At 32.2% G+C, this 72089-nt stretch overlaps 1 protein-coding gene and 1 pseudogene across 1 annotated transcript; one reads left to right on the plus strand and one right to left on the minus strand.

The window, feature by feature from the left end:
- Positions 1–11668: 11668 nt before the first annotated feature.
- LOC148623748 (calpain-9-like) lies at positions 11669–50436 on the minus strand. Its single transcript, XM_088565824.1, has 18 exons — positions 49956–50436; positions 42976–43057; positions 39883–40144; positions 38653–38833; positions 38260–38340; positions 36943–37043; positions 35416–35493; positions 34896–35053; positions 34052–34212; positions 28454–28665; positions 27753–27861; positions 27165–27222; positions 26105–26163; positions 24357–24425; positions 22971–23049; positions 20824–20940; positions 19409–19461; positions 11669–18386 (listed from the first exon to the last, which is right to left on the minus strand). The coding sequence occupies exons 1-18, from the start codon at positions 50310–50312 to the stop codon at positions 18360–18362; spliced, it is 2244 nt and encodes a 747-aa protein (XP_088421950.1). The 5' UTR covers positions 50313–50436; the 3' UTR covers positions 11669–18359.
- Positions 47152–48746, plus strand: LOC148623749 (zinc finger protein 862-like; annotated as a pseudogene).
- Positions 50437–72089: the final 21653 nt, after the last annotated feature.

Consider the following 72089-nt stretch of genomic DNA (forward strand, 5'->3'; position numbering starts at 1 on the left):
TGGATCTAAAAATGTTTGTCATAAGTCTTTTCCTTTACAATCTGACAAGAAATGCCACATTCTAATATTCCAGAATATTTAATATTGAAAGTGGTCGCAGTGCACATTTTTTTATACGGCTGCTCTATTCCTTATTCCTTATGATATTAACTGTCGTCTTCGTTGTCTTTGGTGTCCATTTTAACTTTCAAGTATTTACGATATCTTAAGTAAAGCTTTCGGATCTTTTTTGAATTTATAATACTTTTCCTAGAGACGCGGTGAAGGGCCCAGTAGTTCGTGGAGTTTTATGTCCCAACTCCTTTCATATTAAGGGACTGAAAGGGGGAACATATGTTTTGTAATATTAGAATTGGTAGAAATTGTTCATTGTTAATCCGATTTTTATAATGCTGATATCAATGTTTACTATTTAATATTATGTTTTTATTTTTTTTTAACAAAATAGAAAGATCGTTAACCGTTTTGGATCAAGCCCCCAAAAATCAGTTTTATTGATTTTTTGTTTGATTTTGAATTAGATTTATATATATCCCTGCCCCCTTTCAACTTATATTGAATTGCACAAATTTTGTGCAACATTGAATCCCAACCAGTTGTTGTGTCCATAATGAATGCAGGTCCCTACGTTTAACTGTGTCAAAAACTATATAGTAATGTTGTGTCCACACTTGGTCCAGATGAACAGAATTCAACATGCTGCGGTTTTATCATCCTGCGCTGAGTGATGCTCTTTCTTCTTTACTTACATCAGTAGTCTAGCTATTTCTGATAAATTTGTCACATTATTTATCACTTTTTTTCCGACGCAGTTGGCATAGTTTCGTTTTTTATCCTTTGACTTTAAAGGCGCTCTTCCATGGAAACGCAAGTCACCTGATTGCAGCTAATTGAATGGCCAAATACTGATAACTTAGTTGCGTTCGAAAAAAAACTATATCGAAAATTAAAATGGCGTGCCATGTGCTATTTCCTGAATGAAATGTACAAAATTATAAGAAAAAAGAAAAAAAAATTTACTGCGTCGGCTATATCTATTTTTTTTTTTTGAGATCGCCCTTGTTTCAAAACTGTTTCCTAATTGTTAATAAAAGATAGACAGTGTTGTAGATAACAAGGACTATTCCCTTTTACTATCGGGATTTAGAATACGTACTTAGTATTGCACACAGGCTAAAAGGAAAACCGTACGGGATAAAGGAGCAGTTTCCTCCAGAGATCGAACAGGAAAGGAGAGAGTTGTACCCGGCGATGGAAGAAACTCTACGACAGAAAAGCCAAGTAAAAATGGTCCGAAATAGGCTGTATATAGACAATGAACTATACATTCCAGAAGATGTAAATGAACAAGAAGCGACTGATAACAACACCAATGAACAACGCTACTCGCCACAACGCCGACAATCGGATACTAACTCGCCGGGCAAACGGCAAAGACACGGTCCGTCTCCTCCATCTTACAACCGAGGCCCAGACTAGGGGGTTGGTGCAAGAGGACTATGTAATAGTGAACGTTTAAAGAAAATAAAACTATGTTTTTTAAATATTTGTCCTGATTTTATTGAATTGACACTTAAATATGATGTTTGTATTTTTGTAGAGACAAAACTACATGTAGATGATATTGATTCGTTGACCAAAATATTATCAGTATTTTTCAAAGATAAGAAAGCGGTGTAAAAAATCTGGTGGGATTGTAATAATATATAAATCAGAATTACATAAATATCTACACTTTTATAAGACTTATTGTGAATTTGTCCAATGGGTTAAGTTCCCAAAAGACATCGTTGGTGAAATATAGATACTCTTCTTGGTAGTGTTTATATACCCCATGAAAACTCAAAATACGCCTATAAAGACTCTTTTGATAACATTGAAGCAGAAATGATAATTTTGAAAAATAGAAACGATCTGAATTGTTTGATATTGGGGGATTTCAATGCAAAAACCGGTGTATTGAAATATTACATTACCCCAGATGAAAATATTGTTGATAAACTAAATCTGGATTGTGATGTTGACTTATGTCCTATATGTATGATCATGAAAATCTGTCCTTTTACAAAATACCACTCCAAAGAAGTAGTGAGTGTTGCTTTAGTGTAAATAATTATGGTCATTCAGTTCTGCCAAAGAAATAATGTTTATATATGTAATGGCAGGTTATGCAAAGATAAAGGTATTGAGAAAAGAACATGTAACGATACTATACTCGGCGTCACATAAATAACATACTGTTAAAATTTGAATAAAAATATTTTCTACGACTTTATTGACACCAACCGTCGTTTAAATTGTCTGAATCTCAGACTGGATTTCGAAAGGGTCATTCCACTGTTGACAATATTTTTGTGTTACACTCGAGCTCCCTTTTAGCTATATATTTTTCAAAAGGTAAAAGACGATTTTGCACATTGCAAAAAAACAAAAAAAACAAAAAACATTTGACACAGTTTGGAGAGATGGTCTTAGGCTCAAAATTAAAAAATCCAATGTAACAAGAAAAATATTTTCAGTTATTTTCAATATGTATCAGAATATTAAGTCTTGTATTAAGCATCAAGGTAAACTGTCGGCATTTTTTAACTGTGGAGTTGGTGTAAGACAAGGAGAAAACTTGCCGCCAATTTTTATCTCAATTTTTTAAATGATCTAGAGATCTTTTTGCAAGACAATGAAGTATAAAATCTGGATTTGATAGAAAGTTCATGCTCTGAAATGTTTGATGTATATGTAAAAATATTTGTGATGCTTAATGCAGATGATACAATTATAATGTCAAAAACAAAGGAAGATATGCAAAAAACATTGGGTGTGTTTGCTAATTACTGTAACGAATGGAAGTGACAAGTTAATACTGAAAAAACAAAAGTTGTTGTCTTCAGCAAAAGAAAGTGTAAACATCATTTTCAATTTCAAATATATAACAAAAATATAGAAATAATAGAGTCGTATACATATCTAGGCACGGTTTTCAATTACAACGGCAGTTTCACTATTGCAAGAAAGCGTATGATAGATCAAGCCCCAAAAAGCTCTTTTTGCTCTTTGCAGGAAACTAAGAAACATTCCACTATCAATGGATTTATAGCTGAAGTTATTTAATACTTATTTGATAGTTTGATATAACCAATACTGTTATATTCCTCTGAGGTCTGGGGTTTTGAAAATATGCAAAACATTGAAAATGTGTATCTTAAATTTTGTAAAAATATCCTTTAGCTGAGAAGCAGCACTCCGAATTTTATGGTTTATGGAGATTTGGGTAAAATTCCACTTGAAATATTTGTTAAAGTAAGAATGATTAGTGTTTTGACAAGAACTATGCAAAAAGAACAAAAACTGTCAAATCTAATGCTTCGGCTTATGATTAAATAAGACAATAACCCAACCAAATTTAGGTGGGTTAACTATGTTAAATTTATCTTGGATGATACGGGTCTTAGTTACTTATGGAACGAACAGGTTGAAGTAAATATTAACTGGCTTAAGGTCGCAGTTAAACAGACATTATGTGATCAGTTCTATTAATCTTGGTTTTCCCAAACGGACAACACGATCTCGTTGTGAATTCTATTCTAATTTTAAACATGAATTCAGAATTGAACCATATCTCCTCAGATTGTCCATAGCAGAACGTATTCGTTTGCTAAAATATAGATTTTCCAACTTAAAACTACCCATAGAAACTGGGAGGTGGTCTGGAGTCCCACGGAGTCAAAGAATATGTAATCTGTAAAAAGAAGGGGTGGAGATGAATTTTATATATTCTTCCAGTGTAATAATCCAACAGTTAAGTGTTTAAGATCTCGTTACATCCCATATTACTACTCAAAGCACCCAATTATGATTAAAATTGGTGGGTTGTTGTTTATCTGTAATGTTCAATTATACAAAAGAGTGTGATTTTTTTTACGAAAAATTGCTATCATATGAAAGTGAATGTGTTAAAATATAAATGTGAATTTGTACGTATTCATATATTTTATGGTATTGACTGTTCTGTGTAATATGTCTGTGTATTTGTCGTATTTATGTACATGTTTGTGTTTGGTTTTTTTGTTGTCCTCTTGTACACCTACTGTGTCTGAGGCTATCAATAAAATCTTGTCTTGCCGAACTTCTACATTTTGAGCATGCTCGTTGTTTTTGTGCGAGTTTCTGGTGGAGACGAACCGAATTCTTGACCATTACTTGTCAAAATCAATATCGTTTGACTTTTCGGATTATTATTTGGAACATTTATGTAAGTATATCATAATTTTATTGTACATTCAAAGTAAGATTAATAGTGGCTCTAAAGAGACATCAAAGAAAATCATTTTTAAAGTTGTAAACATTCTTCGAACTTCTTATTTCTACAGAACGGAAAAAACATACAATGTATGTATCATCGTATAGCCCAATATCTTAGCTTTACAATAGTACCAAAAAGTCGCGGCAACACTTTTGCAGTAAAATGAAAAAAATGTACCCCTACCCCGCCGAAAAATCGCTTAAATTGACATATTTTTCAATGTCAAAACCACTAGAGTATAATGCTTCTGTAAAAATGGCTTATTTGATATTTTCTTTTTAGTATTATCACAATTTATACTTCTGGTGTTCTTTTGATGGCTTTTAGAGATTTTCGTAGTCAGAATTTATCAAAAAATGCGAAAAATGGTATTTTCGATTTTTCGGACAAAAGTCACATAAATTCGACTCTTCAAGTTATTGCTCAACTAAAACGTCTCAAATTTGGTATTACTCGATAGATAATTTAAATTTCTACAGAAATGAACCACAAAAAAAAACCATTTTTTTTAAATAAAGGATTTCAAAAAATGTTGAAAATATTACCCCTACCCCTAGAAAACTGGTCTCAGTATTAAATAGAATTCTTATTCACAGCATACTGGACCGTAAAACTCATATTTTAGGCATTCACAATTAAGATAATGATGTTCCCGATATATTTGATCAATTAAGGCGTTTGGATTTTATATGTACTTCTATATCACCATTATTTCCCTTATATCAGAATACCATAGTTCAATCAAGGTTTTGTGTGTTACAGTACATTAAAATGGTATCTTAGCTAATAAATAACTTTTCTAAGTCAAGTGTGGTGAAATATTACCTGATTTGGGGATTTTTGATCTGTCGATAAACATGGCCACCGTTACTAAAAATAGAACATAGGAGCCAAACTAGTTTTTCGCATATATCTCCAAAACCGTTAGGTTTAGCCAAATTCTGACAAAAATAGGGTAAAAGTGTTTAGCATGATGGGATCTATCTGTTGTTAAGTTTTGATTTTAATCTGTTCAGCCATGTTGGAATTATTCCTCTTTTTCAACGTTTTTTTGTTATTTTTACTGTTATTTCTTTCCAAAATCTTCTCCTCTGACACTCCTTGACACATTGGAACCAAACTTGGTATGAATGTTCCTTAGGGTATCCTGCATAGAACTGATGTGGAATTTTTGATCAGTCGAAAAACATGGCCACTGTTACTAAAAATAGAACATATGGGTCAGACAGTAGTTAACTTCTTGTTAAATTTATTGCACTTGAAAGACATAGTTTAACTAGGTGAGCGATTCAGGTTCATTGGAGCCTCTTGTTATTGATATACTGAATCTTTTACACCCTCTTCTAAAAAAATTTTGTTTTCTTGTGGAATGTGATAAGGCACCGACCATTTTTAAAATGTATACTGAAGGGGGTGGGGCTGTGATTTTCAATCTTGTTAAATAATTTTTTTCTACTGTTCTGAAAATTTTTTTTTCAATAGCAAATGAATTTAATTTTTTTTTCAGAAATATGGCAGATTTTCTTTTGCCAGTCAACTTAACGATAAACTATAAATGGAAAATATCATATAGATATCAAAGGAGAGCACATAAAAGTAAAGAATCAGTTCAATCAGATATCTTATTCTTGTTAAGACTAAATAATATAAATAAGTAGATTTGCATCCCCTCCCGCCCGTAAAAAATGACAATCAAAAAATGTGACGGGAATTTCATAATCAGGATTTTTGTTCACGTCACGTTCTTGTATTTAGTCCTAATAACATACAAATCTTTCAATTCTGTTGACCAAAATAATGTTTATTTTCTGAAACTGATGTGGCTATGGATTTAGAATAAGTCTATACTAAAATTAGGCTAGCAAACATTTGGTAAGGAGTAAAAAAAATTAAAACAAACAAAATCCAATTCTGCCAACAACACCATATTGTTGGTGAGGGTTGAATGAAATTTGCTTGGCCTAAACAAGACAATGCTTTGTCATTAGCCAGGAATTTGACATATACCATAACAAAGCACGAGAAAGTCAGGGACTCGTGTAGTCCAGGAAGCTTACCCTGCGATAGCATAAGAAAGTTTGGGACTCGTGCAGTCCGGAAAGCTTCCCCTGCGATAGCACGAGAATGTCTGGGACTCGTGCATGCCGGGAAGCAGCCCACGTCACAATCAATTATGCATGGCCAATCTACCCAAGTCTACCCCTTCTTTTGCCTTGCGGATTCTCTTGGTGGTGTCAGTAATGGGTGTTTGGTTGGTACGTTCCCATAGCTCTGGTTATTTATCAGGCCATCTGATTTGCAGAATCTGTCTGAGGTATTTGTTTACGAAGACCTGTTGGTCATGTATGTTCGGTTTTCTTCATCTGTTTCCAAGTCTTTGATCCATACAAAAGAATTAACTTGACATTTGTCTCGCATATTCTGAGTTTTGTTTTGAGGCTGATGTTTCTGCTCCTCCAGATTGGTCTTAGGGTTACAAAAGCTTGTCTGGCTTTTCCAAGTCTCGCCTTGATGTCCTCATCGGCGCCTCCATTCTTTGAAACGACACTGCCAAGGTAGGTGAAGTTGCTAACGTCTTCAATGGAATCACCATTGAGCATGGTGGCTACTGCGTTATGTGTGCTAACTCTGAATGACTTGGTTTTTTTGGTGTTTTTCTCTATACCAGTTGATTTGGCTGTTTCGTACAAGGCCGATGTCTACAGTTTTTGTAGAATCCTCGGATTATATTTACTATTTGACAGGGATTCCATAGTGTCTTAGTACATATAAAGTGTATTACTGTCATCTGTGTCAAAGGTCTTTTTGAAGTCCACGAAGTTGATGTAGAGGGATGATTGGTATTCTATGGACTGCTCGATGATGACCCGTGACGTAGCAATTTGATCAGTACATGATCAACCGCATCGTAATCCTGCTTGCTCATCACGGAAGCTTGTATCTAAGGCTGCCTTGATTCATTCCAGAATGAATCTTGCTAGGACTTTACTTGGAAGTGTAGCTGAATTCCTTTCAAGTTTTGGCAGTTGCTCAGGTCGCCTTTTTTGGAAGCTTAATGTTTCCCAGATGTTGTCAAACAGTTCGGGGCGGGTGTCAAAAGAATAGGCCCATAGCAGCGCTGAACTTGTCGTAAAAAGCAACTAAATAATATTCAGAACTCTGGCGGGGGCTAAGGGCGTTCTGTTCACAGAACCACTGGGTGGTGGGCCCCAGGTGATGGAATGGGGTAACCCTGGCATTTAACATACTGGGGTTGTCAGGCCATAATACGGAAAATCATAGTGGTGCAACGTGTTGGGAAAAATGCCACGTTCCTTGCACATTAAAGAACCATTTTTTTGGTATTCTACCGCAGTAGGAACCATTTGGCTCTGTCACAGAAGTCTAAATTGCCCAACCCTATCCACCTCTCCTAATTTCAAGTGACAATAAAAATTTGTCGACCTCATAATCTTTGTGGCCCGTTCCATTTTTTTATATCATCATCATTTTATGTTCATTTTTCATCTATTTCATGTTCATCGCCTGGATGTAGCTGAAATATTGCTGCTCGGACGTCAAATCCCAACAATCGATCAATCAATTAAGATGCTGTAGGTGAATTCTTGGATGATTTTCAAGAACTCAGGTGGAGTTTAGTCCGGTCCTGGGGCTTATCCAGTCCTGATTATCCATAGAACTTTTATGATTTCATCCTTTGTTATTGAGTTAGTATCAACATCAAGGTCTTCTCCAGGAGGTAGATCAGGAGCATCTGGTATATCTTTTCTATTTAAAAGTGGTCGATCTTGGTTTGTTACCACATTGCCATCTTAGTCTATCATTGGTTTGGGTGTCTTGGTCTTTCTTCCTGCCAGTTGGCATGTGTTTTGTACGCAGTCTTGGTTTCATTCCTGGCCATTGCATTCTTTGCTTTTAAAGCGAGCTCGTTGATGCAAGTTCTTTCATCATGTTTGGTCTTTCTCTTCACTTCTTTTCTGATGCTTATGTGTTACCTCATCAACTATTTTCTCTTCCATCCTGTCTTGACTTTGTCAAGTAGTATTTTAACAGATCTACGCTTCTTAGTTGTCTTGATTGTATTGTCAGTTACCATATCTTATATTCTTTGGAAATCCAAGTTCTTCTTGGCATGTGGTGTTCTATGTGGATTGATGTATATTTAAAGAATGGTATATACATGTGATGATTTTATCTTCAACAGATAAAATGTGCTACGGAGTAATATTTTTTTAAGTTTAATTTTTCATGGAAGACGTGCGTTATTAGGTTTGACCAGTCTGCTTTAGTGGTGGTTCTAATATTTTAGAGCATTCAGGGTCATTAATTATATAAGACCAGTGCTTTCGTAACAAATACAAGATTGTGTAATGTTGGATAGTATTTTGTTACAAATGTTAATACCATTTTAGTCGAGTAACTTTTTAATGAATTGAAACTGTTGATATTATGCATTAAACACATAGGACTACTATTAAGTTTTAAGTGTCGTAAGGTTTCACCATATTCCATTTGAATTTAATTGCACTTTCTCTAAGAAATTTACTGAGGACTTAGATAACGTATAAGTAAATTTGAGTAGTTCGGGTTCTTATTAGCAATGTTAAATAACATTTGAAGTTTATCAAAAGACCCATAAAAGACAATAAAGCCATCATCTCGGAGCTAATTATGTTGTGCTTGTTTGGGAACTTTTCAACCATTAAGTTAATAAGTTCTTACGCTTGTATGTCGCATATGTCAGGGCTAGGGACTGTCCTCATTGCACATCTTATTAAGAACTATTTCTAATAGAACAAATTATAATATTAGAAGTTCTCATTCCTCAAAAGTATAGCATAGTCTCCTTTTTTTCATTTCAAGCATAGTCTCCTTTTTTTCATTTCAAAGTAAACGTTTTCAGTCGCCTTAATTGCTTCATTACTGAACATGCTTGTATACATGCTTGTCATGTCATAAGTACATAGGAAATTTGTTGTCATTTTGAAACTGTAAAAGTTCCGAGCTGTTTTGTACATAAGTTCATTGGTTTTAACTATAGGTAGCAAAAATTAGTCAAGAAGTCTACGCAATTTCCACAATGAGAACGGCATGGTATTCTTATCCTTTCTCTATTGGCGATAAAATCTGAATTTGTTATACTGTTAAGTGGTAGTCCGTGTATGTGTTTGCATCTTCTACCACTCTCTCCAAAGAAGTGATTGTGGAAAACCATAAATCTGTGCTATCCTCTTTTGGTCTCTCTACCAAGGATGATGATTGTGATTTACCGTCTATGTACTGGATTCCTTAACTTCACAAGAATCCATACAAACAACGTTTCATAGCTGGATCTGCAAAATGTACCACCAAACCTCTTTCAAAACTTTTAACTTCTATACTCACAACTGTCAAAGAGGGTCTACAGTCCTACCATAACACTTGTTACTCCTGTAGTGGTATTAATTCAATGTGGATCCTGAAAAATTCGAAAGATCTTTTGGAGACAATCAGTTCAAGACTATTATCTGAATATAATAGCATTAAAACCTATGATTTTTCAACACTGTACACTTCTATTCCCCATACTCAGTTAAAATCCCGACTTAAAAACATTATACATCGTTGTTTTTCCAAAAAAGATGGTACACCTAGATACAAATATATAGTTCTTGGTAGAGATTCCTCATACTTCCATAATTCCAAATCATCTTCCAAATATACAGAGGAAGATGTTTACAAAATGCTGGAATTTTTAATCGACAACATATTTGTCCAGTGTGGTGGACGTGTTTTTCAACAAACGGTCGGCATTCCAATGGGAACAAATTGTGCTCCTTTACTTGCTGACCTATTCCTTCATTCTTATGAGGCTGACTTTATAGCTGATCTGATCAGAAAGAAAGAATATTGTTTGGCTAGATCCTTCAATCTCAGTTTCCGCTATATAGATGACGTATTATCTTTAAACAATCCTAATTTCGGGGATTTGATAAATCACTGTGAAGTCAGCCTCATATCTTGACCTACACTTAGAAATCGATGGTAAAGGAAAACTATTGACCAAACTTTACGACAAACGTGATGACTTTCTTTTCATCTGTGGCAACATCCCTCCGGCTCCTGCGTATGGAGTGTTCATATCACAACTCATACGTTATGCCAGAGCTTGCCGGAACTACGCAGACTTTTTGTATCGCGCTAGAACTCTAACAAATAGGCTTCTTGAACAGGGTTATGTTGCTACCAGATTGAAGTCATCACTACAGAAGTTTTATGGTCGTCATCATGAACTCGTGGATCGTTATGGTGTATCCATTAGCACCATGAAAACTGATTTATTCAACGGGTCATAGTTTTCCTTTCCTCTTTTGTCTACCCCGGACTTGACTTTTTATGAGCAACTCGGTGGGTGTTTCTAGAAAAGCAGAGGACGCTTACCCTACCGGTGCACCTGGTCCTTGCTCCCAGTTTTTAGTGGAGTCCGAGTTGCTCATTTACTTCTGTTACTTTGTATGTATGATTTTAGTTACTTTATGTTCTTTATTGTGTGTGTCTGTTTTCCATGTCTGGTCTTTGTCCCTGGATTACATTCTTTTGATTACCGCTATAACCTTGGTTCCCTTGATTACTCTTTCTAATAGTTTGTTTAACAAACTGGATTAATATAACACCTAAGTCTCTGGATATTGATATCCATTTAGTTGCTCATTATAACATTATGAATTTTTCTACTATAAACCATAAAATTTTAATATTAAAGACATTTGTTACAAACTTCTTGATACATAATTTAACATGCTTAATGGAGGTTTATGATACATTCACCATATATTTGGTGGCGAAGCGGCCGTCGCCTAACCCAAATAACTATAAGATTCAGTCTCTTGTTCACATTTAGCTCCTTTTTGGTTCCTAACTATCAGGCCAAGTTAAAACCCCAAGAATCAATCCCATTTTAACTTTTGTGGTATGGCACATTGTGGTACAATTTCATACAGATCCATTGACTTTCACTGAAGTTTTTGTCAGAATACATCAAGGGAAATTTATGTTTCTAGTCCATTTTTGGCCCATAATTTCTAAATGGTTCAAATTATAACCCTGTTATGGCAAAGTACTTTGATACAAAGATTTATTAACTTACTAAATTTGTTGTCAAGACACACGAAAAATACTTGTTATGGTACCACTAGTTTTCCTAAATTCAAGTGACAGTCCAAAATCATTCCAATCCTTCCTTTTCATGTATGGCACCTTGTGGTATACTTCTATAGAGATCTATTTATCTATACTCAAGTTATTGTCTGGAAATTTAATGTTATGACACCAAGAAAGCCAGGCCATTATTGCCAACTCAAATTTTGTGTAGATGTGGAAAAGATAAAATAGATTTTCAATTTTATTATAATAAATAACAACTACAAAACATTAATTATCACATCACAACCATGTCAAATTGTGAGTAAATGTCAAAAACAATCAAAATATTTAAGTAACAATATAAAGATTAGACCAGTAATTCATATGTTGATCTTTCAAGACTATCTAGCTTTCTTATAAGTATTGGAATCATTTTAACTGTAAGGCATCTATTGGGACATTAAATTATACCCATTCACATAGCAAAAACATTTTGAGAGGTAAAAACAATTTAAAATGGTCATAACTTTTGTGTAAATAATCCAAACTGAAATTTGAACTTGATCTGTATTTTATAATACACAATAAAGAAAGTATAAAAAAGATCCTTCCATATCTTCTAAAGTTACCATCTAGAAACCACAAGGTGAGACACCAAATTTTTAGGAGGGTAATCACATAATACCTTGCCATTTTGGGTGGCGGGGTATATAAATAATTGGCAAAATCAATAGTAAAATAGAGTAAAATCAAGTATTGTAAGAGTACAATCGATATGTGAAGGCAGAAATCTGCTATAAGTAGATAAATTAGCCCTGTTATTAAGACAGAGAATTATTTATATATCATTCATTCTGACATCATATAAAAATACACCTGGTATCACGTACTAGGATTATACTATATACTAGAGTACAATATACTAGTGTACAATACTTTATTTATGAGCCTATGTATGTTTAAAACCTTCAGTATAATACAAAATGTGTAGTCAGTCCAATAACAGGTCACCCCAGGCCAAACCTTCAGTATAATACAAACTGTGTAGTCAGTCCAATACAGGTCACCCCACACCAAACCTTCAGTACAATACAAACTGTGTAGGCAGTCCAACGCAGATAACCCCAGGCAAAGGATAGAAAAGGTTCTATCACCTATACTATAACAGTACATATATAATACTGCAAAAGGTTTTTCCCTATTGACTTAGTTATTGGTTTAATGCCAGTCATATTGAGTTCAGGCAAAGCATGAGTCCAATATGGCTAGCCGAGGACCAACAACTCGGCAAATATAGAAAACCTTGCAAATTTTACCTTTATTGACAAACTGCCCAATATTTGATGGATAGTGTACTTTGATTCATAGCATTCACTGTAAATAAAGCACATAGTTTGAGTTTTATAAATCTTGGAATTTATTTGTTTATAACATCATTTTTTCTATATTAATCAATTCTTCAACTGGTTATGCTATTATATTGTACAAACTCACTCTTAAAAAATGTTCATAATTTTATCTCAGACCTAGTACTTAGAGATTACCACTAGGTTTCTAGGTTTAATGCAATTTCAATATTAAAAAATAATTTTGCATGATTGAATGTGGGTACTGCTATTTAAATATTTTATGGGAAATATAAACAAAAATCCATGTGATAAGGCCATAAAGCTAGATAAGTTTATGTTATTTGAATAGCTATGCATGTCAATGCAGGATTAGAAAGCATGTTTTGTGATGATCAAATGACATTTTAGATAATAAAATGAGCTGATGTCACATAACTTAGTTATAAACCTGAATAACCAAATAGCATATGAAAAATAATAGAAGTATTGAAAATTGAAATTACATTAAGCCTGATATGAAAATTTTGTTTATTATTTTTCAAAGATTATTAAAACTCAACATACAAGCACATCATTTTTAAGATTACACTCTGTTGTTAGTTTTGCAGTGGTATAACACAGAAAATTCATCATCCCTGTTTTCACCATAAACATGAAAAAAATGAAGTTCTTGTCTTACAGATATACATTTCGGTTTCTTCAAATGGATACTGAGTTTAGGTTCAATGTATGTAAATAATAGAATGAAGGTATTAGATAGCCATACACTCAATATATAGCTGTATCCAAACTGTTATGCTAACATCAAGGTCAGACAAACAATTAAATAGGTTGTCTACAGATTCTGGATATTTATTAAAAGTCAAGAGCAATTAAACATCAGAGTTCCATACAGATTTCTAATGGACCTCATCAAGACAAAAAGAATCCGGAATAAGTGTCCATATTCAAATTTTAATTTATCATTTGTATAATGATAGGGCACTTTTTAAAAGATTTACTACTGAATTCTTATTATGAGTCTTTCATCTGTTTTCTTTCTCCTTTTCTTCTAAATGTAACCACAGCTAAGTTTCAAAAAAGCAAAGAATGTTGACACTGAAGCTGACAGTTAATAAGAAAGTATTTATTCCAGTAACATATAGAATTGCTTCCTCCATATACTAGACAAATATGAAAAAAAATCTTTTAATATTAAATTTGAAGCTTTACTTGTAGAAGCCCCAACCCCTACTTGAACAATGTAAGATGTTGGAATTCCAAAAAGAAATTTTTAAAAATCTCATGTCTGAAATGATATAGAACAATAAATGTATCTTTGTATAAATGAATTCCTGACTTGTTACCAGTACAAACCAATTTTCTTTTTACTCTACTTCTGGTTTGTCTGGTACATTGTCCAAGATGAACCACTAGGTACCATTAATGAAACATAAATCTGTAGTTCAAGTAGAATAAACTGCACAGTGAAAAGCATCCTAAATCTTATATTAACAAATGTAAATGCATCTTGGTAAATAACTTTTGTAATTTATCTATCAACAATTAAAAATTTAACCTGAATTTAACTCTTAATTTTCCTGTTATAATACATTTATAAATACCCAGATTAGATAAGACCAAAAAATAATCCGATTAAATATTAGACATGCCTTTAACTGGGTGTGACATAAACATTTTTAGTGTAAGTATATCAAGTGTCTAGTACCGGACACGATTTTAACAGGTTGACTACTTGTTGAGTAAGCTCATCTTTTGGCAAGACTAACACATACAAACTGGTATATTAGATAGATCTAGCTGCCTTAAGAACAAAAAATCAAAGTGCTGTAAACAATAGCAGTTTCTGATTCTTGTAAAAATTGTAGCATGAACAAAATTTCTAAGATTACATGATGTAAAATAAAACTGAAATTAAATGTTAGTATTTCCCATATAACATTTATTTAGAACTGTTTGTTTCCTTATGTGTATTAATTGGATGTCAATCTTTACTACAAGTTTCAGAACTATAAAATATAATCAATAGTTAAACAGTATCCAACTTCACACACATTTACAAATGTTGCTTCATTTCACCTTTTTCTCAGATTTTACTGTCCAAAAGTTAATTTGTATTTAAATTCAAAAACTATTTTAATAGTGTATTTACCCCACACAGAATTTATACTCAAATAAAACAATTTCAGCTTAAGAAGGTAATTTCCTTGATGAAACACAATTTTCCAAAACTAGACACTTTATATCAATATGAATTTTCCTCCAATTTTACTTGATAAAATCACTGCTCTTCACTTCCTGTATATAATACTAAAATATTGATGACAGGATGAAGATTTTGACTGATAAGTGTGTTACATGGAACATGCTTAACACATTTAATGTTTCTTGACACATTACTGCAAGAACTAAATTCCCTAAATATAAATTTATTTCTATACATCTTTCAAGACCAAACAAGGGTTCCTCAAATTTTCAGTTGAGTTTTCAAGACACCAGTAGATCTTAATTTTATTTGCTGAAATAATAGAATATCATTGAGCTGAATTATTGCCAGAAACATATTCTTTGCTTATAAAAGAGGTATTGAATGATACAAAAGGAAATACATTTGGATTATATTTTTGTGAAGTGTTCAGAAATAGTATAGAAGTCCCTGACATGAACTGGTGACGTAAGGTATTTTGATCCTGAAGGATAAAAAAAAAAAACCCAAAAAAACACTCCAGGAAGAAAAAAAAATGCCAAAGTCTGTGATTCCAAAATAAACTGAAGAACTATCACAAAAGTAGCCATCTTTATAATGAACACAATTTATTCTAAGCTGCATTTGTTTTATCTGTCAGACATGATTTTTGGATGCTTAAAAAGGCTGTAGTTGGCAAATTGGAAGTAAATATACAATAAAAGTAAGAGCAGTAATAATAAAACATTATTCCAATCGAAAGTGGAAAAAAATGTGTGCGATTATAAGAAAATAAAGACTGTATTATCATAACACATCAAATTTTCATCATTTTCAGTCATAAAAAATCATTTCTCCTAGAAAGGAAACGTTAAGATATTGTAAAGGAATTTACAACCTTATTATAAGACCAAACTTTTGAAGAGTTTTAAAGGTAAAATGATCAAAGTCAATATTTTTTTTTTTTATCTTTTAAGAGATTTTATATCTTTAAGGAAAAGGGTGAGTAAAATTGATCAAAAATTCAAATCAATGTAAACAATTTACATTGACTTAAACTTGAGAATGTACACATCATACATTAAACCTAAAGCTTACTTGAATAAAGTTTTGTAGACAGTGTCAAGTGCACATACTAATGGAAAATAAGTTTTGTGGTTACAAAAAGTGTTTCATGGCATAATAAATTGCTTCACTGGGAGCAGTTGAACCCAGTACAATATGGGCTATACTAACACAACATTCAAACTTGATACAACTCCAAATTGGTATTGTGACTCAATATTTAACAGTTTTGTAGTGTGGAACCTTTAGAAACTATTTTTTCAATAGATCTATACACTTGTACTGAAGCTTTATAGTTGTTTCATAAAACATCTGCTTTAGGCCCCCAATTTCTTACTCTTAAGGCCATAACCCCAAAATGGATACCAATCTTTCTGTTTTAAGAAGTAATTTTTTTTTTGGTAAAATTTTATCAAGATATATCACCTTATATTCAAATTATGGTTTGAAAACTAAGTTTCAACAGATAATGACATGAATGACGGACATACCATCAAACCAATTTTTTGAAATCATATAAAAATCAGTTTAAAAGGTACTGTTTTTTGTGCTTATATGTCTGCTATGAAAATTAACACACTGAGAAATCTTCTATTTTTAAAAGTTTAACTGGATATACTTTGTTGGCCTTGTTTGCCTACTCATACTTTAAGAATTGTGCTGACAATTTGACTAGTTAGTGTTTATTTGTCAAGTCACCCTGTTTGGTTTTGAGATAAAATACCCATAAAACAGGTTGTCTTTGAAATTTCAGCACCTCTACATTAGCATAATCAAACTTTGTTCTTAATTAGAGCAAATGAGACACTTTAACCATAAACAGTAGATTCACCATCAGTTATATGCTGCTGATTTATAAACCTATCATAAAACAGTGCCTGTGTTATACATGTTAGTATACACACTGAATTACATTACATAACATTTCATTAATAACAAAATACAATACAAAATTTGCTGCCATTAGTGGATGGAATGATAAAATACACTGGAATCACTCCAATGTCAATAACCAAGTATGTTGCAATAAATATATAACATTCTTGAGGTATTTACAAAAATATATAATTTCACTATATAAAACTAGACTTATTATTTCCATTAATATTACAATGAATTAGTTCAGGAAACATAAAAAAATATAAAAAATTCAGATTTTCATCAAATCCTTCCTCAACTCAAATTTCAACCTATCAGATCGCTTGAATTGAAGACTTCTTAAATTCTTAATTCAAGATTTTTTTTTTTATGAAATCAAGGTTAGATAATAAAAAGTAACAAAAAATTGAATAAAAGTTACAATACATGTACATGTAGATTTGATTGGTGATAAACCCTGAGGTAAACAGTCATTAATGGCCAACTAGCATGATGCCTATTCGATACATGTCTTTTTTTCCTTAATGAAGTTTTCCTGATCCCTAAAGTTTTGGATCAAATTGACTCATTAGAACAAATGAAACTGCAAAAACCTGATCATTATTGTGGCTTTTATGTTGAAAATATCAATCTTCAAAAATTCCATGAAAATCCAATGATTTATTTTTACAAAATATAAGGAAAATCATACCTATTTTTTTAGGCTTTTATCATTAAATAAATAGTACTGTGAAAGTACTTATATTCGTGGGTATCAATTTTCGTGGTTATGGGGAAAAAAGAAAAGTTCATGGATTCTTGAATTTGTGGTTTTGATGATCCTGTCATACAATTTAAAGTAAATAATCCTTTTCCTTTGGAATCTAATTTCATGGTTAACCTTACCAACGAAATCCACAAAAATTGGTACCCCACAAACAATAGTACTTTCACTGTATAGAAGAAATTTGACAAAAATTATAAATGGCATAATTTCATTTATCGAAAAAGCCTATTGCCAGGAGAAAATACTGGAAATTGTTGAGAAAATGTACATCAGAAATGCCATAGGAATTTTAGTTTTTCCCTTTATAATCCACATCAAGTTTCAATAGAATTCCCTCACGTTAAAGCTCAATTATTTTGAAATAAAAGTTTAGATACCTATAGTTTCTATTCTGAAATTAATTTTTTTTTCAGCATATTTTAGAAAAAAATAGATTATTTCATAGACCAAAAATATCAGGTTTGTACTACCTGAAGGCCATTTTCACCACCAGCAATGTGACAAATGTGTATTTAACTAATGCAAGCTGAGTAATGTGAATCAAAAGCGTAATATTACTTGTTTTTAAGAATAACAAACTTGAAGGTTTATAACAGGATCACAGACCAATCACTCCTTAAACAACAAATTCTAGTAGAAAGGTAACTCCATCAATAATTACCTCGTCATTATCTACTTCTGAATGCTTCTGTGTCATGATGTGAATGCCTTTTGTAAATACTGAAATATATATGTAGAAAAGCATACATTTATGTATTCATTGAAAATGTATTAGTGTTTACTAGTACATTGTACTAATATGAAATTTGAAACAGAATAAATGATATCTTTATTTTATTTTTAATATAACATTCATATTATATTTAATAGAACATACTTATTTCACAAGTTTTAAGTTTGTTCTTAAATGTAGGTGTCTGATTAACTTGTTCTGAACATACAGAAATTCTATCAACAATTTATGTAAGATCTACCTCCAGTACAATCACTGAAAACCTTCACATTTTGTACATAATTTGACTATCATGCATATAATCACATGTGTTAGATGTTGCAAAGAACCTTCTTTCAATTCTTAAACATAAAAGACTTTCTAAAAAAAGCAAGTTATTCTGCAAGGACTACCCAATACACCTGTCGAATCTAATTACATAAATGCAAATTGTTTTTGATTTGCACTAACAGCCAGGGCTGATGCATCAACATGACCTAATGACTCCAGTGACTCATAGTTAACACAAAAATGTAAAGAAAAAGTTTCAGAATGATAATGGGACATTGGTTAGTACCATCAATGTATTATCTTAACCGATCTACATCTGTTGTCTTCAGCACAAGCATTCAGGTTTTTTACATGTGATAACATTCATGATGTTCAAGAAAAAAAAAAAGGATACTGCTGCACACAAAATACATCAGACTATTTTTATACTGGGCATGATAGTCTTCTGTTAAAATATAGGTCATTACCGCCATTTCTTTTCTTATCCCTAAGTATTATAAGAAAATTGTAAACATATTTATTTTTGCAGTGTACTAATATTCTATAATTTCGTGGTGGACAGAAAAGTGCAAAAATAGAATGCATAAAATTGATGTTAACAACATATAAAGCTAATAATGTTTTGGAACCTCACAAATAGATACCTGCAACTATGCTATCTGACAGAATCTGTAATAATTAGTTACTACAAAAATTAATAACAGGTACATTTATAGTAAATCTCTGTAGAATAATATACCTGGTTTACTGATAAAGCGACCTGACCATTCTGTTTCATGCTGTTAAAATCATCTTAAAAATAAAGTAAAAATTTGCTCACAGTCAACATATATAACAAGAAAACCTCACTTAGTGATATTCCACACCATACTTCAGTTTATACATTAAAACACATGGTCGAAACACAAACAAGAAGTTATAATCGCTTAACATTAAATCCCATAATATGGCATAGCTTGTGTAAAGTGCCACAAATATGTTGCCATTAATCATATGAAAATATCTACTAAGTTGTTAACGGGTAAATTTGGTAAGCACTTTATAGGATCCCTATCTGAGGAGTATACCAAATATCAAGTAGCTGTGACATGTAGTCCCTGATTATAGTGCAACAAAAATATATTTCTTGTACAGAAAGACAGACAGAGGTTAAACAAGTATAAATAATCTCTGTCCTAGAATGGGTATACCAGCTATATACAAATATATGGTAATGGAGAATATAATACTTTACAAAACAAAATCTTGCCCTATACTTCAAGACAGTATTTAAATAAATAACTAAAAAAAACTTTGAGCAAAGCTAACTGAGTTCCTCCAAAGAAAGGAAGCAATAACAAATAATGTGTCTGGATCAGAAAATCCCAAGACGTTCAGATGGAAAAACAAAAAAAGAAGGTGCACAATGGTATCATGTGCTTTTAAAGGAGTTGCAGATTAGAACTGGGGATGGAAAAATGGACAGACATAAGATCATTAAATGATCTATAAATACCTCTTGCTTTCAATGGGGTAGGGGGTAGTACTAGAAAAACTATAAGCAAAGCTCATGTAAGTTTACCCCCTCTTTCCCAACTCTAGAAACAATATGATCATAATATAATCAATGACATAAAAAAAAGAAAGTTGACACCATTTTAGTCACACATTACAGAATACCTATTAAAGCTTCTGTCAAAGTAATCAAGGGAGCCAAGGTTATAGCGGTAATCAAAAGAATGTTATCCAGAGACAATGACCAGACATGTAAAACTGACATACACAACAAAGAATATAAAGTAACTAAAATCATACATACAAAATAACAAAAGCAAATGAGCAACTCAGACTACACTAAAAACTGGGAGCATGCACAATATCAAGTGGCTGTGATTTCATCAGACAACTCTAATGGAAGTTGATGTCACATCAGTTTGAAAATGAATCCCATGTTACTGCATACCTATAAAAGGCTTTTCCCAAAATATCAAGAAGCTGTGATAAATAATAGGAGAGCATACTGTAAGGAAAAAGGAGCAAAGAGACTAATGGACACCATGATCACTGTATACCTCTAGCTTTGAAAGAAGGGTATAATGAAGTAACAATGTAGACATGGCTAATGTTATGTTACAGTGTATGGGTTCTGATGGAGTCATTTTTTGTAATACTTACTGAAAAGTTTAGTCAGTTTTGATAGACAAGTGAGGAAGCTATCATAATCTATGAGACCTTTCTCATTGGAATACTTGATTATCAAAGCTTGCATGGAACTGTTATTCAATCTAAAACCTAAAAAATACACAATAATCATGCTTTTGAAAACTATCCAAGCTTATATATTTGTATGGTAAATCTACAAACATTTAAAAAGCCTCTTTCAGTGAATGATATTTGGAGGGAAAAAGTTGTAAAGAAATGTAATGGGAATTTTACTGTTTTAAATATTACAAGGAAAGAGTTTGGTGAAGTATGAAAGAATGTCATATTAGTGTTTTTATACAAACTTTTAAGAAATTGTATACACCAGTTTTTTAATAGTGAAAATTCCCTAAAATAATGTCTCACATGGTAAGGGAGAGCTTTAAAAAACAGGATAAAGTGAACATGAAGGTGCACATATTGTCATGCTAAGTATACCATTACTCCAGCAATGCTAGAGGTTCTCTGGCAAGCTATTTTCTGACTTGGTGCCATCCTAACAGTTGGGGTATGGAGGAATAGAATTCCAACCTCTTACGTTGTAGGAGTAGGTATACCATACCCCTTTCATACAGCAAGTTAATACAAGAGAGCACCCAAAATGGTTTATAACATATGCCTCATCTATATAAAGCCAAACAACAAATTTGAAGACAATCCATCAATTTGCAGCGAAGATTTTTGTGATGAAAATTTTCTATATCATTCCATATGGTGAAAATAGCATATTCCCTTGAAAAGGAGAGCACCCAATACCACTTTCTGTGTACCCGGTAAGTCTCATCTATATAAAGCCACAAACTAAATTTGAAATCAATCTATCCATTGGGAGATGAGATTTGGATGAACAGAAGGATGGACAAGGTGATTCCTATGTACCACCCACTCTTGGGCTGAGAACTTTGATTCCTATAAAAAGAATGGTTGACCCTTAACAATATCACTACCCAGAAACATAAATTATCAGGCAGACAACATAATAGTGAAAGCTACATATAAAAAATACTTATAGCATTTTAGAATTTTATCATTGAAAAAAGGGTTAATAATTTTTCTGGATATGTTTGCATATCCAAACAAAATATTGAACGGATGAATAAAATTTAATGATAACATCTGCATTTATGTTTCTGCTTATAATTTCACCACCTCATTAATTCCTATATAACTAGTTTATGATATTTTACAGTAAAACAGTCAGTAAGTGAAGCATCAAGTTCATGGTAAAAACAAAATACATGTACTTTCACTTAAGTGAACATTATATATAAATCCAATACTAAAAGCAATCATCTCTGATTTAACAATAAATACTCTAGCCCAATCCAGATTAAGATTTAAAACTCTGAATTTTCTTTCAATCTTTCATATCTTGATCGATGATCAAAGTGTGAAACTGTTCACAAGTCAAACAGTAGAAAGTGTTACATACTGAATATTACATGTCAAAATCTGTATCACATGCTGTATCAACCCTCAACCTATATCACCCCACGGACCAGTGGCCCGTGGGGTGATATAGGTTGAGGGTTGATACAGCATGTGATACAGATTTTGACATGTCATGTTCATTACATCATATTTTAACTATACTTCAAGTATTTTCCATGAAGGGGTGTGATATAGGGTATGTGATATAGGTCTAGAGATGTGATAAAGGGTATGCGATATAGGGTAAACAATGTAGGGTTTAGACAATGACTTATAATGCATATAAGAAAAAAAGTTTTGAGCTAAATATATGATATACTGGAATATAACACAAAAGTGAATATATTACACAAGATCCAGTCCAGGGTGATATATTTTCTGAGTAATATTCCAGTGTAACACCCTCTACTACAGGCAGTATGTGTTATATCATACTGAACACATTTGTGCATGCCAATTGGGAAAACAATTTCTGCTAAAAAACCTTGATACATCCTGAGGAGGGCAATATATCCGGTTGATACTTAAGGTATATCATTCACCATATTATTGTATAGTGGGTAGAGCAAGTAAAGAAATGCTGATTCTTCAATAGAAATACTAGATTTTAGTTTGAAGTATAATGCGACATAATAATAAATTAAAACATTATGATTTTTGTGAAATCAAAACACTGATTAAAAACTTACCTGCAGCGCCAAGAGCTCTTTTTAGTTCAAATGAATTAAATGATCCTGTGTTACCTGTATCATACTGAAAATATATCCTCTGAAATAAACAATGATTGAAATGATCCTGTGTTATCTGTATCATACTCGTACTCCTATCCCCTGATGAACATATAATAACTCTTGTCTATTCACCAAGTCATGCTGGTTGTTACTTATTCTTTAATTTTTTACCATGTTTTGAAAGGAAATCTCAATAAGAGAAGGTACAGCATCCACTTGTATAAAAACTAAAACTTAATTCTACTTGACATAAAACATGAGAAATGATGACATGTATATCTATTGAAAAAACATCATTCCAAAATAGTTTTCTACTTTGCTAGCTTATTTTTATATTAACTTAAATGGGTTATTTATAAATTTCCCAATAGTCAATTACTACAAGCACTATTGCCTCAACTAATTTAAAAGCAAACATAAAGTTACACACATTGTTGTGCTAGGCATACCCCCACTTATACAGAAAGTTGATGTTGAGGAGCAACCAAAGTCATGCATGCCCCATCTACATGAAACCACACATCAATTTGAATTCAATCCATTTATTGGGAGGTGAGATAATTGCACCAAAACTGGGGGAATGACGGACAGATGGATAAGGTGATTACAATATCACACCTACTTGTTAAGTGGGGGTATAATATAGGGTCCTGTATTTCAAACTAAATTATTTACAAATAAAGCTTGTGAATTCAGTATCAAGTAAGGCATGAATTTTTCAACATATAAAGTAGCTATATAATCATTGCAGCAAACCTCAACCACCCACATTTACAAATACTGCAAGCTTGCTCATAAAAAGAGTATATCCCCACTTCAAATGGAGTTAACTGATAAATCATTAATTTATAATCTATCTTTGGAGTGCTCTGATGATTATCAATTCCTGCATTTAAATCTACATATGATGCCCAACCTTCCTAAAAACTTTATCAAAACCCATTGAGCAGTTTAAGAGGAGTTGTTTATACAAAGTTTTAACATGTAACAACCTTAAGTAGGATAGTCTTCGTTTAGAGTCATAGGACAAAAATTACATTCCTTCATGCGCATCTACATGTGATGCCTAAAAATTTCATTGAAAATGGCATGAGCAATTTAGGAGTTTGGTTTATACGAAATCTGGACAGAATGGCACAGACAGTATGATTTCTATATAGCCCAAAATTTTGTTTGTATCCATAAAGGATATAAATAGAAACTGGTAAGTTAGTTAATACTGGATTTAATTTGTTGCTGATAAGTTATACAATGCCTACCCTACAGAATAACAGTACAGGGATTGTGATCCTAATTATAATAATGATTTATACTACTTTTCTTGCAATTTTGTAATATACCAACCTTCCAACTTTTGAGTAAACTCCATAAGTATAAAAATTCTGTGTAACCCAGTTTTCCTAAACACTCTGACTGTAAAGTAGGTCAAGGAACTGGCTTTAAAGCATTTATTTGTAAAAGAACACTTTTTTCCTACATGTGTATTGAAACTTAATATTAAATTTTAGTATTTTGTGTTTTTTCATTCAGCCATTTTTACATAGTTGATATAGAAAAACTGGAATTTCTGGAGTACTGCATTTGCAGAGATATTTAATATATTTATATATACAGTTTATACATGCTTGTATATGAAATAGTTAAAACAACATTCTCATGCATAAAAGGACATGCATGTGCAGCAATATTCAATAATGTGAGTAAAAACAGTTTGAGTTATCATTCTCATAATAACAATCAAGAGCATTTGAAATGAAAGTCATACAAACTAACAAGATAGAAAACAACAGGCTCCCAGGAGCCTGAATTGCTCACCTGGTTAAATTTTTGCCTTTTAAGGGCAAAAACTCTAGCAAGAAGTTGTCTGACAATTTTGACTCAATGAAGACATTGGGAGGACTTATCATGAGGATCATTTCATCAATAAAAAGTTTCATTCAATCTACTATAGTTTTCAAGGTATTGACTGAAAACTGCAAAAAACGTTTTTTTGCCTTTCAAGGGCAATAACTCTTATATGGAGTCGTCGGACAACTTTGAACCCTGAAGACTTTTGTAGGCCTTATAATAAGAATCATTTCAGCAATCAAAAGTTTCATTCTATCTATCATAGTTTTCAAGATATAGGTTGAAAACTATAAAGAAAGTGTAATTTTTCACCTCTCAAGGGCAATAACCCTTACATGGAGTTGTCTGACAACTTTGATCCCTGGAGACCTTTGTAGGCCTTATAATAAGAATCATTTCAGCAATGAAAGTTTCATTCTATCTAACATAATTTTCAAGATATAGGCTGAAAACTTTAAAAAAAAAAAAAAAAAAAAAAAAGTGTAATTTTTCACCTCTCAAGGGCAATAACCCTTACATGGAGTCATCTGACAACTTTGATCCCTGGAGACTTTTGTAGGTCTAATAATAAGGATATTTCAGCAACTGAAAGATATTGGCCAAACCTAATGGTTTTGGAGATATATACAAAAATGTGCTGTCTGACCCCTATGATCTATTTTTAGTAATGGCAGCCATGTTTTTTAACTGATCAAAAATCCAAACATTCATTTTGTTAAGGATACCCTAAAAAACAAAAATACCAACTTTCATTGAATTCTGTAGAGCAGTTTCTGAGGAGAAGATTTTACAAAGTAATAACATCAAAAACTGCAAAAAACGTCCAAAAAGGGCAATTACTCCAACATGGGTCAACAGATTTTCACCAAAATTTGACCACAGATAGACCTCATCATGCTGAGTACTTTTATCCTGTCAGAATTTGGCTAAACCTAAATGGTTTTGGAGATATATGCAAAAATCTGCTGTGTGACCCCTATATTATATTTTTCGTAACAGCGGCCATGTTTTTTAACCGATAAAAAATCCAAACTGTCATTTTGTGCAGGATACTCTAAGGAAGAGTCATTATAAGTTTCATGCAAATTTATTCAGTAGTTTCAGAAGAGAAGATGTTTGAAAAAATTGTTAACGACGACGATGACCGACGCCAAGTGATGACAATAGCTCACCTGGCTGTAAAACAGGTTTCTTTTTCACCTATATACCTTAATTTAATTGATTTGACTATTTATAAAGGATACATCCAATAATAAAACGAACTTTTTACATGTATGGACACTGATATTCCTGTGCTGCAGATCTGTAAAATATTCAAATTATGCAGAGTTAGAAATATGCATGATAAAATGCAATTATAATTCATGACACTTAATTGCATTTTTCATATATATACAGTACATGGCCATAAGTATCATAACTTTCCTAAAGTTGATCGTTAAATAAAATAAATTTTTGGGTTAAAATCCAAGTTTAATTTTGGCCCTTTAAACCTTAATGTGGACCATCATGACCATGAATCTGAAACTAAATACATGGAATGGCCCTGAATATCAACAACAAGAATTCATCATATTAAATTAGCCAATAAATAGTCACTTAATACAAAGTTATAAAAAATCCCTGTTTTGGGCGTCCCTTATTCCCATATAGTTAATGAAACCAAACATCAAATAATTAGGCAAAATGCTGTTTTATTAATGGATCATTTTTTTATATTTGGATTTCCATCCAATAGAGTTAAATCATAAGGAATGTGTCATGGTTAATGAGTGACCAAGTTATTGCATATAATCTGTAAAAGAATTAAAAACATCTTTATTAAGAAAGAAATGGAGAAAAGATATTATATGCTATGTCATACAAAATATCCTAAGAATTGGTACAAATCATCATGCAAAAGCAATTAACCAAATAACTAAGCATTCCCTCCGATAGAAGCTGAGAAATCTGTTACAGGAATAATGTAACGGATGGACAGACAAGGTGATTGCAATATAGAATGGGGTATAATAATTATTATCACATACTTTGGTTGTTAAATTCCACAAATACAAAAACTACTTTGAAGATGTAATAATAGATTTGACATATTCAGTACAAAACAGTAAATCTTCAAATACTTTACACAAGAAATTTTCTGGCCAAATTTTGATATAAAATCTAGTCAGGTATTGCAAGAACAATGTTTTAATTATCTAAGAATAATCTTACAAAAATCTATCTGATGTATTTGTAAATATATCTACAATATTTGAGTACAAAAGACCTTGTAAAAAAAAGATCTACATTATACATATATACCTTTCTTGGAGGCTTCATTCAATGTTTGTTGTAACTCATATGGTGTGACTTCCATATCCTATGATAGATAAGAGAGATTTCTTGTTTAATATTTGTCTGGCAACATTTTTAGAAGATAAAAACAATATCAATTTTTTTACAACTGAAAATCTGTTTAGGGTTTATGAAAATCTTTAATTCACAAGTTTGTGTGATTTGGGTGGAAAGTTTTCCTAATGCTAACAAAAATTATAACCAAAGACATTCAAAATATTTTACTGTGTGTCCTCTACATTCAAGACATCAAGTGATAAACTATAACAAAACATTGACATATAGCATTATTAAAATTAGTTTTTATACATGTAAAACTGCTTTGCATAGCCATATGTACCCCCACCAATGCAAAGTAATTGAAGTGCAAAAGTCCCAAAACTGTTGAATGAAACTGGTGGCACGATATGATCAACTACATATGGTGAATAACAATCCTACAAAGGTGTTGTATCCACAAAGTGAGTGTGAAGGGCACACACATGCACAGATACTTGAGTTTCTATTTCCCTTACACGCCATGGTGGGGGACAAAAGTTGTCTATACAGAATTACCTCTCCTGAAACTGCATAGAAGAATCGTTTAAATTGTTCCTCTTGCTCTTTGTTCGGAGGCTGTTGAGGTAGTATTATGTCTGATTTTTCCGGAACCTCATCAATATCTCTGCAAAAAATTACCCTTGCTACTAAATAAAGAAGATTAGACCTTCCCATAAATAAAAATAATAAGAACAAATAAAACCCCCAAAAAAGTACATACACTTCACTTATATATTCTATATGAATGACAAATTATCACCATTATCTATCTTTTGTGAGAAATGGTATATAATCAGGGCCAGCTCTTTTGGCATTTTGGTAAACTTTGTTTTTGTTTTTGTTTTTTTTTTTTTAAATATAAAGTAAAACAAACTAATCTTTAAACAAAAAAGTACAAAGACGCTTTCATTATAAGTGCAAACATTTAAGTGTACCTTCTTTTATAATGACAATCCTTCACCTTCAAAATATTTAATAAGATATTACAATATAAACAAACTTATTGTTTTAATTGTAATTTTGGACATCAATGTGTGCATTTATTATTCTGGTTATTCAATTTAAGTCCAAGCTGAGTTAAAATTTTGAGATGGTAATTTTTTTTTCTTTATGTTCCATAATGTAAGATAACAAGCAAACTGCATATTTACAATTACTAAATCATCACAATAGTTTCCATGTTAGTTATGCCTTCTACATGTATTACTGTTACTCACTCTGCCATGTTTTGATTTTCAAAGAAGAATCTAAGGTAGTATCCAGCTTCCTCATTACAATCCCAAGTACATGGAATGACAACATATTGTCCTCGCGGTAAAGTTAATCTTCTTATAATTTGTCGTGAATCTATAAATAATCCACTAGACTGTACACTCTGATTATTGTCAAAGAATTCTTTCTGTAATGGTAATGGGTGATTCTTTAAATTCTGAAATAATCAACATGAAAAAATTTTAAAAATTAATTTTAAAGTTATTTATGAGGACAAAATTTATCTACAATCTTATAGATTTAGAAAATAAAATTTGTTTTCTGGGAGTCAAATAAATATAAATAGCATATCACAAAGGTTCAGGCTTCCACCCAGTTACTTTATCTGACAGTCATTAAATAGTTTATAATGGAAACACTAGTCAAAATTGTAGCATCGACAAATTTTCAAAGATTACATAAGTAAAATAAAACTGTAATCATACATTTGTTTTCTCATATAATTTAAAACTTGTTTATTTTTTTCTGAAATGAAGAAACTGAATGTCAATATTTACTACTGATTTCTGAAGTATGAACTACAATCGATAGTACGACAAACGTGATGACTTTTCATTAAGAATTGTCAACTTTCCTTTCATCTGTGACAACATCCCTTCAGCACCTGCGTATGGAATGTCCATATCACAACTCATACATTATGCCTGAAACTATGCAGACTTTTTGTATCATGCTAGACTTCTAACAAGTAGGCAACAGGGTTATGTTCCTACAAGATGAAATCATCACTACAGAAGTTTTATGGTCATCATCATGAACTCGTGGATCATTACAGTGTATCCATCTGTGCCATGAAAACTGATTTGATCAACGAGTTAGTCATCATCATGAAGTCGTGGATCATTACAGTATATCCATCTGTGCCATGAAAACTGATTTGTTCAATGAGTCATAGTTTTAATTTCCTCTTTCAACTAACCGAGACTTGACTTTTTATGTGCAACTCTGCGGGTGTTTCTAGAAAAGCAGAGGATGCTTACCCTATTGGTGCACCTGGTCCATGCTCCCAGTTTTTAGTCGAGTCCGAGTTGCTCATTTGCTCTGTTACTTTGTATGTATTATTTTAGTTACTTTATGTCTTTTTGTTGTGTATGTCTGTTTTCCATATCTGGTCTTAGTCCCTGGATTGCATTCTCTTGATTGCCGCTGGGATCTTGGTTCCCTTGATTACTCTTAAACAGTATCCAACTTCACAAACATTTACAATTTTGTTCCATTTCATCTTTTTCCCAAATATTCAAACCTATCTAACCCTCAAAAACTATTTTTACTGAGTTTCTATTTTTTACCAATTTTTCTCAATTAAAATCAATTTTTTGCAAAATTAGACACTTTTTGTCAATTTAAATTTTCTCGCCAATTTTACTTGGTTAAAATCACTCCTTTCCACTTCCTGTTTATTCATCATAAAATATTAATGATTTGATGAAGATTTTGACTGACAAGTGTGTAAAATGGAACATTCTTCACACATTTAATGTTTCTTGACACATCACTGCACAAACTAAATTCTCTAAATGCTATTTTATTACTTAACATCAAAGCAAAAAAAAAAACTACGTCTTAATTTTATTTTGCAGAAATTTCGCACAAACTTTAAGAATTAAAATCATGAACAAATGAGCAAAAAAGACACACTTTTTTATGTTTTTTTTTTACAATAATGCCATGCCAACTTACTTTTTCTGGCAGTTTAAAAGTGTCTGATATTTTAGAAAACCTGTTTTTTGACAATTAATTTTGGGAAGGCACCCAAGTTTTGTTATGAAAACTGATATATATTTTTATTATGTTACTTTCTGGCTGCAGATTTTCATGACAAAATAGAAAATAATATCTTATCTTTTTTTCGTGGATCTTCATAAAGTAAAGTTTTGAAAAATATATACTTTTTACAGGAAAAAACCTTAAGAGATTAAACAAAGTCAGGAACATAACTCTTTAACATGTAACAAATGATCAAAGGTGTCAAAGGTGTGTTAAATTTATTTTGCTGTTTGTCAATATATTCTTTTCAAAAACCGGTAATTGAAATATGTAACTAATCAACACTGGTTTATTATAATATTGTTCAAAATATAATTAGTGTATATTATATATATTTTTGGATCAACCTATTGGCTTACATAACTATCTCCAGAAAACAATATCACTAAGATTAATTTATCATGAGATTGCAATATAATTGAAATGTAATTGAAATTTTTTTCAAAAATTATTTAAATACTTTCTAATACATGTAATTGATAATGCCTTCAATTACAAATACTTTACAATTACTTCCAAAAATGAATTGAATTGTAATTGATTGGTTGTATTCCTTGAATACCATCCACTTTTGATCTACTAACAATTTATAGGTAAAAGTTTGTTGGCAATCAAGGAAAGCTGCAAGTAGTTATCACAACAAAAGTGCATGCATATCTAAACTGTGACACTAATTAAACAGATAGGTAAATTACATTTAGCTAAATCTAGTGGCAAATTATATTTTGCTTTACCGCTTCAACAATGGGATTCTCTTAGAATGAAACTTTTTAAAGTATTGCATCTCAACGTTAACTTGTAAATTATCAGGAATTCCAGTGTGTAAGAATTCTACAATAGACTCTTTGGACTTAAATGGTTTTTTTTAATTTTTCTATAGTTGTGTGTGCTGCAATATCCCCCCAAATTACTTGATGGAATTTCTTGAAACTTACATGATATACTGTTTTGGTGTTTGTTATGTTTGCAACTCACTGGAATTCTGGTTACCCTATTTCATTGATTTTCTTGAAACTTTGTAGAGTTGTGGAACACAATGTATTATGATACTGTGCTTCTAATCATGTTCACCCAGTTTCCAGCTTATTGGAAATTATTAAACTTCCTTAATTATGTCTTATTATCCTTAAAGTTTAATGAATTGGTCTATCATAAATTTCATCAATAAAAATATTTAGAATGATATCATTTGTTTTAAATTATATTAATAGTACTTCATGTTGCTGTTTTATCAAGTTCTCTTATTATTTTGATTGTTAAATACTTAAAAAATTATTTTAAAAACACTCATTGTCATTATCTAAACATCTATTGAAATCTTTTTGTTGGCGTTCGAGGAATAGGTAACATATAAAATGTTGGCATTCGAGGAAGACACCATTTTTTGCAATTACAGATTTCAATTAACCCAACCCTGGTTCAGAAATAGTAGGGAAGTTCCAGGCATAAACCAGTAACAAGGAATGTTGATCCTGAAGAATCAAAAACCCAAAAAGTTAGAGGTAACATTAATTCTTTGCTTTTGCGCTATTATTTTGTTAAATTAATGTCTAACTGTATCTATCTGAATATACATGTAGGTAACAAGTAAGTACAGAACCATAACATGCATGTAGGTAACAAGAAAGTACAGGACCATAACATACATGGAGGTAACAAAAAAGTTAAGGTCGTTAATATACATGTAGAGAACAAGAATTTAAAGGTATAAGACAATGAATAACTAAAGTCATGACTTTAGTAATTTTTAAAAGAGAACACAATTATAAAATTTCAAATGCAATTGAGTTATTATTAACAAGTAACTGCCAATTAACAGTCAATTTTGGCTACACAATTCATTTTTTTAATTACTGTGAAAGTACTTTAATATGTGGATACCAATTTTCGTGGATTGGAGAAGAAACGCAAGTTTGTGGATTCTTGAAAAAGTGGTTTTTAGATTTTCAGTATATAAATAAATGGAAATCTCCTTTTTGTTGGGAAACAAATTTTGTGGTTTTGCCTACCAACTATACGCATGAAAATTGATACCCACGAACGAAAGTACTTTCACAGTAGTTATAATTTGAAAAATGCTTTTAATTACTTAATAAATTGTTTACATTATACTTACTCTATAGAAAAAAAAGAACTATATGGTAAAACACAACAAACAGTTTATAACCTAAATACAAAAAAGTAAAAACTGTTTGATAGGATTTAACCTATAATCTTGCTCTTCATCAATCATCATTCACATAAGTAACTCAGATTATTTATCTTTCAGAGTTGAGTAATAAAAAACAATGGTTGAGTAACACTAATGTACACAATAATTATACAACTGATGCATAATATATTAAATTGTTTCACATAAATGTTTTAGTATAAATCCTTGTTGTTTGATTTACCACATAAGTATACTCTTCATTGTTAGAGATAACTTGGATATAGTTCCAATAATTTTTGGGAAATTTTTTCGGACATTGTCACAACTTAAAACTTCTATTAAAACACATACACAACTTCTTCCTATCAAGTAGAACACCTACATCTTTCTGGTACAGTAGGTTCACTGTTCAAGACAGAGGGACAGGGTCTTGTAAAGTATATTTTTATGACCCAACACCGAGTATGTCAAAAATGAAATTACATTATCTTACTCTGCACCTCTATGAATGTCGTATTATAATAATTTCATATTGTCCTTGATATGGTGCAATTATGTGTGAAAAAATTAAAGCAATGACTGCCTACAAATTCTTGTGTAGTTTGGATAGTTTTTATTGTACTACTACTATTAAAGAAAAAAAACCCTATGTAAAACAGAAAACTAGAGACTATAAAGAGTCTGAATCACTCACCTGGCTTGATAAGCAACATTCTGTTTTCGTAAAATGGCTATTTTTTTCTAGGATAACTATTCCTTATGAAAATCTATCAATTTTTAATGACTTCAGTCCACTAGTTTCTGAGGAGAAAGTTTTGAAAATTGATAACATTAAAAATAGCAAAAAGACATAAAAGAAAATAACTCCACCAAGATTTACAAGAAAATATCACCATAGATAGATCTCAACATGAAGCACTTTTTCAACCAATGTCAGAATTTTTGGGTAAGCTCAACAGTTCTGGAGATATACATGACAAACTATCTGACCCCTATGTTCTATTTTCAGTAACAGCAGCAATGTTTTTTTTGATGAATTGAATTCAAAATTGCTTGACAAATTTACAAAAAAATTTGACCACAGATAGATCCCATCGCGCTGAACACTTCTACCCTGTTAAAATTTGGCTAAAACAATTTTTGAAATATTTGCAAAAAACTGTTGTCTGACTTCTATGTTCTAATTTAGTAATGATGGCCATGTTTGTCGACATATAAAAAATCCCCACATCAGTTCTATGCAAAATACCCCAAGAAACATTAATACAAATGTTTGATTGTAATTTGTCCAGTAGTTTTAGAGGAAAAGAGTTTTGAAAAATTGTTAACAATGATGACAATGGACACCAAGTGATGGCAATAGCTCATTTGGCCCTTGGGCCAGGTGAGCTAAAAATTGTACAAATTTGACATACAAGTTTTCAAGTCATACAAATGCTTTGTGAAACTCTGGCCTGATCTTCAATTTTGAATTTTCTAGTAAGATTAATGAAAATCTTCAATTTTGAGCAACTATTTTATTAGTTTTTCAAGGCATTATGTACCACTTTTCATTAAAACATACTGAGTCATATTTCAAATGAAGAGTTAATTATAAAGCAACATAACTGTGTTTGAAATTTACCTGATATACAAAGAACCCTATGTGCTGATTTTTCTTCGCAAATTGTTTCAATTTACGACCATCTTTCTGCATTAACTGAATGACCAGACTACAAACATTATCTCCATCTTCATCTCTGTCTGACAATGTCACTGAGAATTGTGGATTGGACCAATGAGTATCTGGAATACAAATTAAAAGAGTATTGAGATGGAAGAGCATATCTGGAACAGAAATAAACAGAAAACTGATAAATGGACCAAAAAGATCACATAGCCTACATACATATCATATTGACATCATATAGCCTACATACAGATCATATTGACATCATATAGCCTACACACAGATCATATTGACATCATAAAGCCTACATACAGATCATATTGACATCATATAGCCTACACACAGATCATATTGACATCATATAGCCTACACAAAGATCACACTGACATGATAAAGCTTACACTGAGATCATGACATGATACAGCCTACATAATGACAAATTGGTATGATACAGCCCATATTATGATCACAATGACATGATACAGCCTGACATACTGATCACATTGGCACAAAACAGTCTACATAAAGATCACATTGATATGATACAGCCTACATTATGACAAATTGGTATGATACAGCCCATATTATGATCATGTGGACATGATACAGCCTACATTATGATAAATTGGTATAATACAGCCCATATGATGATCATGTTAACATGATACAAAATACATAAAGATCACTCTGACATTTGATACAACCTACATAGAGATCACTCTGACATGTGATACAGCCTAGATAATTTTTTATCCTGACTTTTAACAACTGCATATAATATGGCCGCCAAAATATTTACCTGAATTGGAAGGCCTCCCACCAGCACTAAAGCCTCTCACCCATCTTTGATGAAACTCAGCAGTATACCATTGCTTTGGCATTTCTACAGGAGCATCTGGGGTAAGGTTACATATCTCTAATGAGTCATACCTCTGTAGAAAATCTCCAAACTCCATCCTATCAAAAATCAAGTCTAATATTACTAACATACAAGTACATCTTTAATGGTAAATGTACCTAGATCTATCATTGAAGTATAAACACTACAATGAAGCCATATTAGTGTAAATGTACTAATTTTTGCAGTGTACTTATTTTCACAATTTCGTAGTAGACAGGAAACAGCGAAATTCATTTTTAACACTATATAATGCCTATCATTTGTTTTTATGCCACAATAATTGATACCCACATAAATGTTCACTTGAAATCCATGAAAATTAGCAACTACAAAAATTAATATGTTTACAGTACTATAAATAACTTTTCTGGTTTTTAATTTTCTTTTATTAAAGATCATTTCAGTAAACATCACTTACCAGAACTCTCCTTCATCTCTAAATATTAAACCCATTTTTTCCCTTTCTATTTCAGGAATACTGTTCCATTCTCGTGACCTGCAGATGGAATCAATTACTACAGTATTTATTCAAGAAGGTCTGCAATGACACCATACATAAACAACAATGACTTTTTATTTAAAGAAAAAACATATTTTATTACATTGCTACAACCTTACTTTCATGAAGACTGATGAAACTACTCACCCATTATTTAAGACCTGTACCATCAGTAGCACTTAATACACATACCCAATTTCAATTGAATTTTTTAGAATTAGACTTTTAATTAAGAATTATCAAGTGTACCTTATTTCTTTAAGCTGCCTTTTTCATTTCACCTTATAAATACTGCTATATCGAACAGTTATTTAAACATAAGAAACCAAATGCCAATCGAATTTTACCATAAATCATACACTGTAACTGAAGGCAGACTACATGTTGATGTCCCTTGATCATTATGCTTGAAAACAAATATTTTAATTGCCCCTCAAAAAAATTATGTGAACTTGTACATCTCATCCTTAAGACTTGATTTAAAAATAAAGGATACTATAGACACTGTGAAGTCAGCCTCATATCTTGATCTACACTTAGAGATCAATGGTAAAGGAAAACTATTGACTAACTATACCACAAATGCGATGACTTTTCATTCTGTGTTGTCAACTTATCTTTCATCTATGGCAACATCCCTTCAGCAGCTGCGTATGGAGTTTTCATATCACAACTCATATGTTACACCAGAGCTTGTCATAACTATGCATACTTTTTGTATTGCACTAGACTTCTCACAATTAGGCTTCTGGAACAGGGTTATGTTGATACAAGAAGGAAGTCATCACTACAGAAGTTTTATGGTTGTCATCATGAACTTGTGTATCACTACAGTGTATCCATCTGCACCATGAAAACTGATTTGTTCAACGTGTCTTAGTTTTCTTTTCCTCTTTCTTCTACCCTGGACAAGACTTTTTATGAGCAACTCAGCAGGTGTTTCTATAAAAGCAAAGAACACTTAACCTACCAGTGCACCTGGTTCATGCTCCCAATTTTTAGTGGAGTCCCAAGTTGCTCATTTACTTTTGTTACTTTATATTTTAGCTATTTAATGTTCATTGTTGTGTATGTCTGTTTTACATGTCTAGTGTTTGTCCCTGGATTACATTCGTCTGATTTCTACTAGAATCTTGGTTCTCTTGATTACTTTTCAACTTCAATGGTTTTTCACACCAAACAGCATATAATTCATGCTTTCCAAGGCAAAAACATTTGATCCATCCAATGAACCCTACTTTGAATAAGGTTTTTATGTGCTTCCCTAGTGGATGGAACAACAGTCTTAAACATGATACCCTTGTTATACCTATTCTAGATTCTCATGCTGCACTCTTTACTTAAAGCCCAATAAAAGAAATGATTACGCTGTGGAATGAAACCCCTTTAGTTTGTACTGAAGACAAGTATGCTACCACTAGAGAGTAGTAATGGTAAACATCATACTTCTCTCCCCATCTTCCCCTCCATTCTATCTTGTATCCCCATGGGTTTCTGATTCTTATCAATGTGATTGGAATTTCTCCACTGTCTGACATCAATAGAATCTGAAAATGGTAAAGAAGTAATATATTGTAATCTTGCTAACTGTATAGATGGTAGTGCTTACCGGTAATCAACAGGTCAAAACACTGCAAAAACTTCATAAAAAAAACTACAAACTTATATTTGTAGGATAACAAAAGTGTGCAGAACTTGTTCCTTCCTTTTCATATTATATATATAGTGTATGTATTTCATCAGTGTCTAAAAATACTGTTATTTTAAGCAAAAATTATGGCAAGACAAAGTCTGAAGTATTTCACATAGGAAATACAAAAATTCATAATACTCTGGGAAAGTTCTTTATTTCACGGCTATCTATATAAATTGCTTCACAGCATGCAGCTTGATGCGACTACAGATATTGCAACATGAACAGTTGGGCAAGTCCTGATGCATCATTATACTGAAAACAGCCCTGACTTTGGGCCACTGATAACATGTTTGAGGCAGCATAAGTCTCTGATAAAGAATGAAATTGTACAAAGAACTAAAAAAAATTGAAATTAGACATGTACCTAATATAACCAAATACAATGTATCTATGATTTAAATACAATTGTAGATTCACATGCTGAAAAAGAAGTTTGAGATTTAACCCACTGAGATAGTCAGGCAAAAAGGGGAAAACCCATACAATGTTTAATTTCAGCATGTCAAAGAACCAAAGAATACTTCAGTTGGATTACCTTTACTTACACTCATCCAGCAATAACAAGAATTCTGAGAGCAAATGCCCACTAGTGATACATCTACACCACAACTTAAGTGTATGCTCAAAATATACCCCAAGTTTGCAAAAAGAAAGTTGTTGTGGCACACATCCAAAATAAAATCCAAGGATATGGTACACCTATATGAAGATAGTGTCAATATAATAAGTAATTACACACCTATGAACAGCTCGTGCCAAAATATGATAGGATTGTGATAAATAGTTGCAGAGAAAATAGTTATGAAAAAGAGTGTGATGGACCGACAGACAAGGACAAAACAGTATACCTGTCTGAAACTGTGTGTAACGTTTGTACAGACTTTCACAGATTTATGTAACATCACTGCATTGAAGTCTTACTATGGTTTTTCAAATACAGGCTTTGAAATGAAACTAGCATAAGCCAAAAATGCAACTACTAGTATATGACAATACCCTCTTCAATGGAACAAGAGTATAAGACCATACAGAGATTAACACTGTAAGCTTTTCCTGTAATAGCATACCTCCCTGAGATCTGTGACACTATAAGCATGCCCTGTGACTAAACCATCTGGAGTTGTCAGTGACCTTCCATCCAATGAGGGCTAACAAAAAAAGTAACAAACATAAATAAATAATTAATAATAATAAATAAGTTTTATTTAGAGTCAGCATGAAATACATAATAATAAACATCAGCTCTAATGAGCTTTCAACCGACACAGTAGTTAAAGATTATTTATACCTTCAAAAACATTTATTTCTCCAATTTCATGAAACAGAAAAAAGGTAATGAAAAATCTACTGAGGTATTATTGAAAATTGAGATTCTGTAAGTATCAAAGAGACACACTGCTGTCAAGGCTACAGGTACTATTCTAAAAACTAAAAAAATAATTCAGTCTTTCATAACTTACATTTATACCACAGCCAATGAGAGATTGTCTATCAAGTGCTTTGAATAGTATATTGACCAAACTTTTGGGGTAATTGGCTTTATTTCCTCTTAGTGTGTAATACTCTGACACACCACCTGTAAAATCTGTCAGTGCATCTCCAACATTCCCTGATTTCAAAGCTTCATAAGATCCATATAATCTGGAATAATACAAATACATAAAATAATTCTTCTAACTCAATGACTAAATTATAGAAATAAATAACAAGTCAAAAAGTATGTTACAGTATTATTGTAATGATGAAATTTTGATGTAAATTTACATGTTGCTTTGCTAAATTTGATGCTTTTCTTGACAAAGCAAATACAGTATGAACACAAATAAATGGTTGGTTGATTGTTGGGGTTTAACGCCCGAGCAGCAATATTTCAGCTATATTCAGGCGATGAATATGAAGTGGATGATAAAATGAACATGAAATAATGATGAAATGAACTATGGAATGGGACACAAGGATAATGGGGTCGACAAATTTTGATTGCCACTGGAAATAGGGAGAGGTGGGTAGAGTCAGGCAATTTAGCCTCCTGTGGCGGAATCCTATGGTTCCTACTCGTGGAGAATACCACAGTAGGGTTCTTGAACATGCGAGGAACGTTGCATCTTTCCCAACATGGTGCACCACTATGGTTTGCGGTCAGGTTTTCCGTATTATAGCCTGACAACCCCAGCATGTAACACTCCAGGGGTACCCCATTCCACCACCTGGGGCACACAACCCAGTCGCTCTGTGGGCAGAGCGTCCTAGCCCCCAGCTAGGGTTCTGAGCACTTTTTAGTCGCCTTTTACGACAAACTTAGCGCTGCTGCAGGCCTATTCTTTTGACATCCGGACCTGCACGGGGCTGGAGAATGGTTCTTGTCTCACACATGTAACCTTAAATTTGTAAATAATCAATGAAATGAATCTGCATACAGGTATATAATGTATTCTAATTTGATGTTGTCAAACAATATATTACCACATATATCTATCTACCCCTGGGTGATTCAGATGCAGAGTCTTTTTCCCCATATCAGAATATAAATATTTCACATTGAGTATGGTGTTGTATTCATGCACAGATTGGCCCTTACATAACATACATTGCTAATGCTTGGTATAAAATAATCAAATATAAAGATCTAGCTCATGTGTAAATAGCACAACATTATTTCTTCATCCAATTTATTTTTTATCAATACTCACTTGGCATAAGCTTTCTCCAGTAAAGCTGCCCAAAACTCATTAGATTGATTGGAATGTATAAACACCAACTTATCAGTGTATGTTGGTAATCTGTCATCTACAACAACTTCGACCCACTTGCCAAAATGCCAGAAGTTGAAACGGAAGATACCTGCATACCAGCCTTCTTGGAAACCCTGATCTGCTGGTACTACTCTCCTGAATAGCTCTCGATGATCGGGACTTGTTAAACAAGCAATAGCTGACAATACCCAGCAGTCACCTGCAAAATTTTACAGTAAACAATAAAATCAAACAAATCTGAGCAGGTAATTTATTATCATTAATACAATTAAGTGAAAGTGGTATAAGAAACCATTCTACATGAATAAATCAATAATGTTTTATTCTCAAACCTTCCGTAACTGTTAAATGGTTTTGAACAAATTTAATATTGATATAATGTATTAACAGATCATGTGCAAAAGCAAGATAATCTATTTAATATATAATTTTTTATGATATAGATAGTAGTGAACTATTGTATATTCCATGTATAAAAAAATCAATATATCACATGTGAAATAAATTATGTAATTTCACTTTCTCCAGATAAAACATCACTTTTCTCATGTGATAGCAACTTTGTTTACCACTACTGATGATTTGGAATATCCTTCAGCAATTTACAAAATTAAAAAATTATTTGAAATAACAATGAATTCTTGTAAAAACTACAATAAATAGGATAATCAATTGGTCATTGTGAATGGCCAAAATAGGGAAAACTTTCATGCATTTGTTAAATCTTGGTGTTCTTCTGCACTCCTAATCATATCTTAGTTGTTTACACTTTCCAATTACTTATCATATCAATATTTGAGAGGAGAAATTCTATAACAATGTTTGCTCTTAATTATGGAATTTCGATTTTCATTGGATTCCATTCAGTGGTGTAGGAGGTGTAAGAAATAAGAGATGGGTACTCATTTGTGTAACAGATGGGCAGACATCCCTACCACTATTTATACCATACTTGAATGAAACAATGGTGAAATGATTAATTACATGTATCAAACTAAGTACAGTAACCAAATGTCAGTCTCAGTGATTATCATCAAAACTCTGACACAAGAGGCTCCCAAGAGCCTGAATCACTCACCTGGTTTAATAGCTTTAAAAAGTTGGAATACATGCAAAACCTAAAAATGGTCAAAAACCTCTGACCAAATTTCCAGAGATAATATTTTTCAGGATACAGAAAATTTAAGTACTTTTCTGTCTAAGAATTAGGCAAAATGTATATAAGGTGTGGCACATAAAGGAAAAAACACAGAGATTTTATTGCTTTAACCAATTAATTATACCTGATAACCACCAGAAATAACCATCAAAGTGTTTGTAAAATTTGCCTTTTTAAGATATTGATAGGTCAAATTTAGTTGAAATGCACTACAGAAAAATGGCAGGAAAATTTTTCTGCACTCTTTAACAATATACGCAGTCAAAAAATATCTATGTCACAGATGCTTCAGTAGCATTTTGCTTATTTTCTAGATGTACTGACTATATTTTAGGCAAAAATGACTAAATTGGGGAAAATGATGTGCCACCCATTGCCTGATTCTTGCATAAAATGGTACTTAAACATTAATCACCATTTTACTTTGTATGTAAACTGCTTTTTCTCAAATTAGCACCAATCATAGATCTTTACATACTTTTAAATATATTTTTTTTAAAATTTACATTAAATCAGCTATTGTTTTGTTAACAACAGGCAAAAACAGGGAAAATGATCAAAATGACACTATCTGGGACCATAATACCAAGAAGTGTCAACAGATTTTTATGAAATTTGTACCAAAACTAGATATTGAAATGCTGAACACTTTATCAATTTACATTAATCATCAATCTGCTTTCGTTTTCTAAATAATAGGCAAAAACTGATAAAAATGTCAAAAATAACACTTTCAAGCACCATAACTCCACGAACGGTCAACAGATTTTTCTGAAATTTGCACCAAAACTAGATAATGAAATACTGATCATTTTATCAATTTACATACAAAAATGATGTGCTTCAATGCTCTTTAGACCACAGCCGTGGTAAAAAAGTGAAAAACATGTGACCAACATTTCATGCAACTCATAGGCTCTGTCTATGCAAAAATATGAAGAAACTAGTCCTATTAGAATCAAAGTAAATCACAGAAACCCCATTTTATCATTGTTTTAACACAAGCTAGCCATTTACGTCATTATTTAACCCCTTGCTATTGCTAAGGGCAAAACAATGCAGCATAAATGGTCAGCATGTGGTAAAACAATGATAAAATGGAGTTTCCGTGATTTATTTCTTAATTAATCAACCAGCTGGTTTTGTTTTCTAAATAATACACAATAACTGATAAAAACATCAAAAATGACACTTTCAAGAGAAATAACTCCGAGAAAAGTCAACAGATTTCACCGAAATTCGCAAAAAAGGACAAGAACTCCAAAATTAGAAAATCATTTATCTTGAAATTTTCAGTAAAGACAGATCTCTTCTAGCCAAAAAGCCTCAGATGTCTCAGATTACTTCTATCCATTATGGTTTTTTGAGACATAAAAAAATTATGGTGATACCCCTATGTTATATTTTTAGTATTAGACATGCCAAGGATGACTGACACCATGTTTTATCAAATTCTGTTCAGTGGTTTCAGAGGAAAAGATTTTTATAGAAAAGTTAATGATGGACAATGACGATGGACACCAAGTGATGAGAAAACCTCACATAACCTTAAAGGCCATGTGAGCTTAAACGGGGATTCCTCCATGAGCACCTGTGTATACTAAAAGTGCACAAAGAAAATGCCTCAGGATTAATCAGGTTAATGACTAGCCAAAGGTAAAGTTACATCATTAAAAGACATGTAATAAAGTTTCAATTCTTTGTTGTTTGACCATATCATCCATTACCAATCAAATGTAAATAAACTTAACATAATTATAGTTTCCTTTCATGTTTATTGAACTGAGATAAGCATGAAATTTTTTATACTGGTTACCATTTAGCTTTGACGTCCTCGACCTTTCAAAAATATTTAAAAGTAAGAGAATTACCGAGTTCCCCTTGTTTCACATCAAACCGTGAGGAGTTGTCCACAAAAAAGTTCGGCTTTAAACGATAGTTAGCTGAAATTTCCTGCAAAATAAAATGAAACTTATACAATATATGATAAAGAAAGCATGAATCACTGATGAAAAGATTTTGCTTGGTTATAACATGTCACATTGTGAGTACAAGAACTTTAGCATGTACCCAATGCCTCCGGCAGCCAATAGTTTATGATGTTCGAGATACTGTTGTGAATACAATACCTTCCATCAAGTATTTGCTAATTTCTTAAAATTTACAAAAGTACCTGCACTATTTATCTCAGATAATTCAACAAAGGTGTTCATTCTATTCTCATTGATAATAGCAAGTCAGAGCAAAACTGTAGTGCTGATTGAATTAATTAACTAAAAAACTGGTAAAAAATATAACAATTACATGTACATGTATATCAAATCCTGATACTAAATTCTGTTAAATTTTTATTGATCCTTAAAGTATGGATTACAGTCTCTTATAGTTTACTTTATGGTTAAGTAGATATAATAAAAGATATATTATATGTTCTACAATTTTGATCACAAAAGAATAAAGCTTTCCAAATGTGATGAGCATACATTTTGTGTGTAAGCAACTTTAAATAATTCTTATTGTCTGATTTAAAAAAAAAACAACAGATGTTCTTTTAATGGAAAATATTTCAAATATTTGTCATACCATTTAAACAAGGTTTTGGTGTGTATTACTGAAGGCTAAATCTACAATGTACTATCAATGATCATCAACTACCTATAATAACCTTTGAGTTAAATATATGTGTAAACCGAAAAACAATGGTTCTTGAAATATACATGTATAATGTATATACACAGGCAGAATTATTTTGCATGATTTTCACCTGAATTAAGCAAATATAAACTTTTAGTAAGCCCTTTATGCCTATATGTGTATTTTCTGACTTTTGTCATTTTGGTATGCTATTTCCATTCACCACAATATTAAATCAGTGGTACTAGGTTGCATCCTTGGACTTTCTGTCATTTATTGAACTCTCTCAAAAAGAAGTACTGAACATTTGTTTCATAGTTTTGTGTTGAGAAGAAATCTGTTAAGAGCTATTTCACAGTCAATTGAAACACAGGAAGGCAAGGCTGAATATTCCCTAGAAAATTTGTTTGTGGAGGTTTCAACAAGTTTGACTCAGTTGGATTTGAATCTGATTGATAGTGACAGTGCAAGCACAGCATAGATTTCAAAATATGAGCCATCACATGCAGATATATGCAAATTTTAACATGACTTTAATTATTTCTAGCCTTCTACATATGTGAACTAGAGCCAAGTTTTTTGCCAGATGAAAAATCCACACACAAAGATTGTTGAAAACATCCTTAGGAACATTCATCCGCAGTTTGGTTACAATGTGTGAAGTATAAATACAAAATGTAGTTTTAGAGGAGTTGTTTGAAAAAGTGAATGGATAATAACGACAACGGATACATAGTGATGGCAATAGCTCATATGGCCCTTTGCCCAGGTGGGCCAATTTAAATCTATAATTTCCATTTCAAAACAAAATTACAATTCAGCTAAGTCATTCCTGTGTTTAAGTTAATCAGGAGTTTCACAATGTATCAAGTTCGTCAAAGCATATTAGCCACCTAGTTATAAACAAGTCAGCATTGCACAGACCATGTCGACTAGTGCTGAAATTAAGTAAATGTTGTTATATGGACAGCAAGTCAGTTACTAAAATGGTTTCTGATACAGTACAGAAAGACACATACAATGAATAAATTGCATTTATCTCTCTCTCACACAACTAGAATCCTTATCTGTTCTCAGATTTATGTTTGAACCTGATTCTTTGTAAATTTAAATAGAATCTTGTGTTGATTTACAGGGGACATTTGGAAATTCTAAATGGTAGGTCACTTTTAGTATAAAATAATTCATACATCGAAAATTTGTGCCCTAGTACATGTAGGTCTTTATGAGATTATGTAATTGGTGAAAACTCTGACCCACTGAGGGACATAACTGATATAACTAGGTCAGTTTACAGGTACCGGTATGTTAAAAGCAGTGGCAGCACCTAAAAAAACGACACAAAGTGAATTAGTAAATAGGAAGTAAATGAGCAACAAACCAGAAAAGGAGCGACACGGTACAAGTCATCATCAAAAAGCAATATATCAATATTTAAGAATTCCCTTCAGCAGAAACTGAGAAATATGTTACAAAAATTTCCTTTATGCAGCACCTAAAGAACTACTAAGTGGATCAGTAAATACAGTAGGAAGTAGATGAGGAATGAACTTATGCAGCACTCTAAAAAAAACTACAAAGTAAAGGAGCAATGAACCTAATAAGGGGAGACATGGTACAAATCACCATCAGAAAGCAATATACCAAATATTTAAGCGATACCTCCAGGAGAAATTGAGAAATCTAAAATGAAAACTTCCATTATGCAGAACCATAAAAAAGTACAAAGTCGATAAGTAAACTGGAAGTAGATGAGTGACAAACCTTAAAAGCGGAGGCACATTACAAGTCATCATGAGACAGCAATATACCAAATACAAAATGTCTCTAAGCATTCCCTCCAGTAGAAGCTGAGAAACATGTTACGGAAAGTGTAACAGATGGACGGACAAGATGATTGCAGTAACCCCCACTCCAATAAGTGGGGTTATAATAAAATAATTATAATGAAAAAAGAAGTGTTAAAATTTTAGTGTGTAAAATGCAACTTGGAAATAAATGCACGGCAGAGGATCCTGTGTGATGATTGTCTGTCATGGCAACACCTTAAGTGTGATGGCCTTAAGTCTGTTCCCAAGGCCATGTAATGGATGTGCAAATTGTACAATAGAAATTTAAAATATCTGATCAATCTGATAGCCTTTTAAACTGTGCTAATGTAAGAATAATCATTTAAAAAAAAATGATGAACACTTTTAAATTCAATGTTAAGATTTTATAACCTTCTTTCTCGTCACTGAACTAGTACATTTTTGTGTTTTAGTAATATTATCCTATTAGTGTTCTGGCTTGGATTTGAAAATAGTAGGGTGCAGGGAAGAGGGCACTTTTAACATGTAGCATGTTTCTTCTCAACCAAAAATGGACACTGACATTGGTTTTTTTTAAAGATCTATGTTTGCATTAAGTCAGAAATATTTTCTTTCATTTTTTTTCTTGTATTTTTGTAGTCTTATTGTATACATGTACCTGCCAATTTTGAAAATAAAGGTGGGACAATGTGTGAATGGGAAGTATTGCATCATATTTTGCAAACTGACTAAGTTTTACTGCATTGATATATGCATGACAACCTTATGTATTAAAGGACCTTTCTCAGTTGACCTAGTGCTTTGTGTTAACATATACATATTAAATATTAAATAGAAGTGAAGAAGCCATAAATGAATAGTTCCCCCCTTTTAAAAATTTGAAAACATATATTCCATGATTGATTGATTGATTGATTGTTGGGGTTTAACATCCAAGCAGCAATATTTCAGCTATATTCCACATTATCAGAATAATGTGAAAATGATTAATAACAAAATAGTATTATATCACTCAATGTTGATGATTAAGAGTGTGATTCTTTACATTTATGGCATACTATAATGTGAAATGTTGCATGAAATGTAACAAATAATTCAATATTGCTCCAATCAAATTCAAAATCCTATTTAATGAAGAGGAGTATTTTTTCCTATAACTATTGCAATCACAACTTTTGGAAAATGTCCTTTACAGGGTGTCAAGCCATTTTTTTAACAAAACTATATAGGAAAATAGGATTTTTCCAATTGAAAATATAGGATATATATGGGGTACTTTTTCATGAATTTTAAACCCAAATGTATGGCCTCCTCCACCCCTTTAGCCATACCGCAACTCCCTTTTAATTAAATGATATTAGAAAATTGTTTCAAATGCTTTTACTCAACATTTCTTTCAATCATAAAGGAAAACATAATAAACAGAGGCTCCCAGGAGCCTAAATCGCTCACCTGGTTAAGTTTTGTCTTTCAAAGGCAATAAATTTAACAAGAAGTTATCTAACAATTTTGACTCAAGAAGACTTTGGTATTTTTGATAGGGCGATAACTCCAACATTGCTTAACAAATTAAAATGAAAATTTGACCACAGATAGATTTCATCATGCTGAACACCTACATCAGAATTTGACTAAACCTAACGGTTTTGGAGATATACACGAAAAACTACTGTCTGACCCCTATGTTCTATGTTTAGTAAGGGCAGCCATGTTTTTGGACGGATCAAAAATCTAAACATATATTTAGTCCAAGATACTCTAAGGAACATCTGCGCAAAGTTTCATATAATGCCGCCCAGTAGTTTCAGAGGAGAAGATTGTTAACGGACGATGTCAATGACAGACGCCTCATGATGGCAATAGCTCACATGGCCTTTGGCCAGGTGAGCTAGAAAGAGTCTCTTTTCACACACAAACAGTTCAATTTTTCTATGTCTTGTTTACTTTTTCTTTTTTTTGGACTGACTGACTAGTGGTACTTTTTAAATCTAGACTACCCTCATGATTTTTTTTCCTATCAAGTTCCATTTGTTTCACTCCTTTGTCCTCCAAAATTTAGTTGAATTTGTACTTTTTTCAAAATTTCAATACTGATACAAATGCTCTGTAGTTGATGGCAACTTTGTTAACTTACAAGGCAGGAAAGAGGTTTCAAGAGGTGTTTAGCACAAGGTGGTTGTCCTTCGAAGGAGCTGTTTGTTCTCTCTTGCATAACTTATATCTTGATTGGTTGTTTGCTGGTAGATGAGGAGGGTGATAATGCTATTGCTGGTGGCTTGGTCAGGTTTCTCTCTACTTATGAGTTCTTGGCTGTCTCTCATTTCATCGCTGATGTTATGGGCATAGTTTGTAGAGTCAGTAGAGTGTTTCAGAGGGAGGATCTTACCTTTTCTGTTGTTAAGGATGTCATTGACTCTGCTTGTGCTGCTATTCATGGTATGAAGACTTCTGCTGGTCCTAGGTTGGAATCTATCCTTTCCCAGGTGCCTTCTGAGGTTCAGGACAGTAGTAACTTTCTCTTTGGTGGTAATCTTATCAAGGACAGTTCTACTCAGAGGTCAAATTTTGAGAGTCTAAGGGTAAAGTTCATTGATCAGTTGGTATTGAATCTCCAGTCGTTTTCCTTCTCAGCAGATTTTCCAGAAATTGTCTATCTTTGACCTCCAGTGTCTTCCCAGTAGTAGTCAGGAGTTACTGTCTTATGGCAAGGAGCAAGTAGATTTTCTTTGTAGGCATTTTGGTAAGAATATAGGTGTTCACAAAGCTGTCATTAGTGAGGTCCATTTCAGGGAGGAGTGGTTGATGTTTAGACAGGCTTTAAAGGTGTCAGGATGGAAAGTGCTTTATCTTCTATCTTATCTAAGGAGTCCTTTACTGTTGACTATCCAAATGTGGCCAAGCTCCTCTCTATATGTCTAGTTTCTGCTTTATCTTCTATTGACTGTGAGAGGGGTTTTAGTACGTACAATCTTATCAAGACCTATCTTAGGAACAGACTCAAGGTTTCATCAGTCAATTCTCTTCTAAAGATCTGTCTACATCCTTCTAATTTGAGGAGTTTTAGGTTTAAGAGGGCTTTTGAAGTGTGGTGTTTGGCAAAGGACAGGAGGATTTTCTCTTATTAGTTGAGCGTCAGGTTATACCATAATTGTAGCTTTTTTCAAATAGTAGCTATTTTTAGACTGAAAGCATTAAAGCTTTGTCATGATGTTAAAAATCTATTTTTCTAATAGTAACTATTTTATTTTATTATGTAACACATATGTTTTCTTACAAAAAATAACAGTTATTTTGTTGTAACATTTATTGTATTTATTGTTATGTCTGTATCTGCAAACTTAAAATAAATATATTAAGCATGTACATGTCTTTAGTTCATGACACTATACTACTATTAACAAATTCTACTGTGCATAATATGTTGTTCATGCTCTACGAAAAAGTGACTAAAGCCCTTAAAATCCTAGCTAAAACCCTGCTGTACAAGAACTAAATTCTTCCTCTGTGTTGTCCAAACGAGGACGATACGGTGACTTTGTTAAGTCGTCTTCAGTTGGTTGTTTTCGACCGTTGAAAAAAGCTTAGAGTTTTCCTGGTTATTTCTGATTTAAAGTATGTTTCAAATATACACGATATTTATCCTTATTTTAATGATTAGTTGTGTTAAACGATTTCGATCTTTAATGGATGCCGACTGATATTTTCATGTATAAAAAATAACCCTTCACGAACCTCGCTCATAACTATCTATTTTTAGAAATTTAAATGCACACATTGTATATGATGTCTCTGATGTGTGTCTGGTCATCAAATGGACTTCAATTAATTGTAACGCAATACTGGGCAGTTAGGAAGTACCAATCATCGATAAATATTTATTTTACGATTCTCTGATTATCTTTTCATATGTTATATTTGCCGATTGTTAATATCACACACTAATTGTCTGAGCTGCTGTTTTATTGTGCCAACCTCTTGGATTAAAGCTGGACAAATTAACTATCAAACCGACTTCATGTTGAGTAATCGTATTACAAGTGTAGATTTAAGCAATTGGATTGAGAATTTTCACAATTCCCCTGGACTCCCTTGTTGTGATTTTCAAGGGTCAGGGACCTTGGAGCTCGGATCCCCGAGAACCCTGTAGGACTTTCTGTCAATTATTATATAGGAAATTTCGGTAAAATGTAGGAAATATAGCAAAATTCTCAAAAAAATATAGGAATATAGGATCACTTAACACCCTGCCTGTACTGTTGAAGATGTAAAAACTGGGAACCTGGGGATGATCAGCCTCTGCCTGTGGATTTAAATACACATGCACATGTACCTTATTGTTTCCCATTTTATACTATAGTGGATGTTATTTCTTGGAGATGCTGCAGAAATATTTGTATTCAACTTACAAATGGTCTTTTCCATTCAATCTTGTATGGAAGTGTTCGACTGTAATAAATGGAAGAGTCCTTAGCGGGAAAATCTGGATCCTCGTACAAAATACTCCTCCTCAAACATTCTGATCGAATGTTATCAAAATTGCTCTTTCCTCGGTGATGCTTGCTATGTGATTCAGTTTCCCTGTTAAATGGCCGTGACACACCAACTTTGTTTACTTTGTCAAAAGGACTGCCATTCTGATATTGATGAGGCAGATTTTTCGGTGGTTCATTAGCATAGGTTGGTTTATCGTCAACTTTTGAACGGTCAAATTTCTTAATTGGTCTGCTATACAAACCCCTGTTATTTGGAGATGCAAAAGCCATTTTTCGTAGGTTTTAAGTCATTATAATTTTCACAATGAGGCAAATCCCTCGCATAAGAAAACCATTGCATCTTCACAGTTTGTTGACGGTTTCAGCATGTTTTCACCGGATGTTGTGTTCAAACTGACAGACCTAACAAAGTATGAAACGAGATATTTAATTGGCAGATTTGCTGAAAAGGCGTGGTCTTAAAGGGTACATGTAAATTGTGAAACGATAAATAACGAAACGAAATGAAGTGAGCCGAAACGAAACAAAATAGACCAAAACGAAACGAAATGGACCGAAACGATACGAAATGAACCAAAACGAAATGGAAATGAATGGAATGAACGAAATGAAAATCATTAGTGAAAAACAGGACGAAACTAACATACAAGACGGAAATAACTCTCGGACACAACTTTTTTAAAAATCGTTTTAATGTTGCATGAGAGGTCGTTCCTGCAGACACCTCTCTTTCTATTTTTAGTGCATGTCAATTGTATTGGATAATAACCGGAAAATTACCAAATATGTCTATTACCAAAATAAAGAGTTTCATCGCATATTCATAGCTACATGAAAACTGATTTATTCAACGGGTCATAGTTTGCCTTTCCTCGTTTGTCTACCCCGGACTTGACTTTTTATGAGCAACTCGGCGGGTGTTTCTAGAAAAGCAGAGGACGCTTACTCTACCGGTGCACCTGGTCCATGCTCCCAGTTTTTTAGTGGAGTTTTTTGTTACTTTGTATGTATGATTTTAGTTACTTTATGGTCTTTGTTGTGTGTGTCTGTTTTCCATGTCTGGTCTTTGTCCCTGGATTACATTCTTTTGATTACCGCTATAACCTTGGTTCCCTTGATTACTCTTACATATAGATTAGACATAGTTTTGACTGAGATCCGATTTACGGTTTCAGAGGAGAAGAATGTTTCAAAGTCACCATGCAGACAATCTGGACAACGGGTGACATGCGGCAACAAAAGCCACATAAACGCATTACAATTCATGAACCTTGAAGTGATTTATGATTTAGAAATTCTCAATGTATTAACGTCTTAAATTCGAAGCTAGTTATAATGATGTATTTAGAAAACAGACCGGTGTATAACTTATTTTACAAATATGTTCTCTGCAAATGCTTTTATGTAAATGCACAGTTTAACAACTTACATGCTATGTGTATATAGCTTTCCTTACGCTATAGCTAGGAATATTTTTTGAAAATAGAAAAGAACTTAACCACTGGTGCATATCTCGAACGTTAAATTGGTTCATTAACAACCTATATATTTGGAACTTTTTGGATGTAATACGAAATTTTGAATTTCATATTTTCTATGAAAAGAATGTATATTTGGTACCCTGCTGAAAACTTACCTCCCATCTTCTTCAGTATCCATGACTGCATTCTCTGAAGGAGAGATTTGCTCTATGTTTTGATTGGGGATAGCACCACTCTCGCTAATCATTTGAAATACCGAACCATCAAAGTGAAGCGTCACCACATAGACACATAACGTGAGCTACATGCATACATTGATGAAGTTTTAATTATTCAATTCAGAAAGAACGAATAATAAAATCAAACTTAAATCTGTAGATGACAAAAGAGATCTGCCTGGTGACCTATTTTTGCCCATTGCTTTAGTTTTTTAATCTTGAATAATCAGTTATAATTTAACTGACGATTCACTTCTTATACTGTACTATTGGTTATCAACAAATATTACCTCCGATTGAGTCTAATTAATGCACTGAATGTGCATACATTAATGTTGTCTATATTCTAAATTAAATTTGATTTTGGAACGATTTCGATACTCACATTAATTAACATGTTTTCGATATTCCAAACAAGATTATCTTGCGAAATCATTTAAGTTACGGTAAACATGGCCAGCACTCCACAGTATTGTAGAACTGCCTAATTTTGGTCTTGTAATTTGATGCTTTGTAACATTTATCACTTTAAAAAAATGTCAAGCATCTGTAAATCTATATATTTAGAAATAGCTCTAGCCAAGGCCTTCAGGATGCAGTAAAAATTTTCTGGAAAAAAAATTACCCACAGCATATAGGGTTACCATAGAAACCATGCAAAAATATGCGAAAATTTGCAAAAAAGTTCATAAAATCAGGTTTAAAAATATCAAATTTCCCGCAAAATATTTGCAATTTTTATTTCATCCCTGAAACTGTTCAAACTTTTTCCTTCGAAAACCCCTTCCTCATATGGGCATCGCCGGTTAGATTTTGAGCTATTTCACTTTGTAATCCACTTATTAAACTTAGCATGGTGAAAAATTGACTTACTTTCACTTTCACAATGAAGTCAAATTGTCATTGAAAAAAAGCCCCTTCAACATTGAAAATATATAAAACATTACAAAATACTTTTAAAAGTCCCTTTTTTAGAAAATGTTTTATCAACAATAGATTCATCATTTTTAATCACTATAGCAACCACCGGTTTCCATATATGTCATTTTTCATCCCTAGCCCAAAGTGCGAAACTAAACTAAACTGTGGAGTGCTGGCATGGGCGAATTCAGGATTTCAGGTTAGAGGTGTTAAAAGTATTAGATGCCAAGCAAAGCGAAGAAAAAAAAAAACAATTTAGGAAGTAGAATTTGTGAAAAATATCAAGTATTGTTCCAAAAAATGTTGAGGGGGGGGGGGCGCTAGTAATTGTAAATGTACGAAATCTGGGCCATATCATCCAAGTTTATATAACTAACTTTACAAGAACGTTCCTCGCATTCAATCGAAAACTTTGATAGTTAAGTGCACTGATATTCGATTGATATGTATCGAGTATTTAAATGCCCTAACTCTTTGATCAACTCAATTTATTTTTAAAAAAAAAATCTGTATTTTTTGACGCTTTAAAGAAGTACATCCTTGATGATACTCCCTCAGTGCTAGAGGTTGTCTGGTAAGCTATTTTATGGCTAGCCAAAGTGGACAAAAATCAATATTTTGTAATATTAGAAAATCAGTTACATTTTTAATATTACAAAATGATTTTCCAATATTAAAAAAATCGTCATTGAATAAGACAGATCCATTTTCTAATATTAGAAAATCAATTTCTAATATTCAATAATATTTTTTAATATTAGAAATTCAATTGAATTTTTCATATTAAAAATGATTTTTTTAATATTAAATTTGTGTTTTGTGATATTTGTAATATTAGAAAATGAATTTGTAAATATTAAAAAAAATCATTTTTTAATATTAGAAAATGCTCATTTTTGTCCACTTTGGCTTGCCATACTATTTTCTGACTTGGTGCCATCCTAACATCTAGCATCTGACACGTTGAAAGCCACCGCAAACGTGAATAAGCTAAACGTGTTTTAAAATATTTTTATTTACGTAAAACAAGTTTAAATCAAGCGATACAAATCCTAATTTCCTGTTAAATACATTGAAAACATTTGTAATGAAGTCAGTTATCATAGTGACCCAATCGGAACTAATCGGGTATTTCCGCTACACTAAAAAAAATAATAACCTCGGATGTAGAAAGGAGAATTCCTTCTTGAAAAATTTGCCTGAATTGTAGTCATACGCGAATCAAAATAGTTCTATCCACCAGGTGGCGTGAAATCACTAGAAATAAAGAACAACTCTTTCAAGAATTTTGGCGCGAAACGAGGCGCTAAGAAAAAAAAAGTAATGGTAAAAAGTTCAGGGTGCACTATACAGTTACATTAAGGCGCACTGTTTCGCACACCAAGTTACCCCGGTCAAATTTTGTAAAACTTAAAATTAAAAGTTGAAATTTGGTGGATATATTGTTTAAATGTAGATAAGCATTTATACATAGACAGATGTAATATATGTTATGGTAAACAGGTGTAGTTTAAATGAAAAATGGTATCCGGAACGTTTCAGTCCCCTGCCGTATTAGGTTCTCTTCTCAGCATCCGATGGCTGATTTTCAAAATACCTTATTTCGCAAGAACTTTTGGAACTAAAATTGTGAGAGAATGAATCGAAAAGGGTCTATTATTTTTACCTTTTTTTCACCTACTCCATGCATGCTTTCATCCTGTGGTAGTGTCTAGGTGTCTGATATTTTATATAACATAGTATTTGGCTGTTAGCTTTGGAAAAGGGACCCCTGATTTGTACTAAAACTCAATAATATTTTTTCAGTATATTACCATGGCTACTGGATTTTATAACAATAATCACTAAATTAATTATAAATGACTTGAACCTCCACAAACCAAGGATTTAAAACAAATATGCACTTTTTTATGACAAAACACTAGAAATTTCTGTGTGGACTGCCTCAAAACAGCTTTATTTCGACAAAATGAGACCAAATTTTCAGAAATGACCTAACTGTATTGGTACCAGTATCGTATTGCATATCCCTGAGCGGGTGTACGTCAAAACATGGATGCCATAAAAATATAGTGCATTTTCTTTTTGCCTCTCTACAAACTAATGTTTTGTCAAAAGACATGAACAATGACTTAAAAAATAGAGCAAACATCATACTGTAAGATGAAGAACTTTTTTAAAAGAAAATCTAACATAATATCATAAAAATGTTCCACTGAAAAGGTTGGTTAGGTGAGTGCAAAACGAAAGTGAAAGTAGGGAAAATGGCTATTTATAGTTCAAGACTACTTTTCTGTCCAATCTTCGTGGACTCATCCTATTTTCTTTGCAGGAAATTATTTTTTCACATGTCCTTAGAAATGCTACATAAGTGAAAGTTTTATTGAATCAATTTACATATTTTTTAAAAAATCCTAAAAATATGCACTTCACTATAGAAGTCTATGGGAAAATTAATACGATACTGAGACCTAGTAAGCCAGTTTTTCAAGTAAAGTTGGATATTCAGCAAGTGGTCTTTACCAGCTGAAAAAGTAGTACCCCAATACAGGTAACACTTTTAAGATGAATTAGCCAACTTTTGAACCTGATTTTTTATGGTAGCTCTGTTTTTTTGCATTTATGGTTAATCTTGACCAAATTTGGAAATGCATTTTGTTTTCATGAATTTGTAGGATATCAGTTCAATAAAATTATTATCTTGACTATTTATGATGAGCATATCTATATTCAGGTAACCTAAAGCAAGTAATACTCCTGCATAAAGGATAGTTTTCAAGTTACAACACATTTTAAGTATGTGGTTAGGACTTGAAAATAGTCACTTTCCATACATTGCCTCTTATATATGAAAAAATGAATATTTTTTTTATTTTTTGTTTTTCTTTCAAATAAATAGCTAAAATGAGTTGCCATATAACTGTGTGGTTGATTTAAACACAGAAATGTCACAAAAGTCATCAGCCAATTTTTTAGTGGACTTTTTTTAGTGGTTCAAATGGACAGATTCTAATGCGGCAAGAAAAATAATGGTGTTTTTTCATATAAAAACTGAATTTTTTCAAAAAGTATCTAAAGCAGACAATTGTTATTATAATATTTATACCAGTAAACTATATTTCTTGCATCATAGCTATCTGTTTTAAAGAAAAAGTCCTTTTCCTGTGACATTGAGGTCCATTTGTATCTGCTTGGGGTACCAAAATGGCTTAAAATCTGTATTTTCTGCATATGAAAAGCTATATTTTTTTAAAACTATGATATTGGTATAATTTTTTCTGGATTTATTATAATTGAAATGACCATATCTATAGTTTAAAACAGTTGGTTGTACCGGTCATTATACTTTACTTTAAACAAGAGGCTCCCTTGAGTTAAAGACAAAAAAGGAGGTTCGGATATTAATATTTCCATATATGGAACTCACAAGTGGGGATTAAATAATGATTTGGAACTCATAGTACAGCTTATGTATCTACCATGTCAGAATAAACCACAAAGTTGCTTAGTTTGATTAATGCAGCAGCTTTTTATCAAAAGTAATATTTTCTGGCTAACATTGAGATATTAGTCTTATGCCTGGAATAGGGTACCTATATAAGAATTTTAATAGAAAACTCATGTTTGTAGCAGGGCAATGATATTCTGAATTTTCAGTATGGAAATGAATACTCTAGCAGAAAAACAACAACTTTTAGGATTATATTGAAATGTTTATTAGTAATAGGTACCAGTATCGTATTGCATATCCCTGAGCGGGTGTACGTCAAAACATGGATGCCATAAAAATATAGTGCATTTTCTTTTTGCCTCTCTACAAACTAATGTTTTGTCAAAAGACATGAACAATGACTTAAAAAATAGAGCAAACATCATACTGTAAGATGAAGAACTTTTTTAAAAGAAAATCTAACATAATATCATAAAAATGTTCCACTGAAAAGGTTGGTTAGGTGAGTGCAAAACGAAAGTGAAAGTAGGGAAAATGGCTATTTATAGTTCAAGACTACTTTTCTGTCCAATCTTCGTGGACTCATCCTATTTTCTTTGCAGGAAATTATTTTTTCACATGTCCTTAGAAATGCTACATAAGTGAAAGTTTTATTGAATCAATTTACATATTTTTTAAAAAATCCTAAAAATATGCACTTCACTATAGAAGTCTATGGGAAAATTAATACGATACTGAGACCTAGTAAGCCAGTTTTTCAAGTAAAGTTGGATATTCAGCAAGTGGTCTTTACCAGCTGAAAAAGTAGTACCCCAATACAGGTAACACTTTTAAGATGAATTAGCCAACTTTTGAACCTGATTTTTTATGGTAGCTCTGTTTTTTTGCATTTATGGTTAATCTTGACCAAATTTGGAAATGCATTTTGTTTTCATGAATTTGTAGGATATCAGTTCAATAAAATTATTATCTTGACTATTTATGATGAGCATATCTATATTCAGGTAACCTAAAGCAAGTAATACTCCTGCATAAAGGATAGTTTTCAAGTTACAACACATTTTAAGTATGTGGTTAGGACTTGAAAATAGTCACTTTCCATACATTGCCTCTTATATATGAAAAAATGAATATTTTTTTTATTTTTTGTTTTTCTTTCAAATAAATAGCTAAAATGAGTTGCCATATAACTGTGTGGTTGATTTAAACACAGAAATGTCACAAAAGTCATCAGCCAATTTTTTAGTGGACTTTTTTTAGTGGTTCAAATGGACAGATTCTAATGCGGCAAGAAAAATAATGGTGTTTTTTCATATAAAAACTGAATTTTTTCAAAAAGTATCTAAAGCAGACAATTGTTATTATAATATTTATACCAGTAAACTATATTTCTTGCATCATAGCTATCTGTTTTAAAGAAAAAGTCCTTTTCCTGTGACATTGAGGTCCATTTGTATCTGCTTGGGGTACCAAAATGGCTTAAAATCTGTATTTTCTGCATATGAAAAGCTATATTTTTTTAAAACTATGATATTGGTATAATTTTTTCTGGATTTATTATAATTGAAATGACCATATCTATAGTTTAAAACAGTTGGTTGTACCGGTCATTATACTTTACTTTAAACAAGAGGCTCCCTTGAGTTAAAGACAAAAAAGGAGGTTCGGATATTAATATTTCCATATATGGAACTCACAAGTGGGGATTAAATAATGATTTGGAACTCATAGTACAGCTTATGTATCTACCATGTCAGAATAAACCACAAAGTTGCTTAGTTTGATTAATGCAGCAGCTTTTTATCAAAAGTAATATTTTCTGGCTAACATTGAGATATTAGTCTTATGCCTGGAATAGGGTACCTATATAAGAATTTTAATAGAAAACTCATGTTTGTAGCAGGGCAATGATATTCTGAATTTTCAGTATGGAAATGAATACTCTAGCAGAAAAACAACAACTTTTAGGATTATATTGAAATGTTTATTAGTAATAGGTACCAGTATCGTATTGCATATCCCTGAGCGGGTGTACGTCAAAACATGGATGCCATAAAAATATAGTGCATTTTCTTTTTGCCTCTCTACAAACTAATGTTTTGTCAAAAGACATGAACAATGACTTAAAAAATAGAGCAAACATCATACTGTAAGATGAAGAACTTTTTTAAAAGAAAATCTAACATAATATCATAAAAATGTTCCACTGAAAAGGTTGGTTAGGTGAGTGCAAAACGAAAGTGAAAGTAGGGAAAATGGCTATTTATAGTTCAAGACTACTTTTCTGTCCAATCTTCGTGGACTCATCCTATTTTCTTTGCAGGAAATTATTTTTTCACATGTCCTTAGAAATGCTACATAAGTGAAATTTTATTGAATCAATTTACATATTTTTTAAAAAAATCCTAAAAATATGCACTTCACTATAGAAGTCTATGGGAAAATTAATACGATACTGAGACCTATTGTACTACCTCAACCTATTTAACTTAATTTTAGAATCAAATCGGTCAAATTCCGGACAGATCCAGGCTACAAACCACTAATTCAGATTCTCTATGTTAATTTGCTAATTTTAAGGGGATCCTCAGTAGTTTATCTTAAGTTTAACCTAACCAAAACCATATATCACCAGAAACATACGCATGTACAGCTATGTCACTCAAAATTTCACAAGGGGTTTACCGCTTTGCAGTGCAGCACTGACACTCGGAACTCGTCTACCCTAAAATAGCCTGGTAAATCCTAAAAATTCTTTATTTAGACCATCTTTATTTATAGTTCCACCAAAGTAGTTCATTTAAGTTTGAGGCAGCATACTTTGGGCTAAAAATGATCAGAATAAAATTCTCATTTTGAGTTAGGTCACTAATTTTACTGAATATTTCCGTTTCGCAAATTTTAAAATCCGTAATTTTATCAACCTGTTGTATAATATTCAAAAGGCTGAAACCCAAATGTAAAGTTCATTTAAATTGCTTATACAAAGGATTTCTAGGATGGCTGGATTTTCTCATCAGGTAGGTCATTTGTTTTTCTTCAGTTTTGTCACCTATTCCCTGTTACGGTAAAGAAACTGTATAAAATGTTTTAAATAGTGAATATTTACTATAATTCTGCCAATTTCAAAGAACGTCGAAACGAGCGGTATGCAAAATGTCGGCCGAAAGTTAGAGGTTGGAGTATGGAGGAACGGAATTCCAACCTCTTACGTTGTAGGAGTACCTTGACGAGTGCTTCCACCGCTGATGATACAATATACTTTTTATTGTGATGCGCTCATTGATTCACTTTTTTTTCTTATTTTTGCGCATTTTTGCCCTTTATAACACTTATATAACATTATATTTCTTTTTGTTTCGTTTCGTTTTTTGTTTTCGTCCCACAGTTTCTCAGACCCTTACTGTGTTTATGTGTAAAGAGAACGTTATTTGCCTCTTTTATAATAAATTTAGTTCGTTTATCATATATTTTTTTTAACAATGAACGGTACGGTAGCCATGCATTCAGTGGCAGATCCAGAGGGGGTGCATAGGGGGGGGGGAGTAGATACCCCCCCTTTTATTGGAAAATTTGTCATTTTATGCGTACAATTGACAGAAAATGGCAAATGATGTTCTAACACCCCTTTTTCTGAGGAGCAGGCTGGCATCCTCCTTTTCAAAATGTTATGATCAGCCCCTGGAATTCCAAACATGAATGAAAACTTGCATCATCATAAAAATCCATTGAAATGAAAGGCATTATGTTATTGGACTTACTGCGCTAATTCAATCACGAATCATATATTATATTGTGTCTTTGTGTGATTATGAAACTAATCTTAAATTTTAGGGTTTATGACAGCTTGCATTATATTCATATGCTTGAAAGAATTAAGTTGTAATTATGACACCTTGAATTATTAAAAAAGATGGTCCAACAAGGGCAAAATTTGGCCCTAAAATCAAAATCTACCCGAAGAAAATTTAAAGGTGTTTCTCATCTTTTAATCACAGTTTCCGCTGTATAGATGACGTATTATCGATAAAACAATCCTAGTTCCGGAGATTTGATATATCGCATCTACCCAGAAGAACTTGAGATAAAGGATATCACAGACACTGTGAAGTCAGCCTCATATATTGACTTACACTGAGAGATCGATGGTAAAGGAAAATAATTGACCAAACTATACGACAAACGAGATGACTTTTGATTCAGTATTGTTCAACGTGTCCTAATTTTTCTTTCCTCTTTCGTTTACCCCGGACTTGACATTTTATGAGCAACTCAGTGGGTGTTTCTAGAAAAACAGAGGACGCTTACCCTACCGGTGCATCTGGTCCATGCTCCCACGTTTTAGTGGAGTCCGAGTTAATCATTTACTTTTGTTACTTTGTATGTATTATTTTAGTTTAGTTTTAACATATTTATTCAGAAAAATACACATATGTAATACAAAACAATTTCTACATCTGACAAGATCTGGAAACAAGCCTCAAGGCTTTTACAAGTTCATCTCCTTCAATATTGGCAAAAACATAATACAAAGTGCGTGTTCTCGATTACATAATTTAATATTGTTAACCATTTGTTGAAAACAGAGTAGTGAAGAGGTCAGTTTTGAAAATATGAAATTAATCAAGTTGCAACTCAGTTGATGAATCTCTTACCCTTAAGAATAAATTTCTGCACCGTGATAAAAACTTGCTTATGTATTATTTTATTTATTATATGTCCTTTGTTGTGTATGTCTGTTTTCCATGTCTGGTCTTTGTCCCTGGATTACATCCTTTTGATTTCTGCTATAACCTTGGTTTGTTTGATTACCTCTAACTCTTCAATGTATTTTATAGTTGGTTCGATTGGTTTATGGTAATAATTTTTAACATATACAGTCATGTATGTCCTTCAAACTTGACTGAATTGGAAAAATGTGTTTAAGCTGAAAAACACCAGTATTTATACAGTTTTCACTCTTTTAACAATGACCTTATATGTGTGTTAATTCTCGTGCCTCATATATTTTGTGTATAATTGTCAATTACAACAACTCATGTGAAAATATTTTGATTGAAAATCTGTGCGGCCTCTTCTGATCCTCTCAAAAACCATCTTAAAATTGCAAAATATAAAAGGTTTTTTGTAAAAGTTAAATAAATGCATACTGCTATTTCTGTAATAACGTCATGAATCTCGTCAAAAAACAGCCTGTATTCGGTTTTTGCGACCATTTTACTACTACTACTACCTATAAATCAGCTTAAATAATTTTTTTAAATGCGCAAATTATGAGGATTATACCGAACTTTCTCCTTTGAGATATCCCTCCTATTTTGAAAAAAAATTATTATCGTTCAGTTACTATGGATTTTATTACTTTGATGTCGGGGCCTACCACAGCTTTTACACTTATTGAAGACCTTTTGGCGATCTCTAAAATAAGAATTGTATTTTGTATTTAGGTTGTACGTAGGTGCATTTATTACGTTTCACTATATCTGTTCTTTTTATGACAATTTGAATTAATCTTCTTTGAATGTCTAATTAAATAACACTATAACAGATAGTTCTTTCCATATATCCGTATGGCAAGCCGTTGTGGAATTTAATGTTTTTAATTCTTGTTCCGGAAGACTTGCATGCCGGTAATATTCAATGTTATTGTCATTCCGGTACTTATCGATTTCGGCACATGACAACGGTAAACGAGATACCCGTTATATACACTATATTTCGTTACCAAACGGGTCTATGTGTGTATTCTGCTATATTATTCAGTATGAAATTGAAACAGCTTACTTCAAGACACGCAAAGGGGTGACCATCCATTTTTTTATGTATTATTTATATATATAATAATAATATTTGTTAGTGTTAGAATAAATCTTATAATTACGGTTGGAGAGTCCCATTCCCTTGAGAAAGTAATTCACTTTAAGGGCACGACGCGACTTGGGTTTTGTTGTTTTTTTTTCTTCTAAATTTACGACCCGATTAGTTTCCAACGAAATATGTTAGGTCTCAATTAATCTAAGAACAATTATACCTCACCACACACACATGCACGCAATATATTTTTATACATTTATTTATTTTTGTTATATTTTTTTCTTAAATAAAAAAAAATGTCAATGCCACGTAAAAAATCTATTTCGGCAATTTGTGTGTTTTTTATAATGCATGGCTAATGTTCCTGTACTAGACACCATAGTTGAAATTATTAAGGCTTTATCGTTTATGGATATATTATTGTACCTGTCTTTGGAACTATGTATCCGAAACTAAGTGATTTTTACGTCACACATTGATGTCTATGGAATAACGTGTAGCACTTGAGCAACTGAGAAATGCAGTTAGTTGAGACTATCGTGTATCTAAGGATATTTGTTTCAATAATTGTGACTTAAATTGAATTTAAAAAAAAATGTTCATCGTTATCAGAAGGCGATTTTAAAAATAAGACAAAGAGTTCAGTTTTAACCATTTATAACAATAACCCATACTTTAAAAAGAAAATGGGATTATCTTCGGACTCCTTTTTAATTGAATGATATGTAATAGTGTCTGTCCACTTGAACCGACGAGACATGTGTTTAAAGCATGCAAATTCTTATTGAAAACAGGGCTTCTGCCCTTTTTTTAGAATATTAATAACAAAAATACATGCAAACAAGATTTATTTACAATTCATAAAAGATACATTCAAATTCTTCTTTTAAAACTTGTAGTTACATTTGATACATGTACATGCTTTATCTTATATGCTCCTTATTTCTTAATTATCATCAACTTCAATGCTATATTCAACTCAAGGAAATTTTGTTCATATTTCGATATACATTAACATTCATAGTTTTTTTTTTATCATGTTTTGAAATTGCCATTCAGAGTCAGTGTACACTAGTCCTAATTTGGTCTATCCCCCAATCACAAAGACTTCATGTAGGCTGGATTTCAACTGCAAAGACTAGAACAGCCTAAAAATGTAAAACATAATAAAAATGATCATTTTCATTAATATATATAAATATAATGTTCATTGTAATTCAGTACATGCACTGGAGCATATTTCCAAAATTCAAAATTCATTCTGGAAAGATGATACATGTATGTACTACAGACATATACAATATGCTCAATATTTGTGGGTATGATTGCTTGTTTCACACCAAAACAGTAACTGAGTTTTTTGCATCCATACTACTTGGAGAGGCTGAGTCCAGTGTTTTTTTACTGCTTAGTCACTTCAAATGTCTTATATGATTTTCTAATTCTAGTCTATTATTTTCTGTACACTTTAATTTAGAGAAAGTAGGTGGAAAATGTATTCCATATTATTTTTGTATTTTAATGACAAGGTTGAAAACCACGATTTAGAATAGTATATAAAGGTACAGATGGGCATGCGCGATTAAAATGGCAGTAAAATTTAAACAGAAAAAAATATTGCGAAAATTGTAAATAATTTATAGTGAAAGATATTGTTATGGATTAATATTTATATGAAGTGATGACCAAAAAGCGGAAGAAGAAGATACATAACGACAGAGGAAACATTACAAGCGGGAGCTCGAGTTCTGATCAACAAAAACCACCGGCTAAAACAAATAAGGGAAACAAAGGAAAGTGTCAAGAAAACGATAAGGTACTTTTATCGAAGACAATTAGTGAAGCATTAGCCTGTGTAAACGGTGAAAACCGTTCACATTACGATCAATACACCATGAATTCAGGTTTTCAGTGTACAAGTTCGCCCATACAATCGAATGTTTCATATCAACCGTATCCACAGTTTCCACAATTTCCAAGCACTCCCTCGCCGCCTCCCCCTCGACCACCAATATCGCTCGGGATCGAAACATTACTTTTAGAGATGAATGATAGATTGAAAGGGGTCGAAAATAAACTGACAAAACTCGATTCAATAGAGCAACGTATAAATAGTGTAGACACGAAATTCAAAAACGTTGAAAAAGAGTTGACTCAATGTAAGGAAAGAATACGTACTCTAGAAGAGAGCGCCCAGTTTTTGTCAAATGCCATGATGAGCAAAAATCGATCAAAAGTAAACTAGATAATCTAACGAAGGCATTAGAATCAAACAAATGCATGAATAAAGATGTTGAATATGTCAAAGATAGACTTGTCGACGTTGAAATGCAACATTTTAAGAACAATTTACTTTTTTTCGGTATAGTCGAAAAACCGATGACGAGCGACGGTATGGACACGAACGAGAGCGAGGAGAAGAGAGATGCCACGGAGATAGGTAACACACAAGCAGAAAGACCACAAACCGAAAATCGAATTCAAAAGGAAAAAAACTATGAAAACTGTGTTGAGCAAATTCTCGATTTTTGCGAAAATATGCTAAAGATTAAAAACGCGAGAAACGAGTTACGCATCGAAAGTGCCTTCCGACTAGGGAAGAAGAAAACGAATGCAGAAAGGCCCAGGCCAATTGTCGTGAAATTCGATTCATTAACTGATAGAGACTTAGTTAGGAAAGTGTCAAATCGTTTAAAAGGCTCTAAACTTGGGATCAGTCCGCAATATCCACCCGAGGTTCTATAAAAAAGGAAAAAAACTTCTTCCTATATTGTTTCAGAAGCGACGGGAAAAAATTAAGGCGTATCTTGTGGACGACAAGTTGTTCGTGGAAGGAAAGTTATGGGAGGGATAGGAAGTTGCGGAGGGTGACCAAAGTGAAATCTATAATTCAAAGATTAAAATTTGTTCAAGGAATATTTCGAAGGGCCTGGTTAAAAAACTCGCTAGTGTGAAATTCATAGATATATTGCGCAATAATGATATAGTATGTTTTAATGAATGCTGGGTTAAATGTCCTAAAGAATTTGATATAGATGGTTATGAAAAGAAATACGTGGCCAGACAAAAGTGCAACGGAGGTGGTGTTATTGTATTCTATAAAAAATGGTTAAATCCATATTTAAAATTCGAAAATTGCTGTGTTGATTGCATGATATGGTTTAGAATTGATCAAAATGTAATGTATGATGGTAAAGATTTATACTTTTGTGCAATTTATATGCCTCCTGACAAAAACATTTATTATACGAAATACAAAATAGACGTTTTCCACGCTGGTAACAAGCCGGACTTTATTGTGCAGGACAATCTGAATATAGATATAGTTAATAGGATCGAAGATCTAATTGATTACGATAATGATGAACCTTTAAATGATAGAACAACAGAGGACCTTAAACCACCCAATACATTCGGTCGCCGTGTATTAGATTTGTGTGTATCTACTGGATTAAGAATATGTAACGGACGATTTGGAGAACAAAGTTCAAAGTATACATTTCAAAACAAAAATGGATGTAGCATTATTGATTATATGTTATTATCTAATAATGCATTTTCTATTGTAGACAACTTTATTGTTGGAGATTTTAATACCTTTTCTTGTCATGCTCCGCTTTTGGTAGATTTGAAATTGAAAATTTTCGTTCCTAAACCAAAGTGTTCATGTAAAACGATAAATTATGATACGATACGATGGAATGACGAGTCGAGGGAGGAAATAAACCATGATCTTTTGGCAAACGCTCACAAGTTTGATGAACTGTGTCAAAGTATATCTCCTGATCCTGATAGAATCGATGACGCTGTATCGAATATGACTGAACTCTTATGTGATGTTTTTGAAAAATTTACAAAAACAAACGAATGGCGTACTGTTAAATGTGATAACTGTGCTAACGCTAACTCATCATGTAATATGAAACGTGATAAACCGTGGATAACAGACGAGTGTAAAGAACTCTATATAAACTATAAAAGTGCACTGAAAAGATTCAACGCAAATCGTTCAAATGAAAACAGACTTAAATTGAATTTAGAAAAACAAAAATATAAGACTATTGAGAATAAATTAAAACGACGTTATAAAAACGGACAAGGTGATATGTTTCAAAAGATGAAGAAGATCAACCCAAAACGATTCTACGGTAAATTTAAAAAAACGGAAGAAGCGTATTAATAACGATTTATCAACAGATCAGTTTGTGAAACATTTTAAAAAACTGATGACTTTAAGTGATGAAGATAATCCTGAAAGCGGTAACACTGATAATACATGTATTTATGATGAATTGGACATGCCTTTCACCAGTAAGGAATTAGAAGAGAGTGTGAAAAGATTGAATACAAATAAAACTCCAGGTGTAGATAATATTTTGAATGAATACATTTTAAAAAGTAAACCCGTAATATTACCAGTTTTGTGTAAACTATTTAACGCTATTCTTGAAACTATACTCGGCGTCACATAAATAACATACTGTTAAAATTTGAATAAAAATATTTTCTACGACTTTATTGACACCAACCGTCGTTTAAATTGTCTTAAATGACTTGCTCATTCGTTTAGCCAAACAGCTTCTCAAAAACAAGTCGCTTATTAGCTTAAATCATGCGTAACAAATCCTTACGGGAAAATCCCATACTAATATCCGCCATGTTGGTTTTTACGGGACGATTTGTTTACAAACGAAGTTCGTAAGTTCCCGTCGAACTCCGGTGACAATCGTCTGCTTGATCAACTTCTCGGTATTGTACGTTGTTCGCGTAAAATAAATCCGAGATATCCGAAATAACGCCGAAGTGCATTCTGGGTTCTTCGGTTTTTGGACAAACCATTTAAACGTAAACAAAATCTCCTAGCAACCCGATCACTGTAAACATGGCCGACTTTTTACAATGTAAATATTGGCACCTAGAATTAAAATCTGACCGGAATTTAACGATTCAATGTTTAGGGAGAAGCCGTTTGGCTAAACGAATGAGCAAGTCATTTAAGACAATTTAAACGACGGTAGGTGTCAATAAAGTCGTAGAAAATATTTTTATTCAAATTTTAACAGTATGTTATTTATGTGACGCCGACTATAGACATTTTCCTGAACTTTGGGTAAAATGTGCAATAGTACCTATTTTTAAGAAGGGTGATGCTAATGACCCGGGAAATTACAGAGGCATATCGCTGGTGTCAAACTTAGGTAAACTGTTTACTTCTATAATAAATGCAAGACTTACAAAGTGGAGTGAAGAACATAGTGTACTCACTGATGTGCAGTTTGGATTTAGACCGGGGTATGGTACCCGCGACGCAATATTTGCTCTACATTCCATCGTATCTAAATCTTTAAGAAACAAAAAAAGGTTGTATTGTTGTTTCATTGACTACAAAAAAGCCTTTGATAGTGTTAACCATTCAAAATTATGGCTCAAATTATCTAGATCAGGTATAACTGGTAAATTGTTAGATTTAATCAAATCCATGTATGCAAAATTGAAGTCACGTGCTAAACATAACGGTACTTTTTCCGAATTCTTTGAGTGTAATGTTGGCTTAATGCAAGGGGAGTCTTTATCACATTTTTTATATGCACTGTATGTAAACGATATTGAAATAGAATTGATAAAACAAGATTGTATTCCATACGAGTTGCAAGCTCTTAGTCTATATCTACTATTGTATGCTGATGATACAGTGATTTTTAGCGAAAGTAAAGAAGAGTTGCAAAAAATGATTGATGTCATTAATACATGTTCAAACCAATACAACTTGTATGTTAATTTATTAAAGACTAAAATTGTTGTATTTAGACATCGAAGTATTGTCAAGACTGAAGAAAAATGGTTCATAGATAGAAAACCTATTGAAATCTGTGATGAATTTGTATATCTTGGAATTATGTTGAAATATAATGGTAATTTTACTGAAAGTCAAAAATTATTGTCTGATCAAGGACGGAAAGCTGTTTATTATTTATTCAGCAAGGTACACGATGACTATTTCAACACAGAGACAATGTTGTCCTTATTTGATACATATGTAACACCTATTTTGAATTACGGTAGTGAGGTATGGGGTAATCATAAAGCTTTAGATATAGAAACACTCCATTTGCATTATTTGAAAAGAGTTTTAAACGTAAAGAAAAGTACTACGAATTATATGGTATATTTTGAATTGGGCAGAGTCCCTCTATATATAAGTAGATACTGTAAAATGATGAAATATTGGATAAAACTTTTAAAAACAGAAAATTGTGTGTTGAAAGGTTGTTATAATGAAATGTTAGCTTCCAGTTATGGAAAGCCAAATCATAAGATGAACTGGTCATGTAGAATAAGAGAGCTATTGTGTAAATATGGTTTTAATGATGTATGGTTAGCACAAAATGTAACTATGGAAAAGGTTTTTATTGCTTTATTCAGGCAACGCCTTGTGGATGAATTTATATGTCAAGCTACTGCTTTTTTTTGACACTTCACCAAAATGTCGTTTTTATAGATATATTTATGATAGATTCAATTTACAATTTTATCTTGATAGACCAATTAACTACAGATATAAGTATGTTATAACCAAATATAGAATAAACGCACATAGTCTAGCTAGTGAAGTTGGAAGATATTATAATATCGATAGAAATGCAAGGATATGTAGAATGTGTCAACTAAATTGTTTTGAAGATGAGTATCATTTTGTTTTGGAATGTTCAAAGAACACTGATATACGTACAAAATATATCAAACCTTATTATTATAGACGCCCATCTTGTTATAAATTGATGCAGTTATTCTCTGTTAATAATATAAAAGAGTTAAACAACCTTGGAAAATACTTATTTTTAGCTGAAAAGATTAGAAATTCTTAAATATGTAATATGTTTGTCATGCTCCGCATTTTATTTTAATTTAATTGTATAGTATTGTATTATTACCCATGTTGTAGTCCTATAAGCTGTATTGCTTCTGGAATAAAGAATATATATATTCCAAAAAGCTGTATTAAAGAAAATGGTGTATTTTTACCAACTTTTTGAAATTCTTACATTTTTATACTTAGAAGAAGGCAAAAACGTTGAAAAATGTAATAACTTCATTGCTGACTATTGTACTTGTGTGTTCCTTCTGGCTTATGTCACAAAATCATCTCCCTGAACTTATTCTACACTTCACAGCCTTCATCCTGAAAGTTAAACAAGGATTTAACAGTTCCTTCGTGTTTAAAATACTTGGGCTTGTGTCTGACTGAGAAGTAGAATCTGAATATAATTACACATATGCAGATAGTTTACATCAATCAATACAAATACATATACATTGTACATTCATGTATAGAACAAAAAACAATGAAACACAGAACATTGATAATGTAACATTGATAAAAACAAAAATGATATTAATGTTTTATAGTAGTACAATGAGGTATTGAGTTTTTTTTTGCCCCCCCCCCCCCCATCGAATGTCTTGAGGGAATACCAGATTACTTAATGACCTGATGCATTATTCAGAATAAAATAAGGAGAAAGGTCTATTGTTACTCGTCGATTTTAAGAAGGTTTGATTTAACTGAATGGGATTTCATTAAAAAAAGCACATCAAAATTTTGATTCTAGTGAATCTCTTTGCAACTGGTCAATATTATATCAAGGGCCAAAAAGTTGTGTGATAAATAATGGACACTTATCAAATTTCTTTGAATTAAAAAGAGTGACCCTCTCTCACCTTACTTGTTTATAATTTATTTCTAGATGGTAGAGTTTCATCTTTAAGAGAATCACTAAAATGTTATTATTTTGATTTGACATCTGGACTAAGAATGAACACCTCGAAGACTAAAGTGCTATGGGCAGGTAGTAAAAGTTTTTTCAAATTTGATCTTATGCCATGACATCAAACTTGATCGGTCATTTTCAAACTTTAGGTATTTTAGCATTGATTGTTCATTATAGTTAAGCCCTATGGTATTATTATATATGTAAGCTGACACTTCAGGTTAAAATCACTGTTCTGGGCCTTTTCTGTACAAAAGGTGAAGTTATTAGAAGTATCAAAGAATATTAACAATCCATTCTGGAAAGGTGAGTTTTAATTTTGTTTTTAAACATATTTTATTCAGAAATAGTTTGATGACAATAAATTACAAAACATAATAGTAATAAGACAAGGATTCGGAAACAAGCATAGCTTATACTAAGTATGTCTCCTTATAAAAATGACAATTTGGTTAGCACATATGTTCTATTGCACGCTCACATGTTGAAGAATATAATACGTGGCGAGGAGAAAATAAAGCATTTAGGAAAAAAGGGTGAAATGCATTAATAACGTGTTTTATGCTTCATTATTATCTAAACCAATAGAAGAAAAAAATATGCAGTAGTACTTTAATATTTTGCATACAAAAGTGACTAATGGTTTTTGATCCTGACTTAGACCAGAGCTTAAAATCTTTTTTATACATGTACATGCATCAAGAATGAATCTTGGATACATGTATGGCATGAATGAAGGGGTTATTTTGATGAATTTACACAGATAACTCATCACTCGACTTAATACTGACATATTTTAAAAATTAGAAAAAAAACATTTTATGGCAACCATTTTGGCTTTAATTTCTGAAAATTGGCTACTAAAACTGGCAGCTGGTGATTTTTTATTGATATAATAATAATTTATTGATATCAATAAATGGGGAATAAATTCCACAACGGCTTGCCATATATCCGTTACTCATTGACACCTTTTGCCTAATTCTTTGCAAACTTTTTTGAAAAATGTTGTTTTGAATTACTTTAAGTAAGAGTCTCCGTAAGAATCATGCAAATTCTGTAATATATGATACACCTAAAAAAAAGGCTACACATTTTTATTTTTATCAATTTAGATCGAAGATCAGAATTGACATAGCAGTCTCCGGAGCCTTTAGATTTGTAAAGCCTGATAGCATCTGCAATTATCTTACACTACCGCAATAAAATAGTCCAATTGGCATACCCCAGTTATGTTCAAATGCAGATAGATAGGTCCATTTTATAGGTATTTCTAATATATAAAATTTAACTCCATGTTATTTACGCCAATAAACAAACTCAATAAACAACCTTTTCTGAGAACTTAACTATGTTGATTAATTAGGATTGTACATATGTATTAACAACGATCCAATTAAAAATAGTTGACCTCTAATCTCTTATCAGTACCAGTTTATTCCTATGCAATCAGTCGTTCACTGTCAATATATTCAAGTTTTACTATTTATTTTAGACATACTATAGATAGAAATGAATACCCTGCGAGACTATAAATAGTTGAAATGCTGTATCTACATTCTGATATTTCATCCAGGCCCTGGGATTCAAATATACTTACAAACTTATACAATGAAGGGGTTCCATGCTATCATTTGCCACTCATTTTTTTTTACAAAGTGTTTTACAAAAGAGTAGCAAAATCACCGAAACCATCACGCACACTGTCGTACATTTTTATTACGGTTTCCGCCTCGTGACATCGAAAGCCCGGAGATGACAAATAAACAAGAGGCTCCCAGGAGCCTGAATCGCCCACCTGGTTGAATTTTGTTAAACGGAAAAAAAGTCAAAAGAAAAAAGTCACAGGATAAAAAGTCACAAAATATGTTGGAAAAAAAGTCACAGGAAAAAAGTCACAAGTAAAAAAGTCACAGGAAATAAGTCACAATATATATGATTTGTTTGTTTTTTTTGTTGTTTTTTTGTTGTTGTTTTTTGTTTTGTTTGTTTTTAAAGTTTTGTGACTTTTTTCTTTGTATGTATGTTTGTTTTGTTTTTAAAGTTTTGCGATTTTTTTCTTTGTTTGTTTGTTTGTTTTATTTCTGTTTTTGTTTTTGTTTTGTTTGTTTTGTTTCAAGACTTGATTGAAAATCAAATTCGATTGTCTCATTGCTATGTGTTCAATCACAACTCCTTCTAAATATATGGGACTTATAGAGACCTTGATAAATGAGAACCAAAATTTGATATCATTGATATTCACCCATCCAACTCTTTCTAATTTTCAAGTAATTAAGAAAAAACAACAATGATTTTGCATTTACATTTAATTAATACATAAATGCAAGTCAAATAACAAATAACATATGAAATATATTAAATCACAATGATATCATGTTGAAATTACAAAC

This window comes from Perna viridis, chromosome 2 (assembly GCF_037379345.1).
Source record: "Perna viridis isolate PV_CMFRI_1.1 ecotype Kerala chromosome 2, ASM3737934v1, whole genome shotgun sequence".
Lineage (NCBI taxonomy): Eukaryota > Metazoa > Mollusca > Bivalvia > Mytilida > Mytilidae > Perna > Perna viridis.

What these genes read in the sequence shown, in the direction of transcription:
- LOC148623748 (XM_088565824.1), bottom strand. Translation starts at nt 50,312, where the DNA reads ATGGCTTTTGCATCTCCAAATAACAGGGGTTTGTATAGCAGACCAATT. An exon ending in AGTTCGTTTTATTATTGGAT is followed by an intron (nt 24,426 to 26,104) that starts GTATCCTTTATA and finishes CCTACTTTACAG; the next exon opens with TCAGAGTGTTTAGGAAAACT. An exon ending in AAAACTGACTAAACTTTTCA is followed by an intron (nt 19,462 to 20,823) that starts GTAAGTATTACA and finishes TTTATTTTTAAG; the next exon opens with ATGATTTTAACAGCATGAAA.